Below are 69353 nucleotides of genomic sequence, written 5' to 3' on the forward strand. Positions count from 1 at the left end.
GGTGTGTACATCGTTCCCACTAGTTGGATCGGCTTGAAGACCCTTAGAAAATAGGAGGTGAATCCCGATTTTTGCATGCTTGGCATTGGTGTGGAGAATGTGTTCCATTTTATGCTTAATTTTATCCTTTTGCTGGGGGTTATTACTTCCTTTGTATATTCCTTGAGTTGTATAATAGGGCACATATTTATCACACTTGCTTCATGATATGGGGGATTTCACCATCTCTGTTGTTTTGCACATTCCTCTTGATTGACCATTTAATTGATTGAGTATGCATAGCATATCCTTTGTCACTTATCATGTGGGCTTGAATTGATAGCTTGCTTGAGGACAAGCAAGAATAAAGTGTGGAAACTTGTGATAAGTTCTAAAGAAATCACTATTTAGGGGTCATTTAGGGGTTGTATTGTGCTTATTTAAAGTCAATTGTGAATGATTTATGATGCAAATGCTACCAAATGAGCTAATGCGCTGCAAATGCCCATAAACTTGTGCACTTTAGTGTTTTGTAGGTTTTGAGCTTAAAGAAGGGCATTCCGGCGACAGTTCGGTAAATTGAGCATATCTTATGCTAGGAGTGTCCAAATGAGGTGATTCAAGTGGCATTGGAACGAAAACTTCAAGCACTACAACTATGATGAAGACAACAAGGGTGGATTCCGACCCACGCATTGTCCCACGAGGATGGAAAAAGTGCGTGGATTGGGAACAAAAATTTCCCACGAATCCACCCCACACGCGTGGGAAAATTAGTGGATTGGTTCAGCGTGGAAATTACAAATTTCAACCTATTTAAGTGGCTTGTTATTGGACTACTTCATCATCTACCATTTCATTTTGTATTTTTTATCATTTTGAAGAGCTTTTAGCTTAGATTTTCTCTTTCTAGGGTTCTTAGTTCTCTCTAGTCTCTCTCATTGTGAAGACTCTTGAAGAAAAATATTGACAACCTTCCATTCATGGATCATTGTAGAAGATTTCAACATTTGCAATTCCATTTGATATTATCTATTGTTTTATAATTCATTTGCTTGTTTGATTCATGATTGCATTGTTGAATTGCTTAGCTATGAGTGGCTAGTCTTCTAGGAATTGGATTGAATTGATGAGTGATTATGTATTCATGATTTGTATTGCTTTATTGATGAGATGTGATATGATTCTAGACCTAGAATCTTATGTTGTTGATGAGTCATGTATTGTTTCACTCTTCATTGAGAGCTCCAATGGGAGAGGAGTATGAGAGAGTGGAATTGACATGAGAATGCAATTCCATGAAGTCTTACTCATTACAATCCCTGTCCTACGATCCAAGAGGGCTATGCCCGGAAGGAGAAGGTAGACCACCCACCATGTGTTGGATAGAATGCCTCACCTGACTTAGGATTTGAGAGACTAGGTTCTACGTAGCATGGTGTAGGTGCCATAAGTTCTTCCTTAAGATAGTCTAGCATTACATCACCTCTTGTCTACTTTAGGCCAATGAATGTATAAGAACGAGTCAATTCTATCCAATTCCCCATTGTATATATTGCTTGTTGTTTTACATTTCCATTCTCTACCATTGTAGATATGAATCCCAATAAATCTTTCTCGCACCTATTTTACTTTTTTTAATGCATTACTACGATTGTCTTGCACTCTAATTACTCCGATTTTCCATCCTTGAGATCGACACTCGGGGATTCCATATCCTCGTTTACACTTTCCATCATTCCATCCCACTACACTACAAGTGGAGGTAAAAATCCATTTGTTAGGCGTATGTCTCAGGGTTTTCCCTTCATAGGCTACTGAGTAGATCCCCATACCTTAACGCTTCTATGAACAATGTTAGGGTTGCTCGATCGTCCAAGTCGTCCACTGTATGTACCTTTTTTTTGCCACTACTTTAGAAATTCTATCAGTGTTTCTGATTTTTCTTGGTGTACTGATAAGGCCATGAAGTATTTTTTTATCTTTCATACTTCCAACGAAGTGTGTTAAAAACTACTCTACCAGGATCCTCTACTCCTATCACCATCATCTTTGCTCGAAAGCCGACTAAATGGTCATTGGGGTCGCCCGTCCCATTGAATTCGGGTATCGTCGGACATTCGAAATCTCTTGGTGTGCGATATTCTTGGATCTCCATGGAGAATGGGCTGATGGACAGTGGAGACCAAGTGGTCGGCCAGTCCTTTCCACCCTTAGTCTCCTTTTGGAGGTCAGGGGTCTCACTACAACTTTCTACTAGGCCCTTTAGATGACCTTCTCTATTACATTCCTTCGCTTGCGATTCCCATGCGTGGGGGCGGGCGATCCAAGCGATTTTCGCTTGCCGTTGGGGGTTGAGCCTAGTCTTTCGTCGCGGTCTTTCGACCGTTGGGATTTCTTGTTTGAGTCGTGCGGGTGGGTTGTTGTCTTGGAAGTCCTAGGCAGTCAAGGAATGAAACCGTGTGGTGATGTTCTCTGGGTGGATTCGATTCATGCGTTCTCTCGGGCGGTTTGTCCCTGTCGTTTGCTCTACCTGGGTGATTTTGACAACGGGGATCCAGTGGGGACTCGCCTCTCAGTATGTAATCACGCTGGAAGACTTCCAGGAGGTGCTCAACGGCCTCCACTATGGAATGAGAAAGTTCGACCGGTTGGGTCTGTGGAACGGTAGAGACCGACGAGCGTGTGCTCGGATGAATCTCCTCTTCTTCTCGAGGGTTTTCTAGATTGTAATTTTTCCTGGGGAGTGTCGATCGGCCGGATGGTACGTGAGATGCAAGCCGACTGAGGGTTTCTCTCAAATCCTGGATCGACCGGTCAATATGGGTGCAACGTCGAGTGGTCACCATACATGATTAGAGTTGTTGGTGTGTGTTTTATGTTTGTGGGACCAAACGTAAACTTTTTGTATCGATCCCCACGTACGGCGCCAATGTTGATTTTATGAATTTTGGGCAGTCAATGGCAAGCCAACACTACCTTTAAAATAATGAGAATATAGGAAAAATATGAAGAAAGTATATTGAGAGAATATAGGTATTTTGTATTGGTGAATATTGCTTGTGAATAGTAAAAATTGTCTCCCTTTTCCCCATGTATGGGGGTCTATTTATACGTATTTTGGGCCTATAGCCCTACAAGGAATAAGAGTTCTAAACTGCCTCATATTGGGAGTCTTTATCACATTGGGAATAACAAGCCTAATCCTTATTATAGTATGAATAATAAATCCAATCCTTATTAAACTCCTAAGTTACTTCGTACTGTGTATCCTTCTTGGGCTTCCATGATCTAGTTGCTTTCTTAGGCCGGTCCATGAGGTCTAGGCCTAGTATACCATCCATCAAATAACATATATAAATAAGAGTTAGTAATATAAAGTTGATTTATAAATATATAAAGTATTTATTATTTATATATAGTTAAAATGAGATTACATTCTTATTGAATTAAAATCTATGAGAGAGAATTATTTTTTAATATTGTCAAAATACATTTATTTTTTTTAATTTACCGAAAGTCAATATCAATTACACATAGGAGTGCTCTGGATGAAACCCACCTCGTGCCCTATAAGAAAAAAGACTATAATGAGGTAATTAAGCCAACATAGGTAGGTTGCCAATATCGGCTGAAACTTGAAAACTTGTCGTTATCAACTAAACTGCCTAGCCAACTTGGTTGGGAGTTTCCCCAAAATGTATTTATTTAACAATTATAATTGATAGTGTTGGGATATTTGGATTGGCATAGGCATGCCTGACATTAATCAAAAGGAGCAATCCATGGATCATATCATATTAAATTAACCCACATAATTCTCTAAAAGAGGTAATCATAATCATATTAATTGATTTGATAATAATACCTCAGATTTAACATTCATTTAACAAAAATTTTAACAGATAATTATTTGTGGTAAAAAATGAAAGTCAAGATACATGATTTGATCGAATTGAAAATCGAAAACTAAAAAGAGAACTAGCCCAATTATTAGAGGACCATTTATAGTATTAACTCTAAAATAAAATACTTTACATGCCAGAGTGTTGGTCTAGTGAACTTAAGATTTGTTGTTAACGGAAAGTTGCCTAGCCGAAAAATCTGGATTATCAAAAAACAAAAGGAAAATACTTTTTTTTTTTTTTTTTTTTTTTTGAGGCAAAAGGAAAATACTTTAATTTACACGTATTTCTACAATAAACAAGTGAATTCTACGCATTAAGTGCTCGTATCATAGTGCAGAAAAGCTAACCACCCAAAATCAAACAACTACAATCTGTATGCAACATTTCTAAGATTAATATAACTTTGATTTCTTTCGAATAGTAATATTTTCATATTCAATCATCGACTATTGCTTAAAAAAAAATCATCGACTATTAATTTGATTAAATATAATTTTAAAAAATTTAAAAATTAATTAATTTAAATCCAAAATATTTAAAATATATTTATTTTTGGAATATTTTAAAAACTTTGAATTAAATTTAGTTATCAATTGAAACCATTATTAAACATAATATTAACTAATAGACTATAAAGTGAAATTGAAATGCATGGATATGTTTTTAGTATTTATGTTGAAAATGAGCAGTCACTAATAGCATGTTTGGTTCACAGAATGAATTTTGAGGTAATAGGAATGCTATTCCATAAGGAATGGAATAGGCAAGGAATAGAATAAGAATTGTATTCTATTGTTTGGTTCGCGGAAGGAATAGATTTAGAAATTATATTACAATGTTTGGATGATTTAAGTAATAGAAATGAAATATGTTTTAAAAGACATAAATACCCTTATAAAAATATATGATGGTGGCGGTGGCGGTGCTGGTGTGGTGGCGATGGTGGTGGCAGTGGCAGTGGTGGGGGCGGAGACGGTTGTGCTGATGGTGGTGGTGGTGGTGGCGGCGACGGTGGTGGTAGTGGTGGTGGTGGTGGTGGCGGCGGCGACGGTGATGGTGGTGGTGGTGACGACGGTGGTGAAATAGGATAAATTTATATATAAGCTAAAAAAAATTAGGTTAAAGAAAGGGGTAAAAAAAAAAATAGATTCTAAAATCTATTCCTGAGCGTTCAGTAATAGGCTAATACCAGGGGGCCCCTAGTAATAGCTATTACCTTATTTGAGGTAATAAGCTATTACCAGGAATACTATTCCTGATAATAGAAATGGTTACCAAACAAAAGAATATGCCTATTACTGGGAATGCTATGCCATTCCCGGCCTATTCCGTGAACCAAACGGGTCATAAAAGTGATAATGTGTCAATCTTATTGACAGGCTAAGGGGAAACACAAATAATTGACCATCAAAGAGCACATGTATCTTATTGTTGAAATCGATTTTAACAATTTGTCTTTTATTACCTGATTCTACGAAAACGATTTGCAAAATATGTGTACTTTTTTTTTAAAGGAATTATTATTATTATTATTATTATTATTATTATTATTATTATTATTATTATTGTTGTTGTTGTTGTTGTTGTTGTTGCTGTAGTTGTTGTTATTATTATTATTATTATTATTATTATTATTATTATTATTATTATTATTATTATTATTATTATTATTATTATTATTATTATGTGAAGAAGGAAATTAAACTCGCAGTTACTATTCGAGAGTGTGCACAAAGTATGGTCGGTGCTTCCCGTGTGGCCGGTGAAGATTGCACCATTAGTTATGCATAAATGCACACACAACATTCCGAAATGCATGAGAATGAAATGCACAAATGTATCACACACAAAAAAAATGCACCACACCTAATGGTTAGAGGCCCCATGCCCGCACGGGAACCTGACCCTATATTAGTTTTACACGCATTGCGCGAATGAGTTAATGCCCAATATTTATAATTAAATAAATATTTGAAAGTATATCAATACAAGATTATATATGAGAAGTTCATACATAAGTAATTTAATGTTGAATTTGTTTATTTAAATATGTAACTCATAGTATATGAATACAATTTAATATAGGAGATTCATTATAATTGTTACTAAATTTTTTTAAATAATAACCAAGTATTTTTGTTGCAAAGGGTGCACATATATACAAGATCAATGAATGAATCAACGGTACCAGTTCTTTAGGTGTTTTGCTCAGTGTTCATTTAGTTAAATCATTATTTTTGAATAAATTATTATGGATAAAGAAAATTCCTAATTTAAGAAATTTAGATAAAGTAGTAAAAATTTAAAATTTTTAATTATAATGTAACCCAAAGATCAAAATGCTAAAAAAAGTGTTTGGTTATTCAACAATTTGTTCCAAACTATTGAAAATACAAACATTGCAATTTATTACATTTTCACTTAACGTTTTTGAGAATGATTTCCCAATACCTCTATATTAAAAAAAAAAAAAAAAAAAAAAAAAGTTTACTGTAGAGCCATTTCAACTCCTTGAATAACAAGAGCTAATTTCGCTGGATCACTACTTGCCCATCAAAGGATGAGCAAGCTTAATTTTTAAATTGGAGCCTTAAGGCTCCTTTTATAGGAGTCTCAAAGCTCGCATGCCACTTTTTCTACCGATGTGAAAAAAGTGACAAAACTAAGGGGAGCCGAACATTCGGCTCCCCATATGTTTTTTTTCTTTTATTAAATTATTATTATTATTATTATTTTTAAAACAATTATTATTATTATTATTATTATTATTATTATTATTATTATTATTATTATTATTATTATTATTATTATTATTATTATTATTATTATTATTATTATTATTATGTATACCCTTAGGCCATTTTACATGTTAATCTAAACATCTAATTTTTTCAAATATCTTTTTACTCACCGTTGATATAATTCGCTAGTCAAATCCGCTAACACTAACCGCTAACTGCTGATTGTCAAACAAGGACATTGCGAGATAGTTTCCCACTTCAATTTGTTGTGTGATTTGAATACTCTCTTTGCCAACGGATTTCAAGTAGTTAATATTTTTTTGGTTAAACAGGAGGGGGATACCCAAAACAAACTATAAACGGCCAAGCACCCCCGTTGTATCTCTGGGGACGCGTCTGACGACGTTCGCGCCCAGCTTGTCAAGCCGGATTACATCCTTTAAATCCTGGAGTGTGTCAGCTAGAATGCAAAGGCCAATCGGATATGAGAACGCTGACGTAGCTAGGCTATCAGCTGCCTTGTTTCCTTCTTTGAAGACATGCACGTAAGCCACCTCGTGAATCTGCTCAGCCACTCGCCAGCATTGCCTGATAACATTGCTGGTATCAGCGTGGTACTCCATAGGCTGGCAAAGAGTTTCAACGATCCTTCTCGAATCGCATTCCACCACCAGTCTCGTAGCGTTTATAATCCACCGCCATATACAGACCTTGTAAAATCTCCCAAGCTTCGGCTTCCATGGCTTGGCAATGGCCGATATTTAGAGTGAAACCTTGGCACCAGTTCCCAATCGAGTCCCTGAGTAAACCCCCACAACCAGCTGCGCCATTTCCTTTGCTACAGCCATCAGTATTTAGCTTCAACCAACCATTGTCAGGCTTCCTCCATGCATCCCACTCGAACATCCATAGGTGAGTTGCACCCCTTAGCTTGAGTCGTGCGCCTTGCAAAAGCTGCCTTGATCTCTGCATCATGTTGATTGAGCCACTTCAATTTCTGTCCTATCGCTGTACTCTGTTATCTGAAGATCTCATTGTTGCGCCAGCGCCAAATCCACCAGAGTCGCATGCAGAACCTCTCTGGCCAATCATCTCCAAAGCCATACCTCACGTCACCTTTCAGGTTTGTCTCTAACCAGTCACTCCAAGCCAAGGATCACAGATGAGCATTCAAGCGCTGTTGGATGGCCATCTCCCAAATGCACTCAGTCGCCGGGCAGAACCTGAAGAAATGATCAAGGTCCTCTGACTTACCTGCACAACGTAAACAACACATGTTAGTCGTTAGCTTGCGTCTCGCTCGCTCGACATTGGTGAGGATCCTCCCATGACGGACGAGCCAAATAAACATGCTTATATTCGTCGAAACCCGTAGGCTCCAAATCCTTTGCCATTGGCCATCGTCGGTGTTGGGCGCATTGTCCACCGCCTTGTTGTATGCCGATCGGATAGAGAATTTCTCTTTGAAGTCCAGTCCCCAACCAATCCCATCCGGCATATGTTCTACTAGAATGAAACTCGTCGTTCTCTCTCTCACTTCCATTGGCAGCTTGTCTTCCAAAATTTCCCATTTCCATCCTCGTTGGTCATCCCAGAAGTCTCTTATGTTTTCATAAAGAACTGGGAGGACTAGAGGTGTGGTGAGCTGGCTGAAAAGAGGCTCTGGCGTGATCCAAGCGTCCATCCAGAACTTGGTCGACTTCCCGTTACGAACAACCCATGTCAGGTGCTTTTCCATAAGGTCCGAAGCCGCTGATATGCCTCGTCAAATGTTCGAGAGATTGCGTCTACCCGACACCTTACTTTGAATCCCTCACATCCTGTTGTATTTCGTGGTAAGGGTCTGTGCCCATAAGCTGTCAGTCTCCGCCTTAAGCCTCCAGCCCAGTTTAGCCATATATGCTGCGTTCATCTCCTGAAGGCGATTCACGCCCAGACCCCCCATCATCCTTACTAGTCGTGACCAGCTCCCAATTTACTAGACTTAACTTGTTCTCCGTTCCTTTGGCACCCCAGATAAACTTCCTCGTCCGCTTCTCTATTTCCAAGCAAATACTCTTTGGGAGGGCTTTCGTTTTCATGGTGTAGGCGAGTATGGCATTCAGAACTGATTTGGCCAGAACGGCCCTTCCTGCCAAAGACAAAGTTTAATCCTGTCAAGTAAATCTGAATAAGTGGCATTAGTAACTCGACCATGAAGGGCAGGAACCCCCAAGTACTTGCCCAGGTCATTGGTTCGAGATATTTGCAGGTGACTTGCAATGATATCTACGTGCGGGGTCCATGTTCTTTGAGAAGAAGACTTGAGACTTACTCAGACTAATTTTCTGCCCCGATGCCCTACAGAAGCGGTCCAAACACTGTTTGACTACCTCTACCTGTTCGTCTTACGCCTCCGTGAACAGGACCATGTCATCTGCAAAACATAAATGAGTTAGAACAAGACCATAGGTGCAAGTTTTATACCTTTCCAATTGTTATTCATGGCTTCGAGGATAATAGATTGGCTAAGTCTTTCCATGCACAACACAAAGATTTCCGGTGACATACCATCGCTCTGCCGAATGCCCCGCTCAGGGTGGAAGGACTCCAGACGTTCCCCGTTCCAAATGACTAACAACCTAGATGTTCTAATACAATTCATCATGAGGTCCCTTATCATCGCTGTAAAACTCATTTTTTCTAAGGTGTCCTGAATGAAATTCCAAGACAGATCGTCATAGGCTTTCTCTAGGTCAAGTTTGATCGCCATATATCCCTTCGTGCCTCGCTTTTGGCGCATGGTGTGCATAAATTCCTGGAAGATAAAGACATTGTCCGAAATCTGGCGCCCAGGGACAAAAGAAATTTGAAAAGGCCCCACAATCTTGGGAAAGATGCGCTTCACTCTGTTTGTTATCGTCTCGGTGATGATCTTGTAACTGACATTGCAAAGACTAATAGGTCTAAATTGTTTGATAGTCTCTGGGGACCGAACTTTGGGGATCAAAGCAATGAGGGTATCGTTAATATCTGTTGGAAAAGTCCCTGTCGTGAAGGCCTCCCTTACCAGCCTAAACATGTCAGCACCTATTACGTCCCACATGTGCTGATAAAAACCCGCCAGAAAGCCATTTGGCCCTGGCGCCTTAAACGGCTTCATATCCTTGAGCGCATTGTGGACTTCGTCAATCGTGACCATCCTGTTGAAGCATACCCAATCCAGGTTGCTAATGCGGGGAAAAATCGCACACATCTGGGCCCTCGTGTCCTCCGCGGCATCCTTCGAGAAATGGTGGACATAGAAAGTTCGGATGTGCTCTCGAAGCTTAGTGTCTTTGGAAAGCCAGGCTCCCTCGTCATTCATTAGTCTTTGGACTGTGTTTCGGGATTTACGAACTGTAGCCGCTGCATGGTAAAAAGTTGTGTTCCTATTTCCAGAGTAGATCCAGTCTTCCTTAGACTTCTGAAACCAAATGAGTTCCTCTTGGTGTAAGGTGTCTTCAAGAGTCTCCTTTAGCCTAGCCTCGAGTTTGGCGAGACCCCTATGATAGCCTATTTCCAAGATCTTCTGAATACCAAGTATCCTTGCCGTGAGAGACCGTTTCCTTTTTAACACATTGCCAAAGGAATCCTTATTCCACCTCGCTAGCACACTGACCAGGTCTTTCGTGTTCTCTAGAAGGCTTCGTTCAGACTTCCAAGCACACTGTACTACTCCACACAAATCAGCATGGGTGAGCCAGGCTGCCTGGAAGATGAAAGGCGTCGGTGTCAAAGTTCTCTGTTCCACTCCCACCTGTTCTAAAATCGGTGCATGGTCGGAGGCAATCCGTGCTAAGTGAATAACCCGCGCATCTGGAAATCTGGTACGCCAGTCAGTTTTGCACATGGCCCTATCCAGGCGCACTCCCTTGAAGGTATCCATGTTCCCATCTTTCACCCAAGTGAGCGTGGGCCCCGAGAAACCCAGATATACGAGCCCTTCTTCTTGGATTCAATTTGTGAAATCCGAAGCCCGATGTGAAGAAAAGACGCTATAATCTCTAGTCTCGTCCTTATTGACGACCGAATTGAAATCTCTCGCTGTGAGCCAAGGTCCCATGATACCTTGCACCGAATGTCTGAGGTCCTTCCAAAGTCGTCGGCACAGATAGTGTGCTGGGCTCCCATAAACAGGGGCCAGACACCAAGGCGGCTGGTTATCTGTCTTCACCTGCAAAAGAATAAACTGAGGGTGAGTATGTTGAATCGAGATCCGCAGTGGGTCCTTCACAAAGACCCAGATGCCACCGCTGAAACCAACGACTTCAACACGTATCCAATCCTCGAAACCAATTTTATTGCCGATTTCATTTGCATGAACCCCCAAAACCTTGGCCTCAAAGAGCCCCAAGATGCATGGCTTGTGAGTCTTGATGAGGTGATTAAGGGGGCGCAGGAACCGCTTGCCACCCGCACCCTGACAATTCCAAAATATGCAATTCATAAAAACAAAATAGGGGCACCCTGACAATTCCAAAATATACAATTCATAAAAACAAAATAGGGAGGCAAGAAAGGAAAAACAAACAGAAATAACCAGGCAAAACCAAACGCAGAAAAGAAAACCAAAAGCAGGGATGCTCATTTAGCACCCCCGTTACCTCCATTTTCGCGCTGTGCAAGAGCCTCATCGAGGTCCATGACCACATCTCCCTCGTCACCTATATGTTCTAGTGGATCCCCAAAATGCTCTTTTGAAGATTCCCACACCGGCGAAGGAGCCGCGCCTCCCGTGTCTCCCACATAGACACGCGACGACCTGATCAGCATACCGTCTTGCGCACCCCTGACAATGACGTGTTTGTCCTCCTCCACCGCGCGTCTGGACCTGCCACCACTTGCCCACCTCGTTCTATGCTCAGATGACGAAACAGCGATGGCCATCCCCTACGGTTGCGATGGCTCATTCAAGATTTGCTTCTCTCTAGCTATCACGTTCGGTCTCCTGCTCTTATCTCCCACTGTTGATTGCAATTGGCTACTCCGAGGTATTGCTTTGTCACCATCCTCAGCCGTGACTGGTTGCTCGTCCCTCGTGGCATCCCCAGGTGTCTCTGTAAGGACACGTACTGCCTTTTCAACAGCCACATCGCCGTCACCCGTAGACAAGGGCGCGAACCTGGACACTTAAATGCCAGCGTCATCTCTAGTTTTGGTTCCTCCCCCACGGTTGCTCCCCGAGCGCTGGTTACGATCATAAGAAGATGTTGGAGGCCTGCCCTTACGTTGAGGCGCGATCATCCAGACTCCGAATATGACCTTGGGGTCTGTGGCTCGTTCGTCTCATTGGGTGGGATCGTGTAAACATGCTGGCTCCACCACCGGCATGCGTAACCACCGGCATGCGTAACCACGGACAACCGTCTTTCGCATGTGTATGCTCCAGCACCTCCAGGCTCTACCACCGGCATGCGTAACCACGGACAACCGTCTTTCGCATGTGTATGCAGACCACATGAAAAGCATACCAAGTGTATGCCTTCGTAAGCCACATTCCTCAGCTTGCCTTCGTATGTAAATTTAGAAATAAGAGGCTTTCGCATATCAACCTCCACGCAAATCCTTGCAAACATACCTCGAGACACAATACTGGTGGCTTGATCAACGCGTATTGTACGTCCGATTCGATTCCCAAGCTTCCTAAGAAAGATTATATCATAATACTCGACAGGAATGTATGGAACCCTGGCCCAAACGAGCACCTTCTCAGTGGTGTCATTCATCGGATCAAAGTCTGGCTCCCATGGCTTCACTATTAGATAGTGATTCAACACCATCCATGGTCCTTCATACATCGCGAATTCTGAGTCATCAATAAATCCAAAACGTACCAGGTAGTAATCATTCGCAATGGCAATCAAGTCTGAACTGCCTTTCTGTTTCCACATCGCCGTTAGCCTCCGGAGCATATACGCATATCCTACCCGCCTGCCCATAACCTTGATGATAAGCGCCTTTTGCCATGGGCCCCTGATCTTCTCCACCTCCTCCTTCGTTAATCTGATAGTAGGACACATAGGATTATCATCTTCCTCCGCTGCAATATCTTTGTGTTCATCTGCCTGATCTAATGCGCAACGATGGGGCTCCAAACTGGCCGCGCTCCGTCCAGTCACGCTTTCTGCGTACGTGCGTCTCAGGGACATTGGTTCCAGAGTTGATTCAGGCACGATCGTCAGCACCTGAGAAATCACGACAGATGGATCCGTCATCGGCTCCATCTCGCCGCCCACTACCATCGCGTCCCTCGTGTCTCTTGCACTATCTCCACCTCCGTCATCCCGGCGTCAGGGCTCACGATCGGTGCGATCTCCTCAGACGCCTCGTTCCACTTAGACTTCTTCGTGCTCCGTTCCAATAAGTCGTGATCCTCCGTCAAACGCTATGTCGAGAGCTTTTCTTCCATCGTCTCAGAAATCATCAAAATTATCTCCCTCAAGTAGTTAATATGATTGGCTTTATTAATTATATATATATATTTTTAATTTTGTTATGGTATTAATAAAATACTTGGTAAATAAATATATAGCATTATTTTGTATTATAACTTTGATATTTAATTAAAAAGTACTGCGCAAAAAAAAAATAATAGACAATATAATGAATATAATCAATTGATGAATTTGAATGTAAAGAATTTTTACATTGGAGAAAAATATAGACAATATAAGTAATGAAATTATTTCTCTCAATTAATCTATTGATAATGAATTTTTTCTTTTGAATAAAGACATTGTAGGGACAATGTAGCGAATATAATCAATTGATAAATTTGAATGTAAAGAATTTTTATATTGGAGAAAAATAAAGACAATATAACTAATAAAATTATTTCTCTCATTTAATTTATTGATAATGAATATTTTTTTGGATATGTGCTATTTTTTGTTGTAGCTACTAAATTACTATTTAATTTAATAAGAGTAAAATAGAGTACTAATTATGCCAACGTTGATTAGGATGAGGTTCAAACCTAAGACCTTTCTTATTGAAATCGATGAGTAAGTTAACGGTGAATTGACATAAATTAACGGAAAAGATAATATTTAACTGAAAAGTTAACGGTCAATCATATAACTAAGTATAAATTAAAAAATCTCAAGGAAAAATTAAAATCTGATCAATCTGAGCCATTCATTTGATTAAAAAATTTGACCGTCATTTTTTCTACCCATTATAGGTCTAACTCTCTTTGGCTCTTATTAGTATAGTATAGTGTGTGTGTGTGTGCGCGTCTATATATATATATATATATATATATATATATATATATATATATATATATATATATATATATATATATATATATATATATATATATATATATATATATATATATATATATATATATATATATATGTCCAGGACCGCCGAGGATTTCTCAAGTGAAAAATGCGCACAAATCTCAGCCATTAATTCCGTCCAGATCTACATCTCTTTAAAAAAATTTACACTTCGAATTTTGAAAAAATATGCACTTGAAGGCACAAAAATGTGCACTCGAATGCCAAAATTTTGCACTCGAAGGCACAAAAATGTGCACTCGAATGCCAAAATTTTGCACTCGAAGGCACAAAGATATACAATTGAAGCAATTATAGTGCCAAAAAAGTGAGTTATTCAACTTAAATGTTATTGAAGCAATTACCCATACAAATCGTTTGAAAATCTCACAAATTTCATTAGAAATTTAGTTATGTATTGTTGAAAAGAATGCAAAAGATATAATAAATACTAGTCCATAATTGTGTACTTCGAAGGCAAAAAAACGTGCACTTGAAGGCACTGAAGTACGCACTTGAAGGACAAACTTCTGCACTCGAAGGCACAAAGAAGTGCAATTTAAGGAATTATGATACCAAAAAGGAGGAGTTATTAAATATAAGTGTTATTGAAGCAATTACCCTTACAAATTGTTTGTAAATCTCACAAATTTCATTAAAAATTTAGTTATACCTTATTGCAAAAGAAGGCAACAGATATAATAAACATTGACTCATAATTTTGCACTTGAAGGCACAAAAATGTGCATTTCAAGGCACATAAATATGTACTCGAAGTCACAAAGGTGTGCACTCAAAGGGAGAAACTATGTACTAAGACAAAACATATGCACGCAAAGAAAGAAAAATATGCACTTGAAGAAGGAAAATGTTGAACATCTAAACATACCTACACAAAATTACAATAATACCAACGCGTATTTTTCAATTCTTCATCATTCTGGACTGTTGATTTGGACAAGATCTATGGTTGAGATTTAACCCTATTTTTTACTTAAAGCCTTCCTTCGCATTTGAATGCTTATATATATATATATATATATATATATATATATATATATATATATATATATATATATATATATATATATATATATATGATGGGGATATTGGGCATGGGCCATGTACTTGATGGGCTGGCATTGTTGGGACTGCGGCAGTGCGACTGCCAGCACCCTCGCGCGCGGGCCGCTGGGGCGGTGCGCAAGGCTTAGGCGGGAGGAATCGCGCGGATGGCGGTGACGCGGCGTATGTGCAGCAATGGCGATAAACAGGGGAGTGGCGAGTGACTACGTGGGACACATGGACACCAAGGAAGGAGAGGGGCATGCTATAATTAGGGGTCCTGGAACCTTAGCAAGTGGCAACGCAGACACAACAAACACTGCAGTCTAGTGGTCTTGATCTCATACTCTCAACCCTTTCACCCGACTTCGATTCCTATAACCCACCCCGTGGACCTTATTCTTTGTATTTGGACCGCCATTCCGGGCTTTGTACGTACTATTTTGGGCATATCGTCCTGGGTAACAAAGCTATTCTTTGCTTACCCCCGTTCTATATTTCTATATCCGGTTTATGGTGGACTCGGTCCCAATAAAACCATCAATATATATATGTAATTTATTTATTTATATTTTGGGTGTGAACTAAATGATAGTAATATGTGTATATCAAGGTTGCAAAAACCGTTAGACGACTATGAGCCGATTTTTTATTTTTATTTCTTAATTTATTTTTTAAATTTTATTTTAAAAAAATAAAAAATAAATAAATTAAAAATTATTAAATTCACTAATAAAACATAAGGTTCCTCTAGTTTTTTCTTACAAATTATTTACATGAGTGGTTGTAAAATCGTTTTGAATATTGTTGAAAGCATCGAAATACATAAAAAAAAATAAAATTAAGAGCAAAAGAAGCATTTTTGGAGAAATTAGAGGGCCAACCGAGTCAAAATTTATGCCTTCCCGAACTTTTAACACTTTACAATGCAAATAAATAAATAAATAAATCGCTGAACTGACCGGCCGGCCGCGGAGGAGGCCGATTCCGGCCTTCCTCGCGGCGGCCGGCAGCAGCCTAGCGCCTAGGCGTCGATTACGCGATTTTTGCAACCATGGTGTAAATACAATAAAATCATGTCAAAATAGTGAAATTTATGACCTAAGTAACATTTTTCCTTTAATCAATTTTAATTTTATGGATATAACCTTAAATCTATATTGAACATTGAGTCTAAAACGGTTAGACGGAGATTTAAACTTACAAGATTATGGACTATAATTTTTCTCCCAGGTGTAATTGTCTGATTATGGACTATAATTTTTCCCCAACGTGCAATTGTCTTAACGGTTATAATAGCATAGTTGGGAGAATATTATAATAGAATTGTTGCCCGTACGGGCTTAACCCACTGGTTCAGTAGACAATATTTGGGAGAAGAGAACAAGGTTTTTGCCCTGTCTGTTGAGTCACTGAGTTATCGTGATTTATATCATTCCAAATGCTCTGTCGGGCAATAAATGTTTCTGTTTAATAGTTCTTTTAATGTAGTTTCTAAATATATAAATTTTATATGGTAATACTAAGTTTAATATTAATGGGATATTGGGGGTTGGGCTTGGCCCACTTGGCATTGGGTGGCAGTTAGAAGGCGCTCCGAGAGGTGGGAGGGGGGTTGGGCTGGTCGGTGGTGGTCGTCGCCGGCGCAAATAAGGAGCGCTAGGGGCATGATGGTCTCTAGGGAAGCGCTGGCGCCCGAGGGTGGAAGAAGCCGTCTCAGATTGCCTGGCTAGGATGTTGGCGGTGTGACGGTTTGGGTAGGCGTACGATGTGGCGGCGCGGATGGAGTTCTGGTGTGGCGGCGGATGATGCGACGTACGGCGAGAGGAGTGGGTTGGTATGCATGGCGGGCGTGTATGTCGATCGACATGCGACGTGGCAGCTGACATGCAGGTAGGAATGACCACATTTCCGGTTCCGGTTCTGGAAATAGACGAACCGGAACCGGAACCTTAATAAAACGTTCCGGTTCAGGTTAGAATCGTCGGTTCTAACCGGAATTTCAATTTTTTTTTTTTAATTAAGAAATTGTATGGTATGTGTATATTTTTTGTTGCATGTGGCAACAAACAAATAAATTGGCTAGTAGGCCTCTGGGCCAGTGGCCTACTGGCCATATTATTTTATTTATTTTATTTTAAATTTTACGGTTCCAAACCGGAACCGTCCGGTTCCTAATTTTCTATAACTGGAATCGTAACCTTACAGTTTCAGTTCCGGAACCGAAATCGAAACCGTACAGACAGTTCCGGTTCGGTTAGCACAGTAACGGTTACGGTTCGAACCGTGGTCACCCCTACATGCAGGGTAGTGTGCGACGATCGGTTTGCATGGCGATCGACATACGGTGTGGCAGCTGGCATGCAGGGTGGTGTGCGGCGATCGGTTTGCAAGGTGTCAAACGCCGGGGATGGCGCGTGGGTAGGGGTGGTGGTTGACGTACGGCCCAAGGAGATGGGACACGTGGGTGGTAGTGGTGGACGTGTGCAGGATATCGTACACGTGGACGACTTTGGGGAGGGGGGGGGGGGTGTCCTGTAACAGTATAAATGGGTGGGGGGCTTGTTATCTGTTTAGGGCACTAAGAAAAACACAGAGACCTCTCTTACCTTGTGGTCTGAGTTTTTCTTTTCCAACTGATTGGTCAAGGTTCAATCCTTGGGGTAATTTATTTATTTATTTATCAATTTCTTAGTTTAAGTTATTCTGCTTATTTATTTATTTTGTTGGGCCGCCATTCTTTGGCCCGGTCCCTTGGGGTTTCTGTATAAATTTATTGGGCCTCACGCCCTGGTAATAAAATTATTATCTTCCTACCCCTATTTTATATTTCTTTATTTGGTTTATGGTGGACCCGGTCATTATAAAACCATCATTAGCGTTGTTTATAGGGATTGGGCCTCAGTCCCCTTTTTCTCTACCATTCGACGTACCAGCGAGCACTTCGGGCGAGTAGTGGCACACTCGCCAGAAACACCCGCCGGGTACAAGGTTCGGGGGGGGGGGGGGGTGTTCCGGCAGGTGGTTTGGGACCCGCCAGAACCCCCCACTGGTACACCAAGGGAGTTCGGCGGCACCTTTTCCACCCGCCAAAACCACCCTCTAGTACGATGTTTGTTGGCTTATTGTTTTGTTGTTCCCCGCGTATTTGTTGATGTTACGTAAGTCTAGAGCGATGTATTATGAACTCAATGGTAAGGATTTGGAGTCTTGAATCGTGATTAATATCCAATATTGCTATTCGTTGGATTATTTGATGAAGTCTATGATGTTCGTATGAACCTTTGTGATTTCTCTTTGACTTATGTATTAGCATGTTGTTTCTTGATGCTAGTATGATTCCTTGTGATATTCTATACTTGATTCTTGATTGAATTGATAACTTGAGCTTATCTATCAGTTGTGACACTTCGTTGAAATCTTTTGTTGTTGAGTCATTACCTTTGGAATACTCTTCTTGTATTTCTCTCTTGATATCCGTTTGAACTATCGTTGTGAGCTTATACTCTTATTGTATCCTAGCATTGAGAATTCCTTGACTTGAGCTATTGATTGAGCTACTTCATTGTTGAATACATTTCTTGTGGAATCTATTCATTTGCTTTGTCTCTTAAGATTCCTTGTGTATTGAACTCTTGTTGTGATGATTGAGCTGGTACGGTGGACAGTGTAGGGACTTCTTACAGATTCGGGATGATGGTCAATGGAACGCGATCCTTGAGACACGGGGTGTATACCCCTCCACATGGGCTTACAAGGCAAGGTACGCAACCTAGCGTACAACAAAAATGAATAGTGCGTGGTGCTAGCATGAGGCAGCAGGCGGCTCACACACTAGGACGTCCAGGTTAATGGGGTATGAGCTCTAAAACCTGTGGCATACGAAATTTCATTAAAGCTTACAAGGGAAAAGAAGTCGGTTCATCAGCATGCAAGTATAAAGGAGTTCATTTGTCAATAAGGCGAAAACGAAGGCTGCACAAAGTGCAAAATAGTATAAAAACATAGGGGAAAATAACTAAGTGATTGGGACAAGCCCCCAGCTCACCTAAAGAAGTGGCGCGGCAGAACCTTTAGCCGAGTCCGATAGACCAAAACTACAAGGGATCATATAGCCACCTGTAGCTGGCTCGAAGGACTGAGGGATCCACACTCTCAACCACACTCGTACCACCTGTAGCTGGCTCGAAGGACAACTACTCGAAAGGTATATCAGTAGATGAAGTTACTCTAGCTCTCGCCCTTTTTGGTTAATCAGGAAGGCACTAGCAAGTGTGGACGCCGAGGTAGGTGCCATAGGTGGCGGAGGTTGTTGAAGAAGCTAAACTTCGGGCAATTTCCATCCGGATACACGAAATGAGGAAAATCGACGATTCAGCTTACCATATAAAAACTCCTGCATCTGTTGCTGCCCCATATAGAAAACGTCCTCGCCCTCACGTACTATGCGAGTTTGACCCTCGTCTGTCTCTCGCAACCATATCTCCACAAGAGGGCCATGGCGACTCTACCGCCCAGTGTCGTGATCAAGCCATGAAGGATCTGTACCGAAAGAGGACACGTGAACTGGCAATAATCCTAAGCCTCCTGCCAACCTGCCATAGCGTCCACCAAGAGCTGACCTGACATATAAGGGGCAGTCAACCATGCATGTAACAATGTAGGCATACGTGATATGGCATGCTCCTCAGCGACACGAATGAAATCCTCGGAACCCCGCCAAACCTGGATAACTGTCTGCAGAGATGTAGTGTGATTAATCTCTTATTGTCTGCATCGTTCTTGCAAAGCCTAGTATTCCTACTTATTGCGTGTGCGATTATCATGGAGGATGTTATGATATGACTGTAAGACATCATGAGCAGCTCGCAATTAACTGTAAGTTTGCTCCGATTGCTCCAAGTCATCCGCCAATGCTATTCATGCTTGTTCAGAGTCAGAAAATTCCCGTGAGGCTTCCTACAAGCGTTGCTAAAGTCCAATGGCCTGCATGGTTACCTGACAAAGAGGGGGGGGGGAAATAAGGAGAGAAGTCGTTAGCACAATCAGGGGGGGCCTATTGGCTTAAGAAGAAGGTGCAAGGCAAATATAGAAAGGTATGGTACGCACAGATAAAAAAATTGAGGGGAGATACGTACATTCATGGTATCGCCTACCAAATGGGAACCGAGTGCATCCATGGGGCTGCTATCCATTCAAAATCGCTTGGTTGGTGGCACCATATCCTTTACACTCCGGCGGATGAAGTCTATGTGGCTAGGCTTGTAAGGTTGTAGGGCCCGAGGTTCTGTGTCAGTAGAACCCCTCGCATGTAAAGGATCATGTGGCTCGTACTCATCACGTTCCGAGGAAGGGCGAGGTGAGGATTGAGGAGGGCGCTCGCTGGTAGTAGGCATGTGAGCTGTGGCGTGTACCGAATCTAAGTTGGGTGGATGTTCTGGAGGTTAAGGGGGATTCCAATTCTCGATCTCCATCATGGTGGACAAAAGACCATCTAGGGCGGGGTTTGGCAGAATACCTGTCGAAAAATCGTCGTCATTGAAAGGGGATGTGAGGTTGCTTAACCGCGAGTACGGTACGCCCAGTATATCTGGGCAGTGCTGGTAAGAGGCGCTAAGGCATCTATGGAAAGACATTATGGTTAGTAATAAAATATATAAAATAAAATAAAAGAAGTAAAGGTGCAAAACTTACAGAATGGTAGTTGGTCACTAAGCTTGTAAATGTGAATCGGGGCGTATTATCGCCTATAGTCATACGGGCCGACGACGCATATTTGGGCTCGGTGGGTTTCCAGGCTAGGATAAGAGGGTGGTGTGAAGTGGTTGATACGGGAAGACCAAGTGTTCGCAAAACCAATCCCTACAGCATCATTCGCGTACTCTACGAGAATACGTACTTTTCTTTCCAATTTTTCCGAGAAGGGAGAGAAGTAAAAAAGGTATAGCCCAGGACAGGGTAGAGATGTAAGAAAGTGCCCATTTGACCCACATTGAACAAGTGCAAAAACAGAGGTAAAGTAGGTGGTATCCTAATCTCACGACATCTAGTAAGGAAGCGGGTTAAGAGTCTATGCACATTTGGAGTAAGTTGGTAAGGCACTGCATTATAGGCATTGAGGAATTTGACTACTAACGACTGAAGGGGGAATAACAGACCTGCCTAGACCGAGTGAAAATGAACGACCACCAGAAGGGGGCGGGGAGGCTCGGTCATATTATCAGTACTGCCTGGTATAATCATCCTGACCCCCTCCTCCAACCATTCATTTAAAGACATTAAATCGGAATTGGAAATTTTGGATTGGATCCCACGAGGTACAGTGGGGTTGCCTAGACTGAGTGAAAATGAACGACCACCAGAAGCGGGCGAGGAGGCTCGGTTATATTATCAGTACTGCCTGGTATAATCATCCTGACCCCCTCCTCCAACCATTCATTTAAAGACATTAAATCGGAATTAGAAATTTTGGATTGGATCTCACGAGGTACAGTGGGTCCAGAGTATGATGGCCCGGGAATCTAGGGGAAGAAGCTTCATCTATAAAATTAATAACTGGGGGTACCGACCTGTGTGGAGTTGGAGTGGCATTTAGGGTGGTGTCCGAGGATAAAGCCGTAGTGACGTGGGAGACGGGTGCTGGAACCATTGGAGAGAATCTGGGGTTACTTCGCGAGATGCGACGCCGGCAACGACGAAAGGATTCTGGGTGGCGCTCGCGGCATGTGGAGGAGCAGCGAAAAGAGATTGAGAAAACTTTGAGAAGCTGGGCGTCAACGATAGATGAGTAGGCGTGGGGGCTAGGGTAGTGGCATTGGCGAAATCGTGAACACCAGGTGCGAACAGCGTAGACGACGCGCCGGTGCGTTCGAAGGCGAGGGGGATAGTGGTGGTGGTGGCTGTGTGTTGAATGGTGTGGGACATGTGCCGGTGGGCTGGAAGGACGGTGGTGATGCCAACTGCTGTGGCGGACTCTATGGTAATGTCGACGGGTGTGGGTATGGTGAGGGGTGTGATTGGCGAGAGGGTGAGAGAAAGATCAAGGTTTGTAGTGTACGTGTGTAATGTGATTGTGATCCATGAGTATGGTGGAATGGAAGGGTTAGAGGGATTTGTGGAGGTAGTTACGTTAGAAGTGGGTAGCGATCAGAAGTCTTCTAGGGTTAGTTGTTTGGGTTATTTGAAATAGGTTTGGGTTGTCTAGGCTTGTTTTGATACTGAATTAATGTGTGTGTGGATGCTGAGGTGCTAGTATGACTTATACTTCATTTAATCATTGTTTAATGATTAATAGATTGTGGGGTCTTGTGATGGGATATTGGGGATTGGGTTTGGCCCACTTGGCATTGGGTGGTAGTTGGAAGGCGGTCTGAGAAGGGGGGGGGGGAGGGGGGTGGAATTGGGTTGGTCAGTGGTGGTCACCACTGGCGCCATGAGCGTCGGTTAGGGGCACTGGGGGCGTGGTGATTCCGGGGAAGCGAGGCCCCTAGAGCGGCCAAAGCCATCCCGTATCGCTCGGCTAGGAGGCGGGCGATGTGACAGCGTAGGTAGGCGTACGGTGTGGCGACGCGGATGGAGTGGTGGTTTGGCGGCGGATGGTGTGACGTACGGCGAGGGGAGGGGGTTGGCGTGCATGGCGATCGACGTGCGGCGATTGGTTTTCATGACGATCGACGTGCGGCGATTGGTTTTCATGACGATCGACGTGCGGCGTGGAGGCTTGTATGCTGGGTCGTGTGCAACGTGGGATACGACGATTGGTTTGCATGGCTATGAACGCGGGGGATGGCGCGCGGATGGGGGTGGCGATTGACGTACAACCCATGGAGATGGGACACGTGGGTGGTGGTGGTAGACGTGTGCAGGATGTCGTACACGTGGACGGCTTGGGGGGTCCTGTAACAATATAAATTTGGGGGGGGGGGGGGGGGGGGGGCTGTGGCCTGTTTAGGACACTAAGAAAAACACATAGATCTCTCTAGCCTGGTGGTACGAGTCTTTCTCTTTCAACTGATTGGTCAAGGTTCAATCAGTGGAGTAATTTATTTATTATTTATTTATTTATCAATGTCTTAGTTTAAGTTATTCTGTTGGGCCGACGTTTTTGGGCCCGGTCCCTTGGTTTTTCTGTATAAATTTATTGGGCCTCACGTCCAAGTAATAAAATTATTATCTTCCTACCCCTATTTTATATGTTAGTATCTGTTTCTGTATAAATTAATTGGGCTTCACGCCCGGGTAATAAACTTATTATCTTCCTACCCTTATTTTATATTTCAGTATTTGGTTTGTGGTGGTGGACTCGGTCCTGATATAACTATGAAGTCGAATGAGTCAATACCGCCTCCACTGAGACTCGAACTTGTGACTTCTCATTTAAAAAAGTCGTTTTATGCCACTTAATTATAAAGTTTTTGGCCAAGCAAATCTTATTAATTAAATAAATCAAACACATAAAATGAGCGGGATGAAATTTATACTTACTGTTGCAACGATACTAGGATAGAATACAAATAGAAATGAGTGGAAACTCTGCATTAGGGCCCACTAAAATAAAATGTAATCTTTTTGTCGTCCCAGCAAAAATTGGACAACATTTTCAATGTACAGTGTAATTTACTTCTGATTATGCTGTCCAATAACCTTATAGCCAAGGGACAACATCTTTCGTCTTCATCTTTAAGGTTAAAAGCTTAACGTCAAAGACAGTTGTATGGTTGTGTGCTCTGTAACTGTTTATGGCTAATTTAAAGCTTCAATTTCATCTTGATTTTTCCACGTGATGATTAAATGAAAGAATACTGCTATCATATCACGTAATTATTTTATTTTATTATACAAAAAATAGGCATTTGATCTCATAATTATAAGGGTATAGTGGATTCAATCCTTTAAATATAGATGTCTTCAATTTTGGCCATCTAATTATTTGCGTAGTGTCATCTTTTCCTCTCAAATGAAATCATTAGAAATAACTTTCTCTCAAAATCTAATTTCTTAGAGTTAAATCTGTAAATTCACCTCAATTTCCTCAATCCCTCCAAAAGATGGGTTATTGAGACAAAACATCAATTTTTTTCCTGAATTTGTGACTTCAACCTAGATAGATAAATTGAATGTATAATTTTTTCTCGCCGGGGAGATATGGGAAATATGTGAGGGAATGAGAAAGTAGAGGTAAATTTACAAGTTTAATAGGGAGAAATAATGAATTTGAAGTTTGTATGGACAACTCAATTGGTCACGTAAGTAAAATTTATCACAAGAGATCAAATATTGAGTCTCACCCAATGCTAAACGTTTAGCTTTTATTGATCAGTTGAGTGACCCTAATTTATTCCTCTTAAGGTGGGTGATTCCACCTTCTCATAAGAAATGATGTTTGAAATTAACTATCATTAATAGTTCTATTTTGATAGAGTGAAACACCAATCGTTATACCCTACACCACGGCGCACATAGCACTGTGCGCCGCGCGCCTCCCAAAACGACGTCGTTTTGGGAGGCGCGGTAGGAAGTTGCTATGATTATGTGTATTTGTTCACACAATTATGTGTATTTGTTCATACAGTTATGTACATTTTTTATACAATTATGTACATTCGTTTTATACAATTATGTACATCTGAATCAGAAAATTTGTGTGTATTATGTTAAGAGTTGATGTGTATTATGTTTAAAGTTTATGTTTATTATGTATTATGTTAGATTATGTGTATTATCTTTTAAAAAGATTATGTTTATTTTGTTATATAATTATGTACATTCATGTATACAATTATGTGTATTCTAGTGTGTATAACATTATGTACATTTTTGAACAACGGATTTTTTTTAAAGAAAAAATTACTGTCATTCACTGAGGCGGGAAATTTAAAAAAAAAAAAAAAAAAAAAAAAAAAATTAAAACGACGTCGTTTTGTATCTGGGCGCACAGTGCAACGCGTGCAGGATATAAATTGCCGTGAAACACGGTTACACTAAAAATTAAGGGGGCTAAATTGATAGTGCCTATAATTGGGTACTGAGTCCGCTATATCATATAATTAGACCATTAAAATGTCAATTTTCCTTTTATTTATGTATGTATATTCATATACAAAAAAATTACAATGAATTGATAATATGCTAATGAATTAATACAATTTTTTAAAAAAATCTATATAGACTTTTTAAAATTAACTTAATTTAGTTCAAAATATGTAAAATGTCAATACTTTTACCAAAATTTAACCTTTTTCATGTGAGAAGATTTTAAACATTTTGTACTAATTTTTTTTATTTATTAATTTTTTTTTATTTATTAAAAAATCATTGAGCCAAAAGTGATTGAATTGATATTTAATGATCAAAAGTAAAAATATCTCTATAATCAATTGACTAAAAGTAAAATTAATTTAATTATATACTACAATATGATTTTTGATTTATAATATTTTAAAGGAAAGTGCTATTTTTCCAATGATGTGACTTATAGACCATGTTTGGTAAAATAGTTAGCATATCAGTCAATTTTGACTTATTTGATCATTATTAACTGTTTGTTTGATTAAAAAATTAATATAAATATTTGATTAATAAGCTTTTTGTAACTTCAAAATGCTAAAATTTAAAAAAAAAAAAAAAAAAAAAAAAAAAAAGCTTCTCAAAGCAACTCTTTCAATTAGCTTTTTGATAAAAGAAATTATACCAAACAGTTATCAACTAACTACTAATTTACTAAACACATTTTTACAATCAACTAATGTTATCAAGTAGTCATATCCTCTAATCCAATCAGCTAACAACTCTCAGTCATTTACCAAATTGGCCATATTCTTAAGCACTAAAGTAACCCATTAGAATCTAACATATTCTTAGTTATTAGATTTCACAAACGCGCATCCTCTAATTCAATTGGCCAAGGGGTCAGCATCCTTGCTAGCTAGCTGTATGACTGTATCAATGAAAATTACTTCAATTTAGACATCAAATCATATACTTATTATTTGTCTCACATTAATCAACCAAAGCTTAATCAATTATATGTGATGTGTTTCATTCAATTACTTTAGACATCAAATCATATACTTATGTGTCTCACATTAATCAACAAATTAAAAGCTTAATCAGTTATACGATATGTGTTTCACTCAATTGGTACAACTACATCAGCCCTACGCAAACGTGCAAAGATCAAACAGGTATCACTGATGCAATTTTATAAGGATCAAGCACTCTATAACTATGTAAAAGATTATAGTTAGTAGCTCTATGGGCGGTGTGGGCTTAGGATTAATCCACCTGTATAACCCGTACCTCCACACAGGTTATACGTGTCGAGTTGAAAATGGACCGAGTTAGAAATTCTCAGACTCAGCCCGTCTAAAATCAATAGTTATTGCATGGACCATAGTCCACGCAGCTTTGTGGATCACGGCCCAAAAATGACGTTGTTTGTTTAATTTTATTTTTTCGCGTGTCCAACTACAACATACATTTTTATAACTTATAATGTAAATTATTTTAAAACATAATATACATTATGTTACCCCAAATATTTCATTATTCTAAACACGTAATGTATATTATTCTAACACGTAATGTACATTATTCTAACACATAATGTACATTATTTTAACACATAATGTATATTATTTTTACTCATAATATTCACGATGATGTTTTAGCTGTATGGACCACGATCCACACAATAATTTTCTGTCTAAAATACAGGTTAAACGGGCTCAACCTGATAAGTTGAATCTATTTTGACCGCTCTATGTACACGTTTATTTCCTTATGGTGTGTGGGGGTTGGATGAGAGAAGATGATACTCATAGATGAATGTAAATTTTTGATTTGAGACATGATATAATTTGGGATATTCAACTATAGTGATTGATGATAAATGTGTGTATGCATGGTATTGGTAGCAGTGACAATATATGGTTTGGAGGGAAGGTCGATCTCATGGTGATGGGTAGGCAACCCCACACGGGCACCGGTGCGGGCGCCCACAATATATACGTCAACATTGCCCACCTAAAAGATTGGGTACGTCGTTTATTTTTTTTTTTTTTATTTCTCGTGGAAATTAATTTGTTTTGTTTGGTTTTGTTTTTGTTCGATGAATCGTTTTCGAGGACTAGTTTTCCCTTGCAACTACGTACTCAAAACATTGCTTTCGCAATTCCAAAATCAAATGGGGGCCGCTTTACCATTCATCATAACACTCCGTATCATTACGGATCTTCGATTGTCGCATCAAATCTAACTTCGCCTAGTAAATTAAAGATGTGTTTGGTTTAGAGTTGAGCATAATGAATGAGAATAAAAGTTATACGTATTATTTAGTTGACAATTTTTTAAATATAAATATGATTCTAATAATTCAGTCTTATTGTCCCTCCTCATAATTAAAAATGTTTACTTTTACCAATTATGATCATAATTAAAAGTGTTCACTTTTAATATTTTTAAAACTATAGGCGACATATATACCAATTGAGTGAGTCTCATGTGAGATTGTTTCAAATGCATATCCTTATCCGTAAATACGGGTCGGGTCATGATGGACATATATTTAATAATTATGCTAGAAAATGTAATACTAATTATAAATAAATTGTTTGTTACTCACAAAGAAAAGTGTAATACTATAGAGGAAAAAATTAATAATTTTTTTTGAATGCTACTAACTTTATTACAATGTAGTATCTGTTCATATACTTTCTCAATCTACTAAAACACAAAGAGCCAATAACGCCTCCACTGAAGTGGAACTCACAACATTCCAAATGGAAGTCTAACCCGGATACCATTAGACCACATGGTCTTGGTGAGGAAAAAATTAATACATTTAAACAAAAATGTAATATTTCGGGTTGAATAGTTATGAGAAAAAATATAATACTAATCAAGGATAAATTATTTAATTATTATTTATGCGAAAAACTCTAATATTTATGACGAAAAACATATATAACTTTTGATGAAAAATGTAATACTTTTAAATCAAAATGTAATATTAAGAGTTGAAGGGTTACTTATGATGAAAATTTGTAATATTTATGTAGGAAAATAGAATACTTATCAAAAATCATGTCCATCTTATGGATGAGAATCCGCGAGACGGTTTCATAGAGAATTTGTCATACCAATTGCATTAACTCAAATAAAGTGAGTTTGACTTTTTAAATAGTCGGGAGTTCGAACTCATGTGTATGTAATAATATCATTAGGAGGACAAGACTGAATTAGTCTTATCATGATTCAAATACTATACAATGACCTTGTGATCTAGTGGCATGAAATGACTCTCTCAAATGGGAGGTCATGGATTTGAGCCCCACTGGGGGTCATATTGACTCTTTGTGTTTCAATAGATTGAGAAAGTAGCTATAAACATATACTATATTGTAATAGAGTTAATAGTAATAAAAAAAATACTAATTAATGCAGTATGTAAAAGGGGAAAAAAAAAAAAAAAAAAAAAAGGCATGCAATAATTATAGAGAAAATAATAGTAATGAAAATAATAGTTGAATTGTTGTAAATAGCAAGAGTTTGGTGTTATTGTACTCGTGTGGTCCGTCAGTAATGGCACAAGTCTTGGCTGTCGATCAATGATTTAGCAACACAGCCTACCCACCCAACTTCTAGTCTAGACCAAAGTCAGCTTACAAGAACTATCATTGACCATTTTTATTTATTTCATAAATAAGGATCACAGCTTCAACTGCAATCATTCATATATGCTCACCGACATTCAATTATATTAGACTGAATCTCAATTGTGTGAGACCGTCTCACGGATCTTTATTCGTGACTTGGATCGAGTTAATATGAAAATGTAATATTGATACTGAAAAATGTAATATTAATCATGAATAAAGTGTTTACTGCTTAATAAAGAAAAATGTAATACATACTTTTAAATCAAAATGTAAAAGTATTATATTTTTTCTTCAAAAATTATTACACTTTCTCTTATAAGTAACAAACACTTTATTCCCTATTAATATTATATTTTATAATATAAGTATTACATTTTCATCTTCATCCGATCCGTCTTACACAAGTTTTTGCCATTATCTTACATTTATGCTCTTTTAATCCTCTCATTTACTCCTATTTTTATATGTTACTCCGTATTTCGTATGATTAAGGAGATTTGACATACTCCGTAATATTTTATTTAAAAGTATTAGTGGATAAAGATTATATATTTAGAATTTATAAAGAAGTCTATTATATGTAATCTCTAATCTTAGTCTTTAAATTTTATTCTCTAGTGTGACGAGTTTTGATAAGTTATTTTTTTTTATATATGTTTTCTAATAGAAGTGTTTATATTAAGATTTTATGTATAAAAATACAAATTGAGAGTAGAAAATGAGAGTACATATAACATTTTCTATCTATAAAATAGAGAGCTCCTCTCCACCTCTCAATTGATGGTTGTAGGAACAATAAGAGAATTCTGCTGAGCAAGTTGCCATTGACAACTGTTAATACGTTCGATATGAGTGCTTCATCAACCAATTAATTTATTTAAATTAAAACAAATATACGATATGCCAATTATATATATATATATATATATATATATATATATATATATATATATATTAGCATATTATATGCGCGATGCGCGAAAATTCATGTCTAATATTAATATATTGATAAATATAAATAATTAAAAATTATAATTCGAATTATATATACACACATGTATTGACTCTGTGTGCTTCATTAGGTTGAGAAAGTATGTTTGAACAAATACTACAATTTAATAGAGTCAGTAGCAATATAGGTGTACGGAATGAGATTCGAACTCAAGCATGTGCTCCATCTTAACTAAAAGCCTAAGCTTATAGTTGGATTGCACATTAATAGATATATGCTCAACATATGGTAATAATAATGGAGTCATTAATATTAGTATGGACAATTTTATCTAATAGCATTAAAATGTACAACATTTAAAGTAAAATGTATACTTTTATTAACATACAAAAAGAGAGATAAATCAATGGATATAACATTGATTGAGACTTGTTATGTTTTTAGATATATATGACAGTTTCTTTTACTCAATCTTATGTTATTGTTAGACTAAAACTAAAACATGTCTAATTTTTCGATAAACTCTTCACACCTATTGTTTCCATTCAAAAACTCAAACCTGACTAAAAAAAATTGAACTCATTTTATTGAAATAAAAAATTGTAAGATATTTATAGATAATAATATACAGAGTGTAATATAACCTCTATATATATATATATATAATATATTGTTTATAATATAATCGTCCAACCGTGAAATCTGGTACATACTCGTACACCCATGCTCGATCATGACAATATCGTTTTAAATCCAATCCTCGTATTATTGCGTTCCATGTACTTGAGAAGATATTGAGATGGTACAACAGACAAAATGAGCTGTTGATGGAACCTTATAAATTGGAATTTTCTTTTTTTCAAGAAAAAATAAATAAATAAAGGCTACCTGTCAAATTTTAGTTTGATTGTGGAATGGTTCTTAATAGGGTAACGCAGAGGAAAGATTAATACCATACTGCTTCCTCGTCATTTAAGAGAAATAGGATTAGAAGCTGGCTAGCACCACACGTTTTCTCATATTTAATTTATTTTCACAAGAATTTGGATGTTCTCAAATGGACTGATCGATTAAATGTGTTACAATTCTTCCAGTTAAGTAATACAAAAAACTTTCCTACTATTAAAGATAATATTCTTGTCATGGGAAGTGATCAGAAATTGGTGAATCTCTTGTTATCTAAGTTGTCTGTAACTTTTAAAATTTGTGATTTGGGAGCTCCAAGTTTCTTTCTTGACATTGAGACTATACGAGAATATGGTGGAATGTTGCTTTCACAACGTCGTTATATGACTGATATACTGAGGCATACAGGCATGGCAGATTGTAAACCACTCGCCACTTCTATTCTTGTTTCACGTGTAGTACCTGTGTCTGAGTCCACTGAGCTATATGACGATCCAACGCAGTACCGCAGTCTAGCTGGGGCGTTGCAGTATTTGACTATTACGCGTCCTGATTTGTCATTTGCCATGAACCAGCTCTGTAAGCACATGCATGCTCCCACGGTCACGCATTGAGCTCAACTTAAACGTGTGTTGAGGTATATGTTAAAGGCACTATTGATTTTGGTTTGCATATACGTAAGTTTGTGACAAATGATCTTCATGCTTTCTCGAACTCTGACTGGGCTAGGTGTCCTGAAGATCGTAAGTCCACAAGTGGTTTTGCTGTGTTTCTTGGTTCAAATCTTGTATCTTGGGTATGTAAGAAACAACGAACTGTAGCTTGGTCCTCAATTGAAGCTGAATATAAGGCTCTAGCTGATGTGTGTACTGAGGTGATTTGGATTATATCTTTGCTACGTGAGATTGGTGTTACTAATATTCTTGTTCCCAAGTGATAATCTTGGTGCTACCTACATGTGTGAAAATCCTATATTCCATGCTCGTACCAAACATATATATAGAAATTGATTATCATTTTTTGTTCGTGATAAAGTGGCTGCTGGTGATATATATTCAAGTTAATTTTATTTCTACCAAAGATCAACTTGCAGATACTTTCACAAAAGCTCTTCTAAAATCTCATTTTTCGTTTTTTAGAGACAAGCTACCCGTTATTAGGTTACCTTATGCTTAAAGGAAAGTATTAGGATTCTATGTTTCCTAGTTATGTTGTAACTCTTATCTTGTATTTATTTACTGTATTTTATAACTCTTTCTGATTAATCCAGAATTACAGTTCTCATCGACTTTTCTGTCTTCGGTGCCATGTGACTCAAAAGAAGTCAAGATGAGTTTTCCTTAAGAAGATGGATAAGTGTGGTGTAATTATAGGTATTCGTTTGATTTACTTCAAATCAAACTAATCAAAACTAAATTAATTGATTTGTTGTAATGCAAGTTTGTTGGTAACTTTTGCAGACCTTAGCTCGCAGGAACAGTGAAACAAAGAGCAGTATGAAGAAGATAAAGAAAAGTGAGAAGAACAATTTTATTGCCTTGCAATCTCTAACTTCAGTACAGGAATACAATAATATATAGAGTACAAATGTAACCTTCTCATTAAGTACAGAAACTGTTTCAGCTGTTACAAATTATCATAATAATGTCCATTAAGATTTTGATTTATAACACTCCCCCTTGGACATTATTTTGCCATAATCATGCCTCGTTAAAAACTCGCTAGAAAAACCCTGTGGGAAAAACCTAGTCGAGAAAAGAGTACACGATTTATGGATAATGCATGTGTTGCTTCGGTTGCCTCATTAAAAACCTTACACTGAGAAAACCCTGTGAGAAAAAAACTCAGTTAAGGGAAAAAGAGTACAATCGTAAACCTTCTGGGTTTAGGTATAAATCATAAGAGTATGTCTTTGATCTTCTGGATCGAAGTGAATGAGTTAATCTTCTGGACTAACAATTTCATTACTTTGAAGATGTTGTTGCTCCCCCTGAAGACAACAACCTTCCTAATCTACGCATACCAATTTTATATACATACTTTTCAAAAGTAGATGTAGGTAAGGACTTAGTGAATAAATCTGCTAGATTTTCACTTGATTGGATCTTTTGGACTCGTATTTCACCACTCTTCTGGAGTTCATGTGGATAAAAGAATTTTGGTGTAATATGTTTGGTGAGATTACCTTTAACATATCCATTACTCATTTGTGCAACACATGCTGCATTGTCCTCGTACAGGACAGTGGGGATCTTTCCATTATTCATTATTCCACACGAGTCTTGAATATTGTGTATTAATGACCTCAACCATACACATTCTTTGGAGGTCTCGTATAAGGCAATAATCTCAGAATGGTTTGAGGAGGTAGCTACTAATGTTTGTTTAACTGATTTCCATGAAATGGCAGTACCTCCAGAAACAAACACATATCCAGTCTGAGATCTAGCATTATGCGGATCAGACATAAAGCCAGCATCCGCGTATCCCACTAATGTGGTGTCTTGGTTTCTTTTAAATAGAAGCCCAAGATCCTTTGTACCTTGCAAATATCTGAGGATATGTTTTATGCCATTCCAATGCCTTCTGGTTGGAGCAGCACTAAAACGAGCTAGCATGTTTACTGAAAATGCAATATCAGGTCTAGTGCAGTTGGCAAGATAGAAGTGCTCCAATGGCACTTAAGTAAGGAACTTCTGGTCCCAGAATATCCTCATTATCTTCTTTAGGTCTGTACGGGTCCTTATCAACTTCAAGTGATCGGACTACCATTGGAGTACTAAGTGGATGGGACTTATCCATGTAGAATTTCTCCAATAACTTGTCTGTGTATTTGGATTGGTGTATGAATATCCCTTCAGGGATGTGCTCGATCTGCAGGCCGAGACAGAACTTGGTTTTTCCCAAGTCTTTCATTTCGAATTCCTCCTTTAGGCACAAGCATGCCCTCTTGACGTCCTTGCTCGTCCCTATGATGTTTATATCATCTACATAGATTGATATAATACAGAAACCATCAGTTGATTTCTTTGTAAAGATGCAAGGACTAATATCTTTATTTTCATATCCTTGTTTTAAGAGGAATTCACTCAATCGACAATACCACATTCTTCCTGATTGTTTTAAGCCATATAATGACTTTTGTAGCTTTACGCTGAACATATTTTTATTTGTATTTCCTTTACATAAAGGATTTTGGATGCCCTCAGGTACTTTCATATATATGTCAGCGTCTAGTGACCCATATAAATATGCGGTCACAACATCCATTAACTGCATTTCTAAATTCATTTTTACTGCCAGCGATATTAGATAACGGAACGATGTACCATCTAAGACAGGAGAGTAAGTTTGTTCAAAATCTATTCCGGGTCTCTGTGAGAACCCTTGAGCTACCAGTCTCGCTTTGTATCTGACCACCTCATTTTGTTCATTCCTCTTTCGTACAAATACCCATTTGGATCCTACTGGGATCACGCCTTTAGGGGTAAGTACAGGAGGACTAAACACTTTTCTTTTATTTAGCGAGTTGAGCTCAGCCTCAATTGCTTCTTTCCATTTCAACCAATCGGAGCGCTTCCGGCACTCCATTATAGTTTTTGGTTCTGAATCCAGATTATTGAAAGAAATGTGAAGAGCAATTGTAGAGGCGAATTGGTCGTCGACGACTGTTACATTTCTATTAAGATTTTCTCCTGTTTCGAAAAAGTTTATGGCAGATTCTATATTTACTTCAACCAAATCTTTCTCATTTGCTATCATATCTTGGTGAAGGTGTTCCGTATTCCCAGTGTTAGATTTATTTGTAGCACGTGCATTTACACTGGGTATTTCGTCTTCAGGACGATTTTGGAGTAACTGTGATTGTTTATTGTTTTTAATTTTCCGCGGATTTACATCTTTTGCACCAACTGGTCTTCCACGCTTCTGGCGTTGGATAGTGTCGGTGTTATTATTTGGTCCTTTGGGGACAATTATCCTTGATGGAGCATTTTCTGCAGGAATATAGGACCTAGTTACTCTTTTATAATCAGTAAACGCATCTGGCAGATTATTTGCTAGTTTTTGCAAATTTATTATTTTCTGAACTTCAAGTTCAGTTTGACTAGTACGTGGGTCAAGATATTGAAGATCTTTTTCATCCCATGAAATTTCGTGGCATTTTTTCAAAACTGGGCTTTTCTCTCCCCCTAATGCCGGGAAATGATCTTCATCAAAAATGCAGTCAGCAAACCGTGCAGTAAACTGATCTGTTGTCATAGGCTCAGAGTATTTAATGATAGAAGGGGATTCATACCCAACATAAATACCTAATCGACGTTGCAAGCCCATTGAAGAACGATGCGGAGGTGGTATAGGTACGTAAACCGCACAGCCAAAAACACGCAAATGAGAAATGTCTGGCTCATTACCACGTACAAGTTGTAGAGGGGAATAATCGTGATATGCAGTTGGCCGGAGTTGAATTAGGTTTGCAGCATGCAACACTGCGTGTCCCCAACAATTTACTGGTAGACTGGACCATTGCAGTAATGGTCTAGCTATTAGTTTAATTCTTTTGATAAGAGATTCAGCTAAACCATTCTGGGTGTGGACATATGGTATAGGATGTTCCACCTTAATTCCCATGGCCATACAATAATCGTCAAAAGCTGACGAAGTGAATTCACCAGCATTATCCATTCTTATGTTCTTAATAGGATAATCGGGAAATTGGGCATTCAACTTAATGATTTGGCTCATGAATTTTGCGAATGCCATATTTTGAGTGGACAACAAACACACATGTGTCCATCGGGTGGAAGCATCAATAAGGACCATAAAATATCGAAATGGTCCGGATGAAGGATTAATTGGTCCACAAATATCACCCTGTAGCCTCTGCAGGAAGACAGGTGACTCAAAATCAATCTTAGGACGTGAGGGACGAACAATAAGTTTTCCCTGTGCACATGAAACACATGTGTAATCTTTTGTAGAAAGAATGTTTGTCCTAAGAAGGTTATGTCCAGTTGTATTTGAAAGAATCCGGCCTATCATAGTTTGCCCAGGGTGACCTAAGCGGTCATGCTATAGACTGAAAGAATGTGTATCTTTAAACTTCACTGCGAGTGCAACACATGAGTGCTGGGCCCTGATATATGAATAATACAGGCCTGAAGAAAAGGAAGGAAGTTCTTCAATTTCCCTTTTCTGGTTATTGACCGTTTTGGTCAAAACAAGGAATTCTGTATTGTTTTTAGTTTTAGTTTCTATGTGGAAACCGTTGGACCGAATATCCCTGAAACTGAGCAAAGTTCTTTTTGATTGAGGATATAGGAGGGCTGAATCAATGATCAACTTTGTTCCTTTAGGAAGAATAAGTGAAGCTCTGTCGGAGCCCACAATAGGAATGTCATCATTCGCTATGGTTGAAAGGTTGCCTTTGTGTTCCTTGAACGTTTGAAAAAATCTCCGGTCTGTCAGAATAGTGTGCGTAGTCGCACAATCAACCAAGCATAGGGCTGATTCGTCTCCCATATCTCTAAAGAAAAAGAATGGGTATCAAGATAATGTCTAAGAATGATCCATTGTATTTATTCAAATAGAACAAAAGTGTTCAAAGATAAAGGATCCGTTATTCATATAGGACAAAAGAGTTCAAATATAAACATGCACGCAGGCATGAAGTAAAATGGATGTCCATAAGGGAAAGAGAGAGAGAGAAAAAAAAATAAGAGTATCACTCCTGATCTCCATAATCAGCTAGTTCATCGCCTAGCAGGTCATCATTCCCTAAGATGAGGGCATTTGCTTCAGTCAAAGATGATTGCCCAGAATCTTTCTTCTTTTGTCCTCCTTCCTGCTGGAGCATCTTTTGGTAAGCCTCGACTAGATGCTTAGGAGTCCTGCATGTCCTAGACCAATGTCCTTTGCAACCACATTTATAACATGGTTGCGACTGACCGGAGTTCTGTTGTGACTTGTTTGGTCTATTTCTTTGAGTTTGCTTGTACTGAGGACGAGAGTCACTACCGTTAGCTCCCCCTCTGCCACCTCGCTTTGGGCCCCTGCCACGACCTCTCCCCCTACCCCGGCCTCGACCCCGCCGATTGTTGCTCTGCTGGGCAACAGTGTGTGCTTCAGGCACAGGAGCAGCGCTAGTTGGACGCGCATTGTGATTTTGCATCAATAACTGGCTATGCTTTTCCGCCACCAGTAAATCCGTAATGAGCTCTGGATGCGTATCATATTTTGTATTCCTGTACTGCTTCTGGAGCACAAGGTCATTTGGATGGAACGTGGATAGGGTTTTTTCAATCAGATCCTCGTCCGTAATTGTTTGCTTACAGAGCTTCAATTGTGACACAATTTTGTGTAGGGCGGAGTTGTATTCAGTCACAGACTTAAAGTCTTGAAATCGGAGGTTAAGCCAATCATGTTGGGCCTGGGGGTGGACCAATGACGTCTGTTGGTCAAAGCGTGCCTTAAGAGATTTCCAGAGGACATAGGGGTCTTTTTCTGTTAAGTATTCATTCTTGAGGTCGTGGTTAAGATGGTGGCGGAGGAAAATGAGCGCTTTCGCCTTCTGGGCTGCAGTGCTCGTAGATGTCTCTTCAATGGTGTCCAGCAATTCTGTAGATTGGAGATATATCTCAACATCAAGCGCCCAAGTGAGGAAATTGCTTCCATCAAGGGCGAGTTCAGCGAATTCTCTTTTTGCGAGAGCAGCCATTTCTACAGAAAATATTTAAATGAGGACCAAAGAAATAGAATGTGTGGTCTAGTTTATTTCAATAAACAAAAGGCCCAAGGAACATATAATATTGCATACCAAAAAAAATGGTCCAAAAAAATGAGGGCTTGAAATAAGTATAAAAATGGCCCATTAGAATGAAGATGATCTATTTAAAAAATGGTCCAATCAAATAAAGATGGATGGATTTTTTTTTTTTGTTTTATGAAATAAAAATAGAACCCTAGTGCAAGGGAAATAACGCTTCTGGCGTTATTAAAATTTGAAGCCACTCCCCTGGTCATTTAATTTAGATAGAAAAACGGTTCCGATGAAACCTAAGAGAAAGCGGAGAGATTTCCGCCACTACCCGCAGAGTTCGCGGATGGCCACCATCGCCTCAAGCCAACGCCGCTCGCTGGTTGCCGGCGTCTCTCCACCGGCGATGGATTTCGAGTAAAGACAGCAGAGAGCGGAAGCCAAGATCGATCGATTGCCGCCATCTTCCATCACCTCTCGTCACAGACATCATCGCCGATCGTCTCAAGATCGTTGCCGAACGCAGATTGGTAAAGACATATATGTTTCGATTTTCGTTTTTGTTCTCTTGATTTTGTTTGGATTCATGAAAAATTATACATAGTATAAACCGAATCGAAAACAAGCAAAGCAAGTGCAAAACACATATTCATGGAAAACGAGAGAAAAAAATATATTTTGTTTGAGGTATTCCGAAAGGCAAAAAAAAAACAGTAAAAGTTTTCATGCCTGTATGTCAAATATATTGAAAGTAATGCAATTTTTCACAAAAAAAATCATATGCAAATTTCTAGATCCAGTACATCTATTAATTGAAAATTTTGTTTGTTTTTGAAAACACACAATGTTCGTCCAAAAAACCAAGAATTGCTAATATATTTTTCACAATGTTCCAGTACATCTATTTTTGCTATTAATTCACAATTTTTCACAATGTTCGTACAAATATATTTTGTTTGTTTTTGTTTGTTTGGTGTATTTTGTTTGTTTGTTTTTGTATCCCGTACATCTATTACTGCTAATTTTTCATCCTAAGTTCTAAACTGGAATTATGCTGTGTGAACATTAGTTTTTTTTCTAAGACCAAAAGCTCACAGATCTTTTTATGTAAAAAAAAAACTATTTTCTTTTACAGATCTTAATAGACAACATGGAATACATTTCTTTTTCCAAAAAAAAAAAAGATTCACATATGTATATGTGTGTATATTGTACGGCGCATATTTATTTTTAGGATGTATAAAATTTTCATGGCTTGCAAATATGTATACACATACATACAGTGAACTGTAGACATACATATTTTTATATCAATGTATATACACAAACATTCATAAGATAGAAAGACAATTTGCATATATATATGTTAAAGCATATAATAGAAATCAACATGATTTCACAATGTAAATATGCAATTTGTTGGCAATTTGAATAGTTATGAATCAAGTTCACTAAATATATTCATTTGATGCAGATATATGCTGTCAGGAAATATATGTTCATATTATCAAATCTCACAGACCCAGTAGAGCATGACAAAATATAAACATGGACATGTGATTTTAGGCATCCTGAAAGCATAAAGCATAAAAAAAATAATATTACTGTTCACCGGAGTGTATTGAGCGTGCTGATAACGTGTTGTAATGCAAGTTTGTTGGTAACTTTTGCAGACCTTAGCACGCAGGAACAGTGAAACAAAGAGCAGTATGAAGAAGATAAAGAAAAGTGAGAAGAACAAATTTATTGCCTTGCAATCTCTAACTTCAGTACAGGAATACAATAATATATAGAGTACAAATGTAACCTTCTCATTAAGTACAGAAACTGTTTCAGCTGTTATAAATTATCATAATAATGTCCATTAAGATTTTGATTTATAACATGATTATTATTTTTAGTTCAATGATGAAATCAAAACATCTTCTTTTGAATTGGCTAAACCTTTTTTTTTTTTTTTTTGGTTAGTTGTGGAATCAATTGAAATTCACAAATTGTAATGAATTAAAATATATCGGGCCAAATAATGGATTTGTACAAAATCAAATGGGCTAACGCTAGTAGAGAATATATTTTGACAAATTTTCTATTAATTCAGTAAAATCTAAAACAACCAGGCCATTAACCAAAATTAGTTTAGTTATTGAATTAGAACTTAAAAATGAACCCCGTTAATCGGGCGTTTGGTTGGAGAAAATTACAATTTCATTCCCACCTAATTCTCACATAATTTCGAAGGCAAACAAATTCATTCGTTTGGTTGGAGTAGGGGTGTAAATGAGCCGAGCTGCTCGCGAGTCGCTCGTGAGCGGCTCGGTCAACGCTCGGCTCGAACTCGGTCAAAATCGAGCTCGGCTCGAGCTCGAGCAGCTCGTGGATTAAACGAGCACGAGCCGAGCTTAGGTATTGTAGGCTCGCGGCTCGACGAGCCGTTCGCGAGCCTTATAATATATTATATAATATATAATATATAATATAATTATATTATATTTAGTATATAAAAAATAATAATTAGGGGAGGGAAATTAAAATACTTTAATAATTATGTATGGATAAAAATAATAAAACAAAGTAGTTTAAATTTTAAATCAAACAGGTCAAATTCGAGATCAAAATTAAGCTCAAATTCGAGCCTAAACGCGAGCTCAAATTCGAGCCTGAACTCGAGCTCAGGTTATAGCTCGAATTCGAGCTCGAGTTTGAACAATCGAGTTGCTCGAGCTCGAGCTCGAGCAGCTCGACAATTGCCGAGCTCGAGCTCGAGCATCAGTTCACAAGCTCGAACGAGCTCGAGCTCGAGCTCGAGCTGTGCTATCATTAACGAGCACGAGCATGAGCCTACCCAGGCTCGAGCTCGGCTCGGCTCGTTTACACCCCTAGGTTGGAGGGAATTACAATTTCGCAGAACTACAACTCCATTTTCAAGGAATTAGAATCCCATGTCCACCCTTAGTATTTCAATTCCATGGATTTTAGGAAGAAGAAAAAAAACTTTGAGACAAAATTACCCCTCTCTTTTTAACCTAAAATTGATGTTTGACATCTCTTTCGATTATAGCGTGTCTTCTTCTACTCTCAAGACAGAACGTCAATTAGTAATTTAACCTCAATCAAATATATTTTCTCAAAACTCTCTTATCTATTTTATTGCTTTTGTTATGCAATTCTAGGGTTTATTTATAGCGTGTTACATAAAATTTCAAAAGTAAAATTTGAATTTGGTCATTTAATAATAATAATAATAATAATAATAATAATAATAATAATAATAATAATAATAATAATAATATTTGATGGTTTTATTGAGACCGGGTCCACCATAAACCGAGTGGTGATCACGGAGTGCGTCAGCGGGGTGAGGAGCCGTGTGGGGTTCAACCTGGGCCCCTCGGCATATTCGCGGTGGTGCTGCCGAGGTGCCCTGCCGCGCTCTTCCTGGGGGGCCTTGTCCTTCCGACCTCTCCCTTCCTCCTGCTCCTTCCTATTCTCGGCGACCTCGACGTCGGCATACCGGGCCGCCCTGTCCATCAGGTCGGTATAGTTCTTGGGAGGGTACCGGATGAGGTCCTGGTGGAAAGCATCCGACCTCAAATTGTTCCTGAAAATTGGCATGGCCGACTTACCATCGAAATTGGCGACCCCCATGGCTTCCTTCTTCCATTTACTGAGGTAGTCGGCCAGTAACTCCGAGCTCTTTTGTTTCAGGTCGCACAGGTCGGCGATTTGCTTCTTCCTTTGGATGCTGGTGGCGAAGTGGGACAGGAACTGCTTGGTGAGGTCCGTGAAGGTAGAGATGGACCCCTCCGAGAGGGACCCAAACCAGTCGTGTGCCTGTCCGTCCAGAGTGGCGAAGAACCCCCTGCATAGGATGGCGTCGGTAGCCCCGGTGATCATCATGGCGGCCCTGTACCTGGTGAGGTGCGACCGCGGGTCCGTGGTCCCCGAGTACACCTTGATGGTGGGAAAACGGAAATCCTTGGGCAAGGGTTCCTCCATGATAGCACTCATGAACGGGGTGGACAGTATGTCTTGGGGATCCGGGGACCCGTCCCTCTCGTCGATCTTCTTCTGGAGCTCGTCCATCCTCCTCCGGAGTTGCTCGACTTCGTCCCGATTGGAGCTCGGGACTCGGCGATTTGTCTCACCTGTTCGCTCTACCCGGGAGGCCTGCCCGTGTCGTGGTGGAGCTCGGGTCCCACGACCTGAGGACCTACGCGAACCCGCCTCCTGTTGCGGCCGGGCTCGGGATGCGTGGCTTGGCGACCTCCGGGTGCTTGCTGGTTGCCGTGGCGGCCTGCGGGAACACGGTTCTGCCGCTGGTGGCTCGTTGGCGGCCGGCCTCGGACCCAGCCTGTCCCGAGCCGACACACGATCGCCCAACCTCTCCAGGGCGGGCCTGGTTTGGGTTGGCTCCCTCCCCTCGTCGCCGTGCTGACGGTCTCGGCGGGAGCCCCCTCCTCCTCGCTTGTCCGTTGGTAGAGGCGAGTTGACCTCCCCCTGTGTGGCGTGTGCCGGAGGTGGTCGGGTGCTCGGCCCGCTTGCCCCCTGGAGAGAGGTGGAGGCGGAGGTGGCGCCTAGGTCGGCTTGTTCCTCTGCCCGAAGGCCCGCCGCGACATGTGCTAGTGCCATGGAAGCTTGTTCGAAGACCGCCACCCCCTCCTGGAGGAGAGCACGAGCTGGAGCGGGGACGGCAGGGGGTGGTGCATCACCGCTACGGTGGTTGGTGAGGTGGGCCCTCAGATCTCCCCCCGACCTGGCGGAGGCGGCCGGTTGGATGCTGGGGGCCCGTTGGGGCCGTTCCCGTTTGCGACGAGCTGGGTGCCGAGGGAATCGTTGGTGTGGCGAGAGTTGGATCTCGATCTCGTCATGGTAGCTGGTCGCGGTAGACCACTGGATATAGAACACTCTTGAGCTAGTACATCAGCTCTCAACAAGAGCACAAATGATGGATTTAATTGACCCGGGGTAGACCCGAATCAATGAATCCGGATAAGAACGTGATATGAAATAAATAAATGTAACGCAAGGATATCGTAAGGTCGCAGGGACCGTGGATTATATTGAATATCGCTAATAAGCTATTACAAGACTTGATTAGGACAATAATGCTATAAAATAGTAGTTTAGAAATATGTTATGTCCTTGTTTAGGACAAGATGGAGGCTTTTATATCAGCTAAAACCCCCAACCGCACCCCTAAAACCGGGGGTGGTTAGATCGGCCTGCTTTGACCGCGTCCCCTCCGGGACCGGGGCCAAAGCGGGGCGACTCGGCATGGCCGAGCTGGGCGGGGGAGCTCGGCCTAGCCTCGGTCCATGGTGACGAGCTCGGGTGCATGGTGACGAGCTCGGGTGCACCGAGCTCGTCCGTGACTGGGCTCGGCCCATGGTCGAGCCGTCTGGGCCGACCCAGCCACGGCCCAAGGGGTTGGACCGAGCGTCCCGTCTCTTCGGGTCGGTCCGTTCCGGGCCCAATATATCCATCAGATTGTTTTCTTCGTTGCGACAACGGAATTGAGGACGAAACAAGTGAGAGGAAGAAGCTCTCAATGAAGGAAAAGAGGCTAAAGATCAGTTTCTCAAGTTTTTATATTTAAAAAATAAAATAAAATAAAATGCCGAATACGCAATGCACGTTTAATGTGGCCGTCTCTATTTTTTACGGTGTTGTTTAACGTGCCCGCCTCTTTTTTTTACGGTGTTGTTTAATTGTGTGGACCACGGTACATGCAATAAGCATTGTTAAGCGTAAGACTAGGCTTTGCCGTGACATCCCAAATCTCTTTTTCTTCCCCCATTATCCGGCATCAGATGGCCAGTGGAAGCCAACGTCATACAAAAAATGGTTTCGCCAGGCCTGTCTCATATCATCCAAATATAATATTCAAGACGGTAGCTTTACTTTCAACATTCTTCTTGACCCATTCTCCAAGCCCACAGAAAAAGAATAACCTGGAAATCTGCATATTTCACGTTCGTAAGGTAAAACAATAGATGAGTTTACTTGATAAGAAAGTGACGGATCGTTATGCCATGGAACCGTGTTCACCAAGGTCTCAACAGTAACAGTGTATCGTTATTTTTTTTATTTTAATTAACCGCGCGAATTTTCTTCTTCATTTTCACATTTTGCGATTTCACTTTCTTTTCGCGCAAGCTTTTTCAACATAATCTCATAAAAAGAAAATTCATAATTTCATAACTGCACATTCATAAATCCATGCCTGCATATTCATAATTGCATTGATTTATGAATGTGCAGTTATGAAATTATGAATTTTCTTTTATGAGATTATGAATTTTCTGTTATGAGATTATGAATTTATAGTACATTCATAATCTCATAACAGAAAATTCATAATCTGACCAAATGCGCGCCATTAACTTCACATTAACGATTTTTATTTTTTTTCGTAAAAACGACACCGTTTGAATCCGTGTTCACCATTCATGGTGAACACGTTTCCAGGGCATAATTTGCCCAAAGTGACTAGTGAAATTTAAATAAAGAACAAAAACACTTTGTTACGTGCATTATAATTTTATGTTTTATTTTTTATATTCAAATTTTATAAAATTTATTGTTTGTTTGTTTTTTTACTTATAGTTTTGACCACTTAGCTTATAATCAAAGGATTCAAAGCATTTACTATTTCTTTTATGCAATAAAAAGTTTTTTTCAAGTATAAACCACGAGGTGATTCGGGTCTTTCTCTGTTCGTTTAACGGTCCACCCAATTAATCTTCGTTCGCTCCGAAAGGCCAGAAGCTGGCCCGGAGGAATCGCCACTTGTGAAAATCAAACCCGAGTTATTCTGAAATTCTCCTCCACGAATAGAGTTCATTTACCATCTGAGCTATCATCCCGGTTATACAATAAAATGTTTAAAACAACAAAACAAAATTACAATTTAGTATCTCATCCATTGAGTCTTGACCCCAAAGGCACCCAAGAGAAGAGCTATATTTTTCATTCAATATTGTCCCCTAAAAATGTAACACTTCATTGCACAATTACAAACTATATATGCACTAAGATCCTTTTCACTTTCCTTCATACCACTTTTTTCTGACTTTTCCCCCATTTAAAGACAACTTTTTTTCTTCTTTTATTTTACTTTTCGGATATTGCACTGCTTATTTCCCACCTGCATACTTTTATATCTCACTTTTCCCCCTCACTTTCTGCCATACCCATCCAAACAGTGCATAAGGTCATCATATTATGCATGGCAACAATATAGAAAGGTTTGGATATGATGGCCAGATGAAATGTACAGTATGAAACTGAGGTGTGAATTTCAGAGAAAAGGTGATCATATTTCAGAAGCAGTAGATATAAAAGTTTGACCAGCTGCCCATCCTATGGCCGAAAATTTCATGTGACTATGGCACAATAATTGCTCTAAAACCAGGAACAAGACATGAGGGAATTAAATTTGTTTTGTTGATCAAATTTTATATAGCGGTTGAATTGGATATAAAGATATTAGTGTTGCGATTATTCGTTACGTTGACTTATTGAGTCTAATAAGACCAAGGTTCGAACCGGCATTTGGCCCTGCAGCGACAGTGTGGGAAATATTTCATAGGTCTCAATTCGTAAGATGGGTCGATTTAATTAAAATGGTCATAACAAATTTATATATATAATCAATACTTTAACTCTTGTACACAATACTTTATAGTATAAACGTAGTACTTGGTAATAAAACTCTAATAGATAAATTGTAGAAAATAAAGTAATAACATAGTAAAATTGCATATGTAATTAATATTTTTTTTTAATCACTACAATTGCCTCCACCCCAGGCTCAAACCCATCACCTCCCATATAGATGAGCAACTTGGTACCAATGAACCACAAGGTCCTTGGTTATGTAATCAATATTTAAGCCTTATATATACTCCTCTGTCACATTATATCTGTCTTATTACTTACTATTGGTCAAACTAACTATTTCTTCTTCGTTTATTTTCTTTATTATTTTTACTTATTTATTTGATTTTTTGTGTGTAATAGTACTTTTAGTGTAGTTTCTAAATATATAAATTTTGTATATTAATACTAAACTTAATATTATGAAAAATTAAATTAAAAACAACTTCAGTCAAGTCTCGTTAACCGAACCAGACACATAAAATGGGACGGAGGGAGTAATACTTTATTCTTTATAGGAGTTAATTAACTACCGATTTGGTTCCTCAACTATGAGGATTTCACAAATCTGGATACTGACCCAAAACGACAACCCAAATAATAAATAAATAATACAAGTTGAACCTTAATAATGAAATAGAAACACCAATGTTACCGCTAGGAATCAAACCCTAATATGCCAACAAGAGGGAGAAGACTCAAATTAACCACTTAGCTAGAAGGGGTTTGGTAAGCAAAGGGATGGTTTTCAATAGGAGGGAAAACACCCTATTTATATTGTTGAAAGACTCCCGAATTGTTGACAAATGGACGGCATCGGGCAACCTTCATTCTTGTCCACACACATGCCCCCTCCCCCACCCCCTCCCCCTCCCCCTCCCCCACCCCCAATTACTTTGCTTCCAGAGCACACCCATGCATAAGTGGGGCTTCATGCCCTTTAACACACAAGCTTTTGAGTGGCTTGGTGGTCTGGAACTTGTGTTGTTATGCTTGAGGTTATGGGTTTGAACCTCATGGTAGTGCATCTTATAAGTGGAAGAACTTTCGTCCTTAATCATAAAGACTAGCCTAGCCCGAGATCGGCCTAAGTTTTCCTGGGCCGATCCTAATCAGTGCTAATCTAAGCCCGTCACGAAATCGGCCCAGAGTCGGGATTTGACCACCTCTATTTGTACTTCTTATTTATGATTCACACAATTGTGTGTGTAGACCATGATCATATCCATGAAATAATGATTGCATACACATGAGTTATTTGTGTACCGAATATACATTATATAACATATATTTTTAATATACTAAAAATACATTATTTGTATATTGAATAAATATTATTTGATAATATATAAAATAATGTATAATGTACTTTATGTATATAAATAATGTATTATTAATTTTTTTTTTAAAGATGTGTTTTTTATATATGGTCCACATAATAATGATCAATTTAGAAACCCAAAGTGATTGGGCTTTGCCTATAAAGAGGTCAGCCTGCCATATATGATCAGCCCATAAAGTAATTTGTATACAAGCAGAGGTTGACCCAAGTTTTACTCGAAGCCCCAGTCCTGATTCCAGAGAGACTTATTCCAACAGTATTGTTAGAAAGTGCTATTACACACCCAAAAGACTTGGGATTGATTGGCGACAGCAAATTCGCATGATTCATTAATAGATACTATGTTTGTTATCAAATATTTATAAATAGCCCATAATCTCTAATATTCAAACAGTTATCTTGTATCCAATTTACATTGTGTTTTGAACTGAAATACAAGGCAAATTTTACCATGTAGCATGGTCCAAAATAGTGCTATTTCATTTAATGAAAAGAAATAGCACCCGTTCCTTGTTTATAAGACGTATTTAGTTTCATCTAATATACATTGTAGTTTTATTACATCACAACTAAAGTATTATATTTTGATTCAAGTACAATTTTATTTGTTAATATACACTTAATATGTGAGGCTTGTTATTGAATTTCATTTTATACACTGTAGTTTTATTAATTACAACACCACTAAAGTATAATTATTCTAATTCAACTACGATTTCATTGGACAAAATACACTCAAATATGTGAAATATGTTATTCAGTTTCATTTTATATACATTGTAATTTCATTGCAGCACAACAAAAGTACCATTTTGATTCAACTACAATTTCATTTGACAATATACACACTGTTGTTTCATTACAACACAACTAAAGTATCATTTTCAACTACAGTTTCATTTGAAAATATAGAGTCAATATATAAGACTTGTTATTTAGTTTTATTTTAGATACATTGTAGTTTTTTTTTTTTTTTTAAACAACTAAAGTATCATTTTAATTCAATTACAGTTTCATTTGACAATATACACTCAATATATAAGACCTGTTATTTAGTTTCATTTTAGATATAATGTAGTTTTATTACAAAATAACTAAAGTATCAATATAATTCAACTACAGATTCATTTAATATATACACTCAATATGTGAGACATGTTATTCAGTTTTATTTTAGATATACTATAATTTCATTTAATCTAGAACACATCATAAATATGAGATTAGTTAAGCATAACAACCACCGTTTCTATTTCATTAAAGAAACAAAGGGTTTTTGGAGCATGGTCCACCGTATAACAATTGAACGATAGAGCATTTGGGAGAATGTGAATCATGGTGACTCAATGGCTCAACAGAAATGGCCAAATGCTGATGCGTACAAAGGATCTATTCACTTTGGACATAATCCCTACTTTATCATCGCTGAAATTCAAACATTGGTCTCTTCTTTAAAATATTGCTTACTGAATCATTGAGCTAAACCCCTACAGACTTATTTAGTGTTAATTCAATTCAAGGAGTGGGTGAGTCAAAAACTTCTATGCTAGTCCTGACTAGCACCAAATATATGCACAAGATGATGTTGGAACTTGAAACAATAACTCCCGACACAAAAAGAAAAAAGAGGCTGGGGGAATAATGGAATTAAAACACACAAACTTTTACTGATAATCATATCCTTAATTAAGTTAATAACAATTAACAGCTAACCTGTGATATTCCATCAGGTGCTTTCTATACCATATGCTAAGAACTTTAACACAAAAGGACATACATTTTTATAATTACTGTACCGTACGAAAAACTCTAGTGTACCAAATGGAATGAAGTATCATATGGAAAATGTCGTACCTCTGAGGACTGGGGTGCCAAAGGAAATGCCTTTGCACACGCTTAACCCTCGTTTGCATCTCCCGGTACGTATTTTCTGGGATGGACATAAGTATGTTCTTGAGGTTCAGGATGTCCTTCTCGAGGACGAAAACAGCAAAGGATTCCCAGTTCAAAGTCTCGAAAAATGGAGGGACAAAGTTGTCTGAAATGATCACGGGAACACACTCGTACGAGATAGCCTCCACGACTCTAGGGCTGTTGACTTCGTAACCTCGGGCACAGATGCAGTATTTGCTGCTCTTCATGTGTACTAGGTAGTCTTTCTTGTCCATAGTCCCGAATATCTTCATGTCGGGATCTTTGTTCTCCCAATGTTGTAAGAGAGTCGGGCGAACATAACCGTGCATTTGACCTGCAAAGAAAGCGAGATAAGGGCGCTTGGAAGGTGGGTATCCTCCAATACTTTGCTGGGGATTCCTCGACGAATAAACATATGTTTCTGGGAGAGAAACATCCTTTCCCAATTGCACGCCTTCTCGAAGATCAGAAACACAGAGAGATCTTATGCAGTTAGCCATATGGTACCTAGTTTCCTCTGCAGCCTAACAAAGTTAGCCCAAACATTTATTTCAGTACCATAAAACCTTAACTCAACATTAAACAAACCAAAACAAATTTCACAAAAACACACCCAGTCATGGCAGGCAACAAGAAAATGGTCAGCTCCACAGGTTCTGTTCCAGAAAGGGTACCTTCCTTTGATCAATTCGACATAGTTTTTCATATACTCTATTATGTTCGTAAAGCTGTGAGAGCCTCGAACGTACAGGTTTTTTTCAACATTATGAGAACTAAAAGGTAAGTAAAATAGGTGTGCTTCTCCGGGGTCGTTTGTCACGAAACCCGTGTCGTTTATTAGCTGCCTCATGAACCAGCCTTCTGAAGCATATATACCCGTCAGATCGGATTGGTGAAATACTGGTCTTTCTCCCTCGGTGTAGACGTAAACCTTAAGTGTCTGCTCCATCAACTCGTAGCTCCTGTTTTTGATAGATTAGGATAAGTTCATATAAAGCTAAAACTCATAGTCCAAACAAACATGGTACCATTAACAATATAATCAACTTAAATTTTGATTCTTTGTGTTTGATGTCTAGAGTTTCAAATGTGAAACCGATTAGTGTTCACAATGGAATTCAGCAGTCCAATAACCCAATATACTAGTAGGAAATTGGTAAATTGCAGCAGAAACTACTATTAGCTTATTTTGAAACGCTACTGTTTGGCAATAACCCTTATAAAGAGCTGAAAGCTTAAAAGCTAGTAGCTATTAGCTTATTTTGAAACGCTACTGTTTGACAATAACCCTTATGAAGAGCTGAAAGCTTAAAAGCTGGTAGCTACTAGCTTATTTTGAAACGCTACTTAAGTATGCACCCTAATAAGCTACCTTTTAAAGCTGGAAACATTCCAGTAAACAGGGGCGTGCAGGTCGGCACCATCATCCTGAACAATGGCTGCGTTCTCGATTTGTGATTTAGCATTTAGCAATTCTTGATCAACAACCGAAGGCCAGAGTGGTTTCTGCATAAATATTCAACATCATTAAAAACAGAAAACGTTAAAAAAACAATACATTTCTTCCCATAATAATCTAGATTTGGATTAGGAAAAACCGGACATACAATGAGAAGGTATGAAGAATGATTGGGAGGTAGCATATTCTTCATCTCCGAAATTGGCACCGCTGCCATTGATTTATTCACCAAGGCGGTTTTCTTTACCAGAGGATTCTCACACGATAATAATCTCAGCTCACTTGGCAGACTCTGAGGCTTAACTACAATAGTAGTCGCATTCTTGACCACTTTAGCTTCCTCGGGACTAGGCGAAACTGCAGAGGCTATCAAAGTCGCATTAGGGTGCCATTGCCCACCCGAGGGGGACAAAGACGGGGACGGTGAAATCATTGGCATTCGCTCTACAGACAAGTTAGCCTGAGGAGGGGCTTCGACACCATTTCCACCCTGGAATCTTGTAGCCCTTTCGGGCGCCAAGCTCGTGGTCTGCACACTAAAATTGAACCCATCACCCCTACCATTCTTGATTTCACTCTCAGAACCCAAACTAACATTACCCCCCACATGATTACTAATTGAATTCCACCACCCCAAACTATGAACAGAAAAGGACACTGTAACAGTCCCACATGGAAGCTCAAAATACTGAACCACTATAGCCAATCCAAACAACACTCCAAGTACCCACAAGAGCCTCCTTGTTTCAGACTTAAATTTCATCACTCCAAGTTATATTATCACCTGACAAGAAAAAGCAAAATTTCATAATTACCCAAAACCACAACAAAATATAATGAGAATTCAAAAAATTTAAACATGATTCCTGAACAGAACATAATTTAATTTAGAAAAGCAATATTTAGACTCAAAATTGTGTTCATATACTGAAAAAAAATCCAGAAAGAAGTAGAAAACTATGGGCACTTACCTGTATAAATTGAAAACCTTTTTGTTTACGGTTTTTGGTGATTCTTGTGAAAGAAAAGGAAGGAATTATTGAAGAAACAGCTGGAGTAGTTGAATTGAACTGACAACATAGTAACTAGACATGCATGGTTTTTCGGTTGGTTTTATGTTTAACTCAGAGTTGTTCTTCCAAGTGTTATAGCTGGGCAGACGTGTGGTTGACCAATTTCAGACCGGAATCTTCTCTGAAATTTTTATTTTTATTTTTAAAAACAACAATAAGAACAAAGGGAAAAATAAGAAACGGTATTAGAATGATGTCAGTTGAAATGCCAAATTTACACATACAGACTTTGCCGTGAACGTCACTCCATTTCTTTTTGCTTCCAACCTTCTTCCTAGTTCCAAAGTATATTGTGTTTAAATTTTGATTTTGATTTTGATTTGATTTCTAAGTATTATTACAAATGAATTAATTTCATTTTTTTTCTATAGATTTATAAGTGGCAGTCCGTTGTTAAGTTTTCTTTTTTTAGGACATTCCCTTTGGTTCTAGTATTATTTAGTCCAATCATTATTGTGTGAATCATACTATCAAATTTCCAAAATGTACAGTACACAAATAATATATTTTTAGTATATTAAAAATGTACATTATATTCCCAAAAAAATATATATTCAAAGAAAGTACATTATTTAAGTATTGAAAGTACATTATTTTATATAATTTACATTCAGTACACGGATAATGTACTTTTAATATATTAAAAGTTTACGTTTTATTATGGTCCATGGCCCACACAATAATTTGCCTATTTAGTCTTTCTTCAACAAAATTGTTAAAAATCAGTTAAACGATTTTGTTGACGGGGAATCATTTAAAAGTGAATTATCAACTAAAAATGGAATTAACTAATTAGAAATTATATTCATTGAGTTTTAATGGAATTAACTAATTATAAATTATATTCATTGAGTTTTATTTTATTTCCTTTAGTAGACCAATATTTTAATCTGATTTTTTAAATTAAAAAATTTAAAAATTATTATGTTCTGTTTAATTAAAATTGATCATCAAAGTATTGGATTAAGGCTCTGTTTGGTAAACCTAGCTGAAAAGTTATAAGCTAGGAGCTAAAAGCTGAAAATGAGCTGAAGCTGAAAAGCTATAAGCCCCGAGATGAAAATTAAAGAGCGGTTAAGCTAGCTGTTAGGATTGAAAGTGTTTGGTAAAATTAACTTTTTGATAAAATGATAAATGTAAAAAAATTAAAAACGACATCTTCATAAAATTTAAATTAGTTTCTTTAAATTAAATATTAAAATTTAATATTTTATCTTTAAAAAAAAATGGCACAAGTGTCAAATAGGCTCATCTACTACTACGAAGTGCTCAATTTCTATCACAATCTAAATTAAGTGTTAAATAGGTCCATCTACGAGTTAAATTTATTCAATTGACTTTTTTTACAGGTTACCTATTTAATTATTAAAATAAATAAATAAAATTAAATTAAATTAAAAAAAAAAAAAAGAATATAATTTTTTTAGACGGCCATGGCTGTCTGGGGACGGCCATGGCCGTCCATGCCCTGGAACGGGGCCACCGCCCTCGTTCCAGGCCGTTTGAGGTCCAGATCTGGACCTCATATTAGACAACCGTGGCTGTCCGGCTGTCCTCGCCGGACAGCCATGGCTGTCTTTGAAATGGCAGCCACCGGCTGTCCGGCGAGAACAGCCGATGGCTGTATTCTTTTTTTTTTTTTTATAAATAATTTTTAAATTATTTTGAAATTATTTTTTTAATAATTAAATTCGTAACCTGCAAAAAAAAAAAGTCAATTACCTGCAAAAAAAGATAATTGAACAAATTTAGTAGGTAAGTGTGGTTAATTAGCCTTTAATTTAATTCATGGTGGGAATTGAGCACTTGCCAATAGTACATGGACCTATTTGACACTTCTCCCCAAAAAAATTAACATTTTGAAATAAAACTATTACCATAATCATGACGAAGTAGCAATATTGTTGCAAAACTCATAATAATAATAATAATAATAATAATAATAATAATAATAATAATAATAATAATAATAATAATAATAATAATAATAATAATAATATTTGCGGTGAAAGTTGCGAATAAAGGAGAAGAGAAAAGGATTTTAATTGGGAATGATAAATTATGTTATTTCTTTAAAATAATAAGGATAAAGATAAAAAAAAATAAATAAATAAATAGGAAGCTAGGAACTTATTTTGAAACACGTTCTAAAATAAGCTCTTATTTTAAGCTAGGAGCATATTTTGAGAACATTACCAAACGGAGCTTATTGCTTATTAGTAACTTAAAATAAGCTATAAGCTCCTAAATAAGTTCCGTCAAACAGAGCCTAAAAAGGAATTTGGAGCCCTATAAAGTAAATAATTAATGAGCATGAAATAAACATTTTTTCTAATTTTGCATAAATTATAAGAGACAAAATGTAAAATTATAATGCGCTGGAAATGCATTAATATTGTTGAATTGAACAATATTCACGTAACAAGATAGACATTTAATACAAGTTATTTTTAGTATATTACAATTTCATTTTTAATATATTATACATTCATTTTGATTTGTAATACACTAAAAACAAATTCGTATCAAAATATAATACAATTTTTAAGTAAACTTACATTGTACTAAAAATGACCCTATATCAAAATTCATCTTACAAAGTAAACCTTAGAATGCACAATATAATATGCCGAGATGCATAGAACCTATCATTTATTCTTATGCTCTCTCGGTCATAAAGTAGTTGTAGAAATAATCAAATTTGATTTAAGTTATTTGAAAAAAAAAATTGATTTAAGTTATTTAAAATTTAATTTTTTATGCTATTTAATTTTTTTAAATAGTATAAAAATTTAAATTATAAATAGTATAAAAAATTTGAAAGTTAGTAGTAGTGACTAGTGAATACAATTTTTATACTATTTAATTTAGTATAAATTGTATCAATTTTTTTATTTTACTTAATTTAGTAGTAGTGAATACAATTTATGTATTTATAAGATAAAAGTTAAATTGAAAATTCTACTAAACGTAATATATTGCATTTGAAAGTTATAAAAAAAAAATTAGCAATTTTTTTATTCCACCATTAAATAATATATGTCCCAAACAAAATGGATACAGAGAGTACTATATTTACAAGATAAAAGATGTAGTTCTATTAATAACAATCTGAGATGTAATTTATCTCTAGAATTTGTTAACAACTATTGGGTGCAAGCAGTCTAACTAATAAAAAATATATTTTTCTTCTTGATCATACATGCGTAAATAATTTTGTAGTAAAAAGATAATTGTAACTGTAATTTTGTATAGCCTATTCCACTAACAGGGCGTTTGGTTGGAGGGGGAGAATTATGTGAGAAAGGGATTGTAATTCCATGGGAGTTGAATTACTGGAAATAAAGTGGGAATTTAAATTCTAGTATTTGGTTGACAAGAATAGAATTACTGGGAATTTCAATTCCAATGTTTGGTATACATGGGAATTGAAAGGGAATTAAGTAGTATAAAGTCAAAAATATCCATTATTGTTGTTAGACATTAATTTTAAGTTAAAAAAGGAATGGGTAATTTTGACTCATCACTATATTTTTTTCCCAAGAATTAAAATACCGGGAGGGGGGGGGGGGGGGGGGGGGGGGGTCATGGGATTTTAATTCCATGAAAATGGGGGAATTGCAATTCCATGGAATTGCAATTCCCTCCAACCAAACTACGGAATTTAATAGCCTTTGGAATTATGTGGGAATTAAGTGGGAAGGGAATTTAAAATCCCTCCAACCAAACGCCCTGTAATTGTTTTTTAAAATACTGTTAGTTTTACGGCTTAGAGTAACCGGATGGCGGGCAAACACTATTGTAAAAGTACTAAGTGAAAAGTGAGAGAAATTTGACAGAGTAATAGTGCTTGTATTAAAATCGAAACCCTTTACAATGTAAAACCAAGGGGATATACAAGATATTTGGTCCTTGAAAAAGGAAAGGAAGAAGAAATTAACAAAATTGAACTTAAGAAAGTTTCTATATTGGGTTAAACTTCCTAATATTAAAAAAGGAAACTCTCGCGCCAAACTGAAAAAAATCTTTGCCAAATCATCATTCACTGCCTCTGAGCGCAACACCCGGTCTACTGAAACCCTCCCAACCTTTTAAGTAGCCACACTGCAATCTTCTGACCGCTTAGGGACACACCTGGCTGGGTACCTTACCATGCATGGGTATCCATCAAATACGTTTGTGATAATAGTTGTGAATTATTTATGCTGACAAATTTGAATAACCTTCACTGTTTGAATAAAATATACAAAATTAATTAGGAGAATTATTGAGAATATACTTTGTTAATTAGAGAGAGCAAAATGTTATAGATCTTGTAATGACTTAATAAGTCTACGATGATGAATCTGTAGTGGTGATTTAATTAACATATAATAGTAACTTAATGACATTCAGTTATGATTTAATGTAAATGTAGGCTAATTAAAAAATTGAAATAAAATTCAATATGAGTGTTATCTAAAACAAAAAATCACAATTAGAATTTGTATATTAATTTTATTTTTATAAAAAGAAAAATAGAAAAATAAATTTAAGTTTAAAAAATTGTGGGACAGAATTACTAATTTATTAAAATTAAAATTAAAAATTTAAATAATTTTAAATTTTTTCTACCAATCAGAATGGTTTACAAAATTATCTTTTATTATAATTATACAATAGATTAGCAAGGGCAAAGTGTAATTAATCCAAATTATTGCGGTTATTTTAGAATGGAACTATTTAAGCGACTTTTTCCCTTTTTTGGTGTTATTAGAATGTAATCATGAATTGCATTTACGAGTCATTCTTTCTTCTTCATAAATCGTAATACAGGTGGCAAAGTATAGTATGTCATAAGTTAAATTAATTACATAATCTATAAAAATTAATGTATGCATATAGCAAGAATTTTATTTGTGATTTAGAGTAGCTTTTGTATAATTCAAATTATTTGTTAGGTAAAAGTAAAACAGGACATAAAATATTTTACTATATGTTTAGTGTAAGGAAATAAACTGTAGTATATTGATGTAGAAGCTAACAAGTATAAATAGTATATACAGGAGAACAAGTAATCAAGAAGTTGTAACAACTACTCTAATATATCTATTCCAAAGGAATACAATTTGAATAAGTATAAACAGAAAACATCAACCACATATATTCTTAACACGCCCCCGCAAGATTGAGGATCCGTCGGAGACTCCAATCTTAGACCAAAACTAAAGAAACAAGCGACGACCAAGTGGCTTGGTAAGAATATCAGCCAGCTGCGCAGAGGAGGGAATATGTTGTACAACCAGCACACCAGTTGAAACAAATCGCGAACAAAAAAGTAGTCCAAAGCTAGATGCTTTATACGGGAGTGGAAAACCGAATTTTTATAGACATACGTAGCGCTTAGGTTGTCACAAAATATGACCGGAAGCTTAACCAGACTCAATCGGAGTTCCTGTAACAAGTTCTTAACCCAAAGAACCTCGACTGCAGCATTCGCCAACGCCCGGTACTCAGCTTCTGTCGATGAACGCGAGACGGATTTCTGTCTTGTGGACTTCCAGGAAACAAGATTGCCGCCCAGATACACCAAATATGCGGTGGTAGAACGGCCATCAGTGGTGCAACCTCCCCAATCAGAGTCAGTGAACACTCGTAGCGATAAGGTTGACTTACCTGGAGGAATATGCCATGGCAAACTGTACCTTTGAGATAGAGAATAAGCCGTTTTGCAGCCTGTCAGTGATGATCTGTAGGCGAGTGCATGAACTGCGAGAGCCTATTGACTACAAACGCCAGATCAAGGCATGTGATGACCAACTACTGCAGCAGGCCTAGTAAGCGACGATACTGAGTAGCATCAGTCGTGGTATTAGGCGATTGTCACGATAATAACTTCTCCGAAGCAACCAGTGGTGTTGAAACGTCCTTTGCATCATCCATCTTGAATTGTGTTAGTATATCAGTGATATACTGGCTCTGCGACAAAAACACACCATCCATGGTAAGAATCACCTCAACACCTAGGAAATGATGTAAGGTGCCAAGGTCTTTGAGAGCAAACCATCATGATAAGGTTCCCACAAAACGATCAAGCCATGCAGTATCATTCCCTGTCAATAATATATCATCAACGTACACTAAAAAATAAACAAGTACATCACGAGCGGAATAAACAAATAACGAGGCATCCGCTTGGGACTTAATGAACCCACAACTCAACAAAAACGTTGAGAGCTCCTGGTACCACGCTCTTGGCGCTTGTTTAAGCCCATAGAGAGCTTTAGTTAATCGACAAATACCGGGGGCTGCTCCATGTACACTTCCTCATGCAGTGTGCCATGAAGGAACACATTATTGATGTCCAGTTGACACAGACCCCAATGGTTACTCATGGAAATACTCAAAACTAGACGTATAGTGACCGGTTTCATGACCGAGCTCAAAGTAATCTCGACCAGCAGTCTGTAAGAACCCTTTAGAGACAAGCCGTGCCTTGTGCCGATCCACAGAGCCATCTGGTTTACGTTTGACACGGTAAATCCATTTACAGCTGATGGGAACCCCGGCACCACGGGGAACAAGACACCATGTTTTATTGCGAAGAAGAGCGTCGTACTCCTCATCCGTTGCTTTCCTCCACCTTGCGTCCTTAAGAGCCTGGGCAACGGTAGAGGGTTCTAAAGTAGGAGGCAAGGGATGTGAGCTGACGTGGTTAATGACATAGTCAAAATACCTGGGATTGGGACGACGCTCTTGGGTAGACCGATGCAAATTATTTTGCGTTTGGGAACCTTCGGAGGTGGTGACGGGCAAGGACTCAGACTGGTTGGTATTATGGCTATGTTCTGGAACAGCGGGTGACGAACAACCAGGGGGTGACGAACTGGACACAGCCGAAGGTGAACCAATAGGGATGTTCAAACTATTTCCGCCTGACTATGTTGGAACACCCACCGGTGCAGGCTGCGGGTAGTCGGCTACGTCAGAGAGAGACCCAGCCGAGGAAGAAACAGAAGTCGGAGAAGGAGTCAAAGTGGCTGTAGGAACAAATCCGGGCTGGGTGGACACAGAAGACGACCTGAACAAAATATTGCTCATCTCTAAGCCTTGCGAATCAGAGAGTGGTGTCACAGATGCCTGCTGCAAATCCCTATAAGGAAACACATGAGGAACATAGCCATGGAGGTTGAAGCCAATGAGTGTAGAGTGAACTTGGCGCCTCCAGGCTGGGAAATTTGTGGAGGTAAGTGTAATGGGAAAATTAGATGTGGTAGTAAGGTGAATGATATCAGTGGTGACAGCCATTTGATAAAGGGTGAAAGAAAAAAAAAAAAAAAAACCTTCGTAGGAGGTTCTGGCTCTGGATACCATGTAAGGAAATGAACTGTAGTATATTGATGTAGAAGCTAACATGTATAAATAGTATATACAGGAAAACAAGTAGCCAAGAAGTTGTAACAACTACTCTAATATACCTATTCTAAAGGAATACAATTTGAATAAGTATAAACAGAAAACATCAACCACATATATTCTTAACATTTAGTTCACAGAATATGCTCAAAATGAAATAATTATTTTTTAAAAAAATAAACTTACTCTATTGTTTACTAATACTTTTATTCTCAAGAATATGATTCTTAAAAATGAATTATTTTCCTTATAAAAGGAATCGTTATTCTTAAATTTTCTTATTAAGATAGAAAAAATATATATTTAATGCACGACCGTTATATAAATGCTATACAATGACGGTGAACAAAACGATGACACCTTATCCAAAAAGAAAAAAAAAGTTAAAATTGACATATTCCTATATTTTAAGGAATATCGATCTTTTATAAATATTTAATTACTTTCATATATATATATATATATATATATATATATATATATCGACACACACACACACACACACACACACATATATATATGATTGAGTTCACATGAGGAGAACAATATATAGAGGACTGTGCGGACAAATATTGGGCGCACAATTTAATATACAATGGCACACTAGTATACATGTAAATATCAGGTTTTGAACTCAGGCTCTATTAATTAACAATCCTATGCACGCAACATACAAACTGTGGCACACGACTACATTCGGTCATGCACACAACATACAGGCTAATGGCACACACTACATATGTCCTCACAGTCCTCTATAATATACTTGTTCTAATTTGAATACACATCATCTATACACACACACACACACACACACACACACACACACACACACCCCCCCCCCCCCCCCCCATTATAATAATATCTATTGTAATCATATGAGTTAATACCTCCAATGTTCCTTCGAGTATTAGCAATTTACCAGATGTGGTCATCCGAGTTTTAAATGACCTCCAATGGTCCTCCATGTTTTAAAAAATAACCACCCGTGGTCCTTTTAAGACGTTTCGTGGTCATTCTAAACTCGGGTTTTTTTTTAAAGAATTAGGACTAGTCAGACTCAAAGACCAACTTAATTCTAGCCTTGTCAACTTAATTCAACAAGGCTCTAGATATTAAGTTTCTTCGGAGCGAAGGGACAAATTGCACATTTTGTAGGAACAATTTTTACTAGAATATAACACAAGTTCTACTGTCCCTCTACCTCTTACCTTTGTATCTTCTAACAAGTTGGCTTGATTATTGTAATAGGAGCAATTTCTGTGTGTTTTGACTAGAGATCCCTTTGCGAAAGAAGCACTGAGCAACACGATGCCCTTTGTTAGGAATAAATTGTAATAGTTTTTGATATGCGAAATTGTAATCTTAGAACCCCCAATTTTGTTTGGTTTGAGTCTAGTTTGAGTCTTAGACCATGACCAGGAAATTATTATATAGAATTAAAAGAGAAAAATAGAAGAAGAAGATGTATGCATATGATATGAATACTTTGAATCTCATCTACTCATCTATTCGAAGAAGAAGATGACGTTAAGTAAAGTTTGCTTGAAATTGCCTTGGAGATCAAGCATCTGTGAAAAGAAAGAAGTATATCAAAAAAGATTAGAGATGTTACTAAAGGATCGTACAGATGAATGATAAAAGCCTGAAATGTTAAACCAATGGTCACAGGTTTGAATCTCAACACCCACAAGCCAAGTATTGGGCATCAATTGCAAGTCAAAGGAAGATTAGTCAAGGGACATCAGGGAAAATATTTACGTGCCAAGTATTGGGCATCATTTACGTGAACTTGGAGCTTAACAATGGCAAACACGTGAACTTGGAGCTTAACAATGGCAAACAATATACGAAAAAGCTTATAGAGAAAAACTCAAGTGCGAAAATACACAAGTGCTCAGAAGCTTACAAAGAAATATTCAAGAGAGCTAAATCTTCATCACAACAGAGACTTGTTGATATGAATCTGGTTGGCCCGATCTTCTCTTCACACTCCAATTAAAAATAGTATCTTAGAAAGGTTTATTAGGCTAGGTGAAATCTAATTTGAAGGTTTAATTTAGGTTGGGTAAGGTTTATTTTTGTGGTTTTCGAATTGATTATCGCCTCACGCCTGGTTATAGAGCGATATGAGAATGACTTGACGTCACAAGTGGGGTTTTACACTTGATAAGTCAGGAGTGCCATGAATCACTCATGGCCGAACTCATCTCGAGCTCGGGAAAACTATCTCAGTTTTCTAACTCAAAAATTCAATTCACGAATCTATTTTATTCATATAATATGAGCAAAATTTATAGTTGTAGAACCCTAGAAATCCTAACAACTATAACAAACTAATCAAGATAAATGACAAAAAATGAGGAACCAAAATAACTAAAATTTCCTAAAGTCACTTTAATCCTATTAACAATTATTAATTATTAATTATGTAGGAATTAATTAGCAAACATTCTGTTTAATTCCCAACTTAACTTACTAAATAATTTATATAATAACTCATAAAACTAATTAATTTAAATTATATCAGCACCAAAAAAACATTAACAGCTCAATCATTGTTAGCTCCCGGATTCGCAAACACTCCCTCCTTCTTTGGAGAGATTCGATCTCGAATCTATGATTCAAGTGCTGTTGAAGTCCGCTACACATTGAGAGTTATAAAATTTGTTGTTGAGCTATCTTTGAAGTCTGGACTGTCGTGGCTTCGAATCACATTTGACAAATAGAAAATCCCAACCAGTGCCCCCACAAAAATCACATTGCTTGGTCATGACTCTCGGGAAGAGTCAACCTAGCTTTGATACCAAATGATATGAATTTGGTTGGCCCGATCTTCTCTTCACACTCTAATTAAAAATAGTATCTTAGAAAGGTTTATTAGGCTGTGTGAAATCTGATTTGAAGGTTTAATTTAGGTTGGGTAAGGGTTTGTTTTTGTGGTTTTGGAATTGATTCTCGCCTCACGCCCGGTTGTAGAGCGATATGAGAATGACTTGACGCCACAAGTGGGGTTTCACACTTGATAAGTTAGGAGTGTCATGAATCACTCATGGCTGAACTCATTTCGAACTCGGGAAAACTATCTCAGTTTTCTAACTCAAAAAATTCAATTCACGAATCTATTTTATTCATATAATATGAGCAAAATTTATAGTTGTAGAACCCTAAAATCCTAACAACTATAACAAACTGATCAAGATAAATGACAAAAAATGAGGAACCAAAATAACTAAAATTTCCTAAAGTCACTCTAATCCTATTAACAATTATTAATTATTAATTATGTAGGACTTAATCAGCAAACATTCTGTTTAATTCCCAACTTAACTTACTAAATAATTTATATAATAACTCATAAAACTAATTAATTTAAATTATATCAGCACCAAAAAACATTAACAGCTCAATCATTGTTAGCTCAAGGAGATTATCACACGGAGTTGTGAAGTCTTGGAGAAGGGAAAGTAACACGGAGTTGTGAAATCCCAGTTGTAGTTCTACCGGAGCGTAGAAAGGGAGGAAAGTAACACGGAGTTGTGAAATTCTGGGAAGTAGCACGGAGTTGTGAAATCTGAATTGTAGTTCTACCAGAGCATAGAAAGGGAGGAAAGTAACACGGAGTTGTGAAATTCAAATTGTAGTTCTACCGGAGTGTAGAAAGGGGAGGAAAGTAACACGGAGTTGTGAAATCCGAATTGTAGTTCTACCGGAGTGTAGAAATGGGAGGAAAGTAACACGGAGTTGTGAAATCCTGTAGCACTGTTAGAGGCACTGGGTTGGGCATGATTAGTGCGGGCTTTGTGATCAAAGCACTAGATCACGGAATTCATTGTATCTTGGAACCAAGAAGTGGTGGATATAGTGAATTGCTCTTGGAGATAAGAGCAAGTGGAGTAGGAGGATTACGCCACCTCCGAACCACTCTAAATTTCCTATGTTCTTTACTGCTTTACTAACTTACAGCTTGTTTGCTTCTCACATGGATATACTTGACACAATCACACAACACTTATATTATTATTCCGCTATGCACAAGACTCTAACAAACAGTTAAGAGTTTTAGTTTCTCTGTTGCCTTAGCAATTGTTCTATTTGGCAAAATCGGTTTAAAAGTCTATCCATCTCCCTCTAGACTTTTACCTTACCTCTTTTGGAACCAACACCCTTGTTTTCCACAAACAAAGCATCTGCCACCCTTCCCCCTTCTTTTTGGATTTTATCATTCTTGAAACGATTATTGGATTTAGGATTCTTTTTGTTGTTTTTGTTCTGACCCCCAAATTTTTTCCTGTCACTAGTTTCAACAATGTTACCTTTTAAAGTTGTAGGGAAATTAATAGACTAGTTCCTTAGGCGTATTGCTTCTTCGATGTTGATAGAGTTCACTAACTGCTCCATGGTGTATTCTTTTGTTTCGTGTTTCAACTTATTCTGAAACTCTGACCATGATTTAGCCAATTTTTCTATTAGAGCATCAACTAAAAATGTGTCATTCACTTGTGTGCCTTCAGCCACCTTGTCAGCTAGCAAATTTTCGTAGTATGGTGGCCCGAACAACTTTATTATCTACTTGAAATACTTCGTACATGCTTTCTGGGACTGAGCAGGTGTTTTAATTGCATGAGACTTTGGATCAGGCGTTGCATCAATAATTGTCACCTGGGTATCTGCAGGAGGTTGGGTTTGAGCTTAAGCGGAAACATGATATTTGGAAGGGTCTTCAAACAGCACGTAATCCAGTTGTAGTGCCTCGAAGTGCATGGTCATTTTGGCAGACCATCTACGGTAGTTGGGACCAGTTCGCAGGGCGACTTTGCTGAGGTTGACAATGGAATTAGCATTTGAGGTAGACATTGTTGGACGAAGCAAAATAGATAAGGAGTTGGAGGATGTTTTTACGATTTTAAACTGTTGTATAATTCTGCTTCTGCAATATCAATGCGAGGTTGGAAACACCAAGTGGTGAAGTTGGAAAGCTCAAGATGCGAGGTTGGAAAATTGTTACGAGACTGGAAAATTGAAGTTGCGAGGCTGGAAACTCGAAGCCGGACTGGAACAAAACACGAAGGGAAATTATGGAGTGGAATTGTGTTGTGTTTTGCTAAACACTACCTTAAAACCGTAAAAATGCCTAGTGACGGCACTGCACACTTTCGACAGGCAACACAGTTTAATGCTATATACAAGGATTAAAATGAAAGGAGAGGAAAAAGCTCACTGTTTTGGACTGTGTATTTCTGGAGCAAGAATCATGGTCATTTATACTGTGAAGATTAACCACCTCCTTCATACAGACCACACACTGCTCCGAGACTAAGTGGGAATGCTACGCTAACAATTCGAAACTTAAGAACAAGGTGGAGGAAATATTCAGACAGATCTAGAAAAATAGGGAAATACTTGAATGGTTTTCCAACAGCTACAACCGAAATAATACATATGCATTTCTTTAATTTAGAATTAGATGTCTACCGTGCATTTATTCAAAAAAAAAAATTATTCATTATCAAAAAATTTAAAAAATATATAATTTCATTAGTTATATTGTCTTTATTTTCTACCATGCAAAAATTCCTTACCTTCAAATTCATTAATTAATTATATTCACTACATTGTCCATTGTCTTCTTTTTACAGTATCTTCTAATTAAATATCAAAGTTATAATACAAAATAATGTTATATATTTATTTACCAAGTATTTTATTAATAGCATGGAAAAAAATAAAAAATAAAAAAGGTTTGAAGCCAATCATATTAACTTGGGGAGGATTTGTTAACAAAGAAGGTATTCAAATAACCCAAGAAATTGAAGCGGGAAACTACCTCGTAATATCTCTGGACTACATCGCAATTGTTTACTTGAAAGGTAAATCGTATTTCTTTATTATGATGATTTAAACTGTATAAATTTTACTATCTTATCTAATCTTATTCATTAATTAAACTAGGAATTTCATTATCCACAAGAACTCATTCAACAATAATATTTGAACCAAGAGTACCTCAAACAGAACACATAAAGAATTGTATGATTTTATGTTGATAATAATATGTAAAAGGTAATTAGATTATTATCTTACGTATCTACATTTAAAACTCATTATTAAAAATGTCAAAGGCAATAAAACATCATGAGATGTTAATGTAGTGTAATAAAAATCATTATTATACTTCACATCATAAGTGTTACATTTACATCTAGATCCCACTCATTTTGCGGATAATGATGAGATGATCTCATAAGAGAGGCACTCATTTAATATTATTATATATTCCTTCTGTCCCATTTAATGTGTCTGGTTCGGTTAACGAGGCTTGACTGAAGTTATTTTTAGTTCAATTTTTCATAATATTAAGTTAGTATTAATATACAAAATTTATATATTTAGAAACTACACTACAAGTACTATTAAACACAAATCAAATTTAAAAACAAATAAAAAAATACTAAAAAATCAAAGAAGAAATCGTTGGTTTAACTAATGAATACTAAGTATGACAGATAAAATTGGACAGATGAGTAATTATTAAGTTTATTTATTTATTTTTATATCAATTTTATTATGAGGTAAAGAAAAAAGAAATACCGGTCGAGTAAACAACAGCGAACACGGAATCTATATTATCAGAGAAGAAGAAATATATGGTATATAGGGATGTTGTAGTCAATTTTAATTTAAATAAGTTTAACGTTAGTACTGTTTCATTCTTACAATGATTCTAAATTTGGAGGTCCTTTTCTAGCACGTTAAATTGTTGGTTAGAATAATGATTTTCAGCTTCTCTCTATTTCTCTCCCGACATTGTACAAATTATTATACTACTTTACAAATTTTGAGGGCAAAAGGAAAAATGGTTAAATAAAAAGAATATTTTGTAAGTGTACAACATAACACATGTATTTATTTATTTATATTATAGAAAGTTTAGAATCACGCTAGAGTTCCTTATGATCTAACAAAATTTATTATCACATTATTTTTGTATTGAAACAATAATTGTTTTTTTTTTTTTAAAAGAATCAAATAAAGATACATCTTGCAAGAATACAGTTCTTATACACATGACCATGGTCCACACAACGCTGTGTGGACCATTGTCATTAAATCGTTGTGTGGACCATTGTCGTCTAATGAAGCTGTAATAGAATTAAAATAATACTTTGGTGTTATTATAATGAAATTAGTGTGTAAAAAATATAATTGAAAAACATAGCTCATTCAATAACGTATATTATCAAACGAATTTGTAGTATAATTAAAATGATACTTCAGTGTTGTTATAGTGAAACTAGTGTGTGGAAAATGAAACTAAAATCTAAACCATACAATAATATATACTGTCAAATAAACTTGAAGTGTAATTAAAATAATACTTTAACATTACTGATTACTATAATTGAACTAGTGTGTATGAAAAATGAAACTAAAAAATAGAGCTCATGTAATAATGTATATTGTCAAATGAAATTGTAATAGAATTAAAATGATACTTTAGTATTGCTATAATGAAATTAATGTGTGTGAAAAAATGAAACTAAAAATAGACAATATTTTCAAATGAAACAAAAGTATAATTGGAATGATTACTTACTTCATGATCTATGGTGCTACATGAACCATGGTCCATAGTAAAATTATCCGCAACAATAATCCCAGATCAAAAACTAAGATTACCCCAAAATACAAGCAAATAATTATACATTTTAGCCCAATAACATATTCAAAGCCCAATAGAAGTATGGACCATAGTCCATAGTAAAATTTGCCGCAACAATAATCCCAGATCAAAACCTAAGATTACCCCCAAATACAAGCAACTAATTCAACATTATACATTTTAGCCCAATAACATATTTAAAGCCCAATAAAATCATCCCTCAAAGCCCAGCCATAAAATGGCGGCAAATTTTCAATTATTATTGTGTGAACCAAGATCCATACAATTGTGTAGACCATACTATCAAATAATGTATTTTTAATATATTAAAATGTACATTATATTCAGAGAATGTACATTATTTGAGTACTGAAAGTACATTCTTTTGTATAATGTATATTCAGTACATGAATAATGTACGTTTAGTATATTACTTTTTGTTATGATTCACACAATAATTACTGTGGACCATGATCCACACAGCATTGTAGACTTTTATCCAAAACAATACCGTTTCTTTTAATTAAAAGAAACCGCACCCATTCCACCTAAGTAGCTCTGCTTGTATAACATATTCAGTTTCATTTTATATACATTATAGTTTCATTTCAGCACAATTACAGTTTCATTTTCTTTCAACTACAGTTTCATTCGACATTATACATACAATAGTTTTATTACACTGAGCTATGTTATTGAATTTCATTTTATACACACTTTAGTCTTATTACAACACCACTAAATTATAATTCTAATTCACCTACGGTTTCATTGGATAATATACATTCAAATATGTGAAACTGTTATTTAGTTTCATTTTATATACACTGTAGTTTCATTACAACACAACTACAGTATCATTTCGATATAACTACAGTTTCATTTGACAATATACACTCAATATGTGAGATATGTTATTCAATTTCTTTTTATACATATACTATAATTTCATTTCAACAAAATTAAAGTATCATTTCTATTCAACTACAGTTCTATTTGACAATATACACCCAATATGTGAGACATGTTATTCATTTTCATTTTATACATACTGCAGTATCATTTCAACACAACTAAAATATCATTTCAATTCATTTACAATTTCATTTGATAATATAAACACAATATGCGAGATAATTTAATTTTAGATACACTGTAGTTTCATTTTGTTATGAATATACAAAAAATACGAGATTTGTTAAAAAGTAATGGATGCCGTTTCTTTACTTAAAGAAACGTCGTTTTCGGACCATGGTCTACAAAGCTCTATGGGCCATGGCCCACATTATAACAACGGTAAAATGACCCATCATTATTTCATGGACCATGGTCCACACAAATGTGTGAACCATAAATAAAATGTACATTTTTAATATACTAAAAGTACATTATTTGAAAGTACATGATTTTTTATATACTATCAAATAATGTACTTTTAATATATTAAAAATGTATATTGCATTCATGGTCCACACAGCTATGTGGACCATGATCTACACAATTATTTGTCAATAATGGCGGAAAATTATTGTGTGGACTACGGTCCAAAAAGACATCGCCTTGATGTTAAAAGAAAATTCATTGTTCTGCTTGTGTTATAATAATGAGCATTTTGGAGTAAAATAATGTATTTTATGAGTTAGAATAATTGTTAGGAATAAAATGTAATAGTTTTGATGAGCCAAATTTGTATTTTTAGAACTCCCCCAATTTTATTTTGAATCTAGTTGTCTATTAGTCTAAGTCCCAAGTCAAGCCATAAAGTCTACGAAATTCTTAGCAAAATATACTTATCCAGAATGTTACTATTTGACAATTATTTACCTTGGAAGATACTAAAGGATTAAGTGGTGAAGTGGTTAAGGAACAAGGTTACTAAAGTCAAATGTCATGGGTTTGAGACTTAATTTTTACATTTTTGAGTAAGAGATAAAGAAGGGGATGACCAAGAAGCAGACTAGGATTAATTTATGAATTAATCTAAAATGCTACTAAAGCCATTCTCGGAATAAAGATTAAATCCAGAAATATTAACTCATGAGTTAATATATCTAAAATGCTACTAAAGCCATTCTCGGAATAAAGATTAAATCCAGAAATATTAACTCATGAGTTAATATGGCATAGTGGTAAAAGCTTGGGAGATATATGTTGTTGGCTTGGGAGATATATGTTGTTGGCTTGGGAGATATATTAACTCATTTAAATCTCTTGCTATGCATCTCAAATCATTTCAGAAGAAGAGATGGACGAAGATATATTTTTTACTCAAGCAAGAATCAGCAGCAAATCTTTTGGAAGATTTCATCATTTTGAATCCGTCAAGATAAGGAAATTATTTTTCGGAGAAGTTTCAGCTGATGAGCCGACATATATGACTTTTGAAGATTTTTCAGGTGAGGATTTTCAAACTCACTGTAAGAAGCCCATCTCTTGAGACTCAATTTTTACATTTTTGAGTAAGAGATAAAGAAGGGGATGACCAAGAAGCAGACTAGGATTAATTTATGAATTAATCTAAAATGCTACTAAAGCCATTCTCGGAATAAAGATTAAATCCAGAAATATTAACTAATGAGTTAATATGGCATAGTGGTAAAAGCTTGGGAGATATATGTCATTGGTTTGTGTTTAAATCTCATTGGAATCATATTTTTGAAAGATGTCTCATTGGAATCATATTTTTGAAAGATGACACTTGTTAGGTGCATGCTACAATGTGTACACATGGAATGCTAAGTTGACTACAAGCTTGGAAGCTTGTGGACATGATAAGGAAGATGCACGTGAATTCTTCTACACATCTTCTTTCTCATTTAAATCTCTTGCTATGCATCTCAAATCATTTCAGAAGAAGAGATGGACGAAGATATATTTTTTACTCAAGCAAGAATCAGCAGCAAATCTTTTGGAAGATTTCATCATTTTGAATCCGTCAAGATAAGGAAATCATTTTTCGGAGAAGTTTCAGCTGATGAGCCGACATATATGACTTTTGAAGATTTGTTAGGTGAGGATTTTCAAACTCACTGTAATAAGCCCATCTCTTGCATTAATGTGTAGCTGATCAAGATGAACGATCAAGATCAAGTGATGCTACAACGGTAGTATAGCTTCTTCAGCTATATATACCAGATGACTTGAAGACATGAAGCAGATAAGAGAAGGCAAGGAAATACAAGAAAAGCAAAAATTTGAAATATCCAGTTGAGCTTACACGAGATATTCTTCAAGTCCTTAGAAGAGAAATTTGTTTTCTCTAAATCTTATCTCTACTGTGTGTAGAAAGAGGGTTGAGTGTAGCTTTGTGCAAGACACTACCCTGTTGAGTGTAGCTTTGTGCGAGACACTCGTGAGTGTAGCTTTGTGCGAGACACTCGTGGTTGCTGAGTGTAGCTGTGTGCGAGACGCTCGGTGGTGCTAAGTGTAGCTGTGTGCAAGACACTTAGTTGGTGTAGGAGTATAGCTTTGTGCGAGATACTCGGAAGTATAGCTTTGTGCAAGATACTCGGGATTGAGTGTAGCTGTGTGCAAAACACTCGGGAAGTGCCTGTGTGCATTTGATTCACTATTTGTAT

The 69353-nt window shown here is 37.3% G+C and overlaps 4 protein-coding genes and 1 long non-coding RNA gene across 6 annotated transcripts; 1 reads left to right on the forward strand and 4 right to left on the reverse strand.

The window, feature by feature from the left end:
- Nucleotides 1-3074: 3074 nt before the first annotated feature.
- LOC109190962 lies at nt 3075-13478 on the reverse strand. Its single transcript, XR_002055839.1, has 3 exons — nt 13465-13478; nt 11245-11253; nt 3075-3154 (listed from the first exon to the last, which is right to left on the reverse strand). It is a non-coding gene; the product is annotated as an uncharacterized LOC109190962 (long non-coding RNA).
- Nucleotides 13479-30752: 17274 nt separating this feature from the next.
- Nucleotides 30753-32096, forward strand: LOC109190918 (uncharacterized mitochondrial protein AtMg00810-like). Its single transcript, XM_019341522.1, has 3 exons — nt 30753-31095; nt 31167-31312; nt 31977-32096. Exons 1-3 carry the CDS (start codon nt 30753-30755, stop codon nt 32094-32096), a joined length of 609 nt encoding a protein of 202 aa, XP_019197067.1.
- Nucleotides 32097-36238: 4142 nt separating this feature from the next.
- LOC109190919 lies at nt 36239-37231 on the reverse strand. The gene has a single exon (XM_019341523.1). It carries the CDS (start codon nt 37229-37231, stop codon nt 36239-36241), a length of 993 nt encoding a protein of 330 aa, XP_019197068.1.
- Nucleotides 37232-38777: 1546 nt separating this feature from the next.
- LOC109190920 lies at nt 38778-41353 on the reverse strand. The gene is made up of 2 exons (XM_019341524.1): nt 40650-41353; nt 38778-38841 (listed from the first exon to the last, which is right to left on the reverse strand). The coding sequence occupies exons 1-2, from the start codon at nt 41351-41353 to the stop codon at nt 38778-38780; spliced, it is 768 nt and encodes a 255-aa protein (XP_019197069.1).
- Nucleotides 41354-47910: 6557 nt separating this feature from the next.
- Nucleotides 47911-50956, reverse strand: LOC109190902 (probable glycosyltransferase At5g03795). Of its 2 annotated transcripts, none has more exons than XM_019341504.1 (5): nt 50616-50956; nt 49793-50428; nt 49558-49691; nt 48799-49147; nt 47911-48709 (listed from the first exon to the last, which is right to left on the reverse strand). In XM_019341504.1, exons 2-5 carry the CDS (start codon nt 50405-50407, stop codon nt 48059-48061), a joined length of 1749 nt encoding a protein of 582 aa, XP_019197049.1. In that variant the 5' UTR covers nt 50408-50428; nt 50616-50956; the 3' UTR covers nt 47911-48058. The 2 variants fall into 2 exon arrangements, with proteins under 2 accessions (XP_019197049.1, XP_019197048.1); XM_019341503.1 differs by having other exon boundaries at nt 49793-50412; nt 50616-50955.
- Between the last annotated feature and the right edge of the window lie 18397 nt (nt 50957-69353).

The sequence above is a fragment of the Ipomoea nil genome, unplaced genomic scaffold, assembly GCF_001879475.1.
Source record: "Ipomoea nil cultivar Tokyo-kokei standard unplaced genomic scaffold, Asagao_1.1 scaffold1596, whole genome shotgun sequence".
NCBI lineage: Eukaryota > Viridiplantae > Streptophyta > Magnoliopsida > Solanales > Convolvulaceae > Ipomoea > Ipomoea nil.

Excerpts from the sequence above, each read along its gene's own strand:
- LOC109190918 (XM_019341522.1), top strand. The coding sequence starts at position 30,753 with ATGGGAAGTGATCAGAAATTGGTGAATCTCTTGTTATCTAAGTTGTCT. Across the intron at positions 31,096-31,166 it reads ATTTGCCATGAACCAGCTCT|GCACTATTGATTTTGGTTTG; the intron begins GTAAGCACATGC and ends TATATGTTAAAG. Across the intron at positions 31,313-31,976 it reads GTTCAAATCTTGTATCTTGG|ACCTTAGCTCGCAGGAACAG; the intron begins GTATGTAAGAAA and ends TAACTTTTGCAG.
- LOC109190902 (XM_019341504.1), bottom strand. The coding sequence starts at position 50,407 with ATGAAATTTAAGTCTGAAACAAGGAGGCTCTTGTGGGTACTTGGAGTG. Across the intron at positions 49,692-49,792 it reads ATTCTTCATACCTTCTCATT|AAACCACTCTGGCCTTCGGT; the intron begins GTATGTCCGGTT and ends ATATTTATGCAG. Across the intron at positions 48,710-48,798 it reads TTGTTGCCTGCCATGACTGG|GCTGCAGAGGAAACTAGGTA; the intron begins GTGTGTTTTTGT and ends TAACTTTGTTAG.
- LOC109190919 (XM_019341523.1), bottom strand. The coding sequence starts at position 37,231 with ATGGCTGCTCTCGCAAAAAGAGAATTCGCTGAACTCGCCCTTGATGGA.
- LOC109190920 (XM_019341524.1), bottom strand. The coding sequence starts at position 41,353 with ATGGACGAGCTCCAGAAGAAGATCGACGAGAGGGACGGGTCCCCGGAT. Across the intron at positions 38,842-40,649 it reads GAATATGCCGAGGGGCCCAG|GATGCCTAAAATCACATGTC; the intron begins GTTGAACCCCAC and ends TTATGCTTTCAG.